At 36.3% G+C, this 72,089-nt stretch overlaps 4 protein-coding genes, 1 non-coding gene and 1 pseudogene across 8 annotated transcripts; all 6 read right to left on the reverse strand.

Annotated features, from left to right (window-relative positions):
- Positions 1-2,336: 2,336 nt before the first annotated feature.
- LOC110777098 (pathogenesis-related protein 1B-like) lies at positions 2,337-4,495 on the reverse strand. The gene has a single exon (XM_056843796.1). It carries the CDS (start codon positions 4,451-4,453, stop codon positions 3,980-3,982), a length of 474 nt encoding a protein of 157 aa, XP_056699774.1. The 5' UTR covers positions 4,454-4,495; the 3' UTR covers positions 2,337-3,979.
- Positions 4,496-10,419: 5,924 nt separating this feature from the next.
- Positions 10,420-15,012, reverse strand: LOC110777099 (uncharacterized). Of its 4 annotated transcripts, none has more exons than XR_002530321.2 (8): positions 14,628-15,012; positions 14,401-14,472; positions 12,985-13,220; positions 11,827-11,920; positions 11,600-11,698; positions 11,447-11,527; positions 11,217-11,368; positions 10,420-10,749 (listed from the first exon to the last, which is right to left on the reverse strand). XR_002530321.2 is itself a non-coding variant. In XM_056843899.1 (7 exons), exons 4-7 carry the CDS (start codon positions 11,914-11,916, stop codon positions 11,344-11,346), a joined length of 354 nt encoding a protein of 117 aa, XP_056699877.1. In that variant the 5' UTR covers positions 11,917-11,920; positions 12,985-13,220; positions 14,401-14,472; positions 14,628-14,954; the 3' UTR covers positions 10,420-11,343. The 4 variants fall into 4 exon arrangements, 1 of the variants encoding a protein (XP_056699877.1); XR_002530322.2 differs by having other exon boundaries at positions 10,832-11,368; positions 14,628-14,955; XR_008933125.1 differs by having other exon boundaries at positions 10,420-11,368; positions 14,601-14,953.
- A 3,843-nt stretch (positions 15,013-18,855) lies between these two features.
- LOC110777101 (60S ribosomal protein L32-1-like) lies at positions 18,856-23,431 on the reverse strand (annotated as a pseudogene).
- A 5,151-nt stretch (positions 23,432-28,582) lies between these two features.
- On the reverse strand, positions 28,583-30,051 carry LOC110777100 (putative pentatricopeptide repeat-containing protein At1g12700, mitochondrial). Its single transcript, XM_056826982.1, has 2 exons — positions 28,823-30,051; positions 28,583-28,732 (listed from the first exon to the last, which is right to left on the reverse strand). Exon 1 carries the CDS (start codon positions 29,879-29,881, stop codon positions 29,138-29,140), a length of 744 nt encoding a protein of 247 aa, XP_056682960.1. The 5' UTR covers positions 29,882-30,051; the 3' UTR covers positions 28,583-28,732; positions 28,823-29,137.
- A 22,322-nt stretch (positions 30,052-52,373) lies between these two features.
- On the reverse strand, positions 52,374-66,740 carry LOC130471360 (uncharacterized). The gene is made up of 3 exons (XM_056841423.1): positions 66,671-66,740; positions 65,543-65,604; positions 52,374-52,736 (listed from the first exon to the last, which is right to left on the reverse strand). The coding sequence occupies exons 1-3, from the start codon at positions 66,738-66,740 to the stop codon at positions 52,374-52,376; spliced, it is 495 nt and encodes a 164-aa protein (XP_056697401.1).
- Positions 55,215-55,321, reverse strand: LOC130460179 (small nucleolar RNA R71). Its single transcript, XR_008920123.1, has one exon. It is a non-coding gene; the product is annotated as a small nucleolar RNA R71 (small nucleolar RNA).
- Positions 66,741-72,089: the final 5,349 nt, after the last annotated feature.

Here is a 72,089-nt window from a genome sequence, read left to right on the forward strand (position 1 = left end):
TAGTGGGTAATGATGCGTATGTAGGCGGAGTAAGATTTCAAGATTTTCGGTGCCGCGTCGTGCTTTTGAGAAGGAAGCAACCTCAGCTAGGGGTGAGCACGGATCGGATATCCGATCCGAAATCTGATTTCGGATCGGATATCCGAATCCGAAAATTGTGAAATTTGATATTTGTATCTGATCCAAAAAGTTTCGGATATCCAATATCCGATACCCAAAAATTTTCGGATCGGGTATCCCGGATATCCAATATCCAATTTCTTAATGTTTTTTTAAAAAATGTAACTTTGTTTTCCATCAATTTCTCACTTTTACTTGTAATCTCACCGTTCACTATCCAAAACAAAGAAATAAAGTTCCTTATTATGAAATGGAGATCTGTAATTCAAGAATACATAAATTCTTACTTTGTATAAAAAATAAGTACAAGAGCTAATTGTGCCCTAGTGTTAAACAAGCTCCTAGTGTTGCTTACTTTTAAGTGTTACGGAGCATATACTTCATCAATTGTTCACATTGTAAAAATTAAAAATAAATTGCATTAGATTTTATTTTTATTTCGGATATTTTTCGGATATCGGATATCCGAAATAATAAAAATCAATATCCAAATAGGTATTTGATATTTGAATTTTCGGATCGGATATCTGATCCGAATTCAATTTTCATATCGGATATCCAAAAAATCGGATCAGATACGAATCGGATTATCGGATATTTGGGTTTTCAGATAGTTTTGCTCAGCCCTAAGCTCGATCACTACTTTATTAGTACATAAGGTTTTATTCGTACCTTTGTACTTATTGCTTAGGCCAGGCTTGGTTTTCTCCCTACTTGTATAGGCTGTAAGTTGGATCATGTTTTCTAATTTACATTATTGCTTAAAAATGGGTCTCCTAACTCCTAAGTGCATTAATTGGTTCACAATAATAAGTTTTATACTCGACCACAATTGATTATGATTATTACTTTGAGGCGTAAATGTATATTGACCAATTGGTAAAATGTACACCCGGTTACATGTAAAGTTACATAAAATCGAATTATTTTGTACTCCGTATTTTTAATCTTTCAAAAGACAAATTTGTATAGTATAAAAACACATAATTCTATTTACTATATGATATAGAAGAGTAACTATTTCTATACGATATAAATATTTACTATATGATATAAAACAATCAATATATTTGTGTATACATAATTAACGAATTGGATTCTTATCAAAATGGCATCAAAAAGTTATTGTATGACTATTAGAATAATTATATTACATATAAGTACAACTTTATCAACTTAAAAGTTACTATATGATCTTTGTGGTAATTGTGTCACATATATTAATAATTATATTGTTAAAATTTACTGTATGACTAGTAGAGTAACTATATTACATATAAGTACAACTATATCAACGTAAGAGTTTTGGATCACGTGAACATTACTGGTCCATGTCATATTTAAATGCGGTAAAATACCTAAAAACACCATGGTCCACAATAATAATAGCGTTGACCTGGTCCATGCAAGTGAGATTGTTTGAGATATTAAGACTCAAATTAAGTACTCCCTCCGTCCCGTAATACTCGAAACGGTTTGATCGGCACAGAGTTTATTGTATTGTAATTGACTTAATATTTAATTGGGTGGTAGTTGGTAGTGGTGTATTTTTTTTAATATAGAAAGTGGGATGTGTAAGTGAATAGGGAAGTGGATGAGTCCTTTGGTAAGTGAGAAATTGATAATAATATTAATAAAAGTTTCCATTTTTAGAAACGTTGCAAGTAATCGGGGACAGCCTTATAAGGAAAGCGTTTCAAGTATTACGGGACGGAGGGAGTAATAGTAAGAGGAGTAAAAGTCAACGATGATGCGATATTTCCGCAACAGATGAAGTATAATTGAATCTCAAGTTTGTGTGACCCGCAACATTAACGTAGATTAGAGCTGATCAACGCTGGCCCGGCCCTACCCGACCCGGCCCGAAAATTACCGGGTTTTGGGCGGCATTTTCGGCCCGGTTTTAGGGCCCGGCCCGGCCGGACTCGAACTTTTTAAAAAAATTGCGGGTTTTGGACAACGTAAAACAACAATTTTAGTTATAAATTTGGCCCGACCCGAAAATGGTCCGAAAAGCTCGCTATTTTTGGCCCGAGATAACGGGTTTGGGCACAAAACATCGGCCCGAAGTTTGGCCCCAGCCCAGCCCGGCATAATGAGCCCTCGACCCAGCCCGACCCGCCTTTTAATCAGGTCTAACATAAATGGACGTTAATAAATTTAAAACCACCATACTTTATCATTCAACCATTGTGAGAAAATAAAAATAACATGAATTCATTCATAAAATTAAAACCTTTTTTTTTTTTATTATTATTATTCAATCTCATTATTAATTCATCTAATTAGAAACCCATGCCATAAGGTGATGAACTACAATATGATCCAAAACTAACTAAAATCACATTCTAACTAAAATCATTTTTTGGGTTATTGTAGGTCACCCCAAAACTGTAATTTTAGGCTGATGGTTGAGTCTAGTCCAGCCCAATCCGATCCAATTATTAATACGGATTTTTCATGAAATACCCTTGAATTTTAAAAAAATTCACCAAATGCCCCTCGACTTTCAGAAATTCACCAAATGCCCTCCACTTTTTAACAAATACACCAGATACCCTTAATGAGTATTTTCTGTCAATTCCGTTAGATTTTCGTCAACTTTACCCTAATTAACTCTATTAATCCATATTTATCTAATTAACCTAATTAAATTTAAAAATAAAAAGTCAAAAAAAACTTATTTTCCTTTATTTTTTTCCCCTTATGTTTTGTTCTCACCATCTTCCATTCTTACTCCCAGATGAAAACCATGGCAGCCATGGTAGCTCACCATCATGGTCATCCCCTTTCTCTCTCTTCCTCCCCTTCACTACCCCTTATTCCTCTCTCCTCTTATCTTCACCACCACCACCTCTACGAGCCCTTGCCAACTGCCTTTACCACCACCCGCTGGCGCGCCCTTCCATTCGTCGCCGCTCAATCTCTCTCCTCCCCCCTTCATTCTTCCTCTTCTCCTCACCATTGAAATCTGAAGATCAATTAATTGCCTACTTGGGTATTCCATTCTTCGATCAATCCCCAATTTTTAATCTAACCAGTAACCATTTGATAAAGAAAATCAAGGGTTTTTGAACAAGATCTTCAACCCCATCTTCCTGATTCGAAGAATTCAAAAAATTCGTAGAAACTTGATTAGTTTGAGGTGGGGTTTTGGAGATCAACTTCGCAACAAGATTGCTGTCAGAGATTCCAATATCGGTGGAGATTAACAAGCATGAATTGGGTTTTCGAGAGTGAGGTCGATTGCAAAATTGGGTTTGATTACAATTGTGAAACTCGTCTTTTTTCCATGATGAAACCGAGGTGAGGAGGTGAGATAAAGAGAAAAGGAAGAAGAGTATGGTAAGGTGGGGTTTGAAGAACAATTTTTCTTCTGGAATAAGTGTTGAATTAAATTCAAGGGGTTGATCATAGATTCATAGTTAAAGGGTTCAAGAAAATGGAGGCAAAGAAAAGAGGAAAAAGGAGAGAGAAAGAGAATGAGTGAGGGGGTTAGTCTAATCTAACTAGTTTGTGGTGCTGGGGAAGACGAAGGTGAAAGCTTCAAGCTTGAACTATGTTTACAGTTTTGACTTTCAAGACAATCCTCCTACTTTGGGTTGGAATTTTTTTTTTTTTTAAATAGTTAATTAGGTTAATTAGGAGTTAATTAGTTTAGTTAAGGAGAAACTTAACGGAAAAGTTAACGGAGCTAACGGAAAATTGTCATTAAGGGCATCTTGTGCATTAAGTTCATAAATAAGGGTATCTGGTGTATTTGTTAAAAAAGTGAAGGGCATTTGGTGAATTTCTGAAAGTCGAGGGGCATTTGGTGAATTTTGCAAAAATTCAGGGGTATTTCATGAAAAATCCGTTATTAATAAGGCAATTTACCAGGAACGTTGCCAGGTGGATAATATTCACAAACAACAAAAGGCCAACCAGCACCAAAAATAATACTAGCACACCCAACAGATAAACTGTCCTTCCAAACCACCTGTTTATAATGTTTACATTCTTTACCCTTCAAACAAACATTTGAATTATGATCATAGTTTTGTTTCTCCGCCACCCACTGGTTAACCGCATCAACCGTCGAAAAAGCGCCGTAGCCGGCGGCCTTGTTCTCGCCGTAAGGGCTACCGGACTTCACCAGGTCATCGGCTGTTTGCTTGACTTTGTCGGCCAGGTTTTGCGCGAACGTCACAAGGGTGGTGTTCCATTTAAGGGGTGGCACACCGACTTGCGCACGGGCGGCGTTGTGCACGTCTAGGAACTGTTTTTGGTTTTCGTCAGCAGCGGTGGTGGTGGCTAAAATGGCACAAAAAAGATAAAGAAATGATAACTTCATTTTTACTTAATTTTGTGTTGTGTTATTTGTGAGATATAATGCGATTGGTTGGGAAATTCAAGGGGGAATAGGCTGATTATTTATAGGAATATTTGTGCAATAATTTTGTATCTTTTTATAGTGATTTGATTTATTGGCCTTGAAATTTATTAGTAAAGTTTAAATAAAGCTTTTGTTGGTTGGTCAACTATTTATTAAAAGTCCACATAAAATGCTCCAAAACCTACTTCAAATTTCAAAGGTAAAAAAAAGTGACAATCCGTCTTCCATTCATCTTAATTTCACATCTTAAAGCAAAATATATACTTTTTTCTTCTTAATATTTATTTTTTATTTTTTTGGGTGTGGAGGGAGCCACAAAATGCAAGATAATTAGACAGCAAATATGTAGACGAGATTTGATCTCAGTCTTGGATACCACCCCTCAAAAATTTAACCACTAAGTTATTTGATATCCACAAATTCGCTTTAATTATGATATAAATATAATTTGGTTTTTTTTTCCAAGGAGTTGCACAAAGTAATAATACAATAATTTTGCTTCAATATTATGGGTCTAAGGTAGGATTAGGACACTACTATCTGCATGGCCTTGGGTTGTTGGGCTTGAATTGAAGCCAACAAAAGCAAGGCCCAATTTTGCTATAAAATATTTCAAGAGAGTAAGTTATCTATTAGTCGGTCTTAACTCTAGTCAAATTTGATTAGATCAATTAACCTTATTGTTTCACAATTTTGTTTTTATATTTATTTTATACTCTCACACAGTCTTTTACGAGAATTTGTCTTGCATAATAGGGAAGAATAAAGGTTTGGAAGGTTTCAAAACAACGTGCGGTCGTAAAGAGTATTAATAATCAGCAATAATTAAAGAATATAAGGAGTAAAATAAAGAGCCTCGTATAAATTAATTCACATCTACACCGATTGCACTTTGTTAGGTGATTATGTTTTAATTTGCGGAAGGTTTCTATTAATGGAGGAGCAGTCAAATGTGAAGATGCACCATACAAATAAGTTAAATGTAAAATGGTGAGGAGAATTAAAAATAAAATAAAATAAAGTTCAAAAAGAATTACAGAGTAGTATGATTCATGAGAAATTAGCGACAGTTCCACTTGGAAAAATTGACAAATCGATTAACATGCGCTAACTTTAAAGGTTTGTAATTTTATAAGGTGGTAATTTTAAAATTTTCTATATTACGGAGTATAAAAGCTAAGTGGTGCGTAATGAGTAAAGCTCCAAACGAGCAAGCAATCAATCAATCTTCAATCACGCCACATCACTAAAAATTGAAGTACTCTAATCTCAACTATGCCACGTCATACTCACAAAAGGCAAGCAAGCAATCAATCTACATCTTCAATCATGCATCCATCAAGCAAGACGGAAAAGGTCGGAGAAACTATCTTAAATATTTACAGCCTAACTTAATTTAAGTCAAAAGTATCCTAGATTATTTTTTTTAAAGGTTAAAGTATCTAAATAAGAATTAAAAAAAATTAACAATAAAGAAAAAATAATATAATTTTCTAAAAAAAACCTAAAATAAGTATTTAGCATACTATAAAAAAAAGTACGTATAGAATAAAAGAGTTACTATATGATATAGAAGAGTTTCTATCGAAGTATTTACTGATTCAAAATAGAATTTTACTTACAAAACTACATCTTCTTTAAAAGAACATATTGTTAAGTGCAACGCAATTACTAAAATAAAAATTAAAAAGAATCTGAAGTAGATGTGCATTTAAACTATAAAAATGTTGGTAAGTTTTATTTCATAGATTTATTATAATTAATTAAGAATAAAAGGATTCGATCAGTTAACAACAACAGTTAGATTCATGCCGTCGGGACATCGCTGAAATGATCCCCCAATGAAGTAATGGACTCCAGATGTTTTGAGAGGAATTGAAGTATTTCCATCATTTGCTGAAAATATTGAATTCGTTGGATCACATTCTTTGAATTTCTCACCATTCACTTCGTCTACGCTATCTCCTTCTCCATATACAAAAACTACACAAATACCATTATCACTAATCAAATAGTAATATTAATAATACAAAAATTATAACAATAACAAATAATATTAATAATACAGTTCATGCACTTTTTGACTTGCACAATATTTCTCCTTTAAAATCAAAGTTCTAAAAATATGTATCAGGTTGAAGTGTTGCATTTTTCGAAATGACCGTTTTGATTGCTTAATTAATTGGTTCAAATGCTTAACTAATTGATTATATTGTCTTACTAATTGGTTCTAGTGCTTAAATAATTGGTGTGTCAAATGATTATTTTAAACAATTAATTTATTGGGGAATTTTATTTCTCAATTTTCCCAATGTGAGATTTTTTGTAAAAGTGAAAATATTATTAATAAACGTAATTTACATTACTTAAATAATGAAATTAATATCGATTCATATTAATATAATCGTTACATCGCATTTATGATACCGAATGTAAAAAATAAAAGAGACGGAGGGAGTACTTACCGAGGAAGTACAAATACATATCAGATATGTATGGGAAATACATATCAGAACAAAAGACAAAATAGGAAAAAGGACAACAATAATAATTAAATGGTACTTTTCTAAACACAAATGGTACTTTTTTTTTTTACAGAATGGTACTTTTTTTTACAGAATGGTACATGAATGATACTTTTTTTTTGTCTTTTAGCTATTTGTCTTTTAATTGATATGTGTGTTTCCACACATATCAGATATGCGAAAAAATGAACCCGTACTTACCAAGATCGTCACCTTGCAAAAAGGTTTTTCCCTTTACCCAGGATGAATAGTCAATGCCCGGGCCCCATCCATCATGATCACCAACCTTGTAAACCTCTGCATAAATTATTTGGGAAAATCCCAAATAAATTAAGATGGTGTAAAAAATAGCTATTGTAGCAAATTGCCTGTTCATCTTTGAACTTTTGTATTGAAGTATTTTCTGATTTTCTTGTAACTGAGGTCTATTATATAAACAAGTTGTAACTTGTAACTTGTAAAAGGAAATTAAATCGGAAACAATGTTATATTTCACCAAAAGAATCTTTTCATCTATCACTAATTGAACAATCACTAATTAAATAAATAAGTTATATGAATCGTAAACAATGTAACTGAAGCAATATAATATGGTTACATATTCTCTAATATGTTTACCTATTCTCTAATGTAACTGAAGTAATAGAATATGGTTACTGGTTACATATGGTTACATATCTATACCTAGTATTTAAAAAGGATAATCATAGATGATTAGATGATACATGTCACCCACATCTAGCTTTCCCCCAAAAATTTGTTTTTTGTTTTTCAATTTTTTCTTTTGTTGTTTGTTATACGAAATATTTTACAGCTTCAACACTAATTCATCTTCCTCATTCAACATCAATTCACCATTTAATTCATATATTCATTTAACCTCTTTCACTTTATCTCCCTAATTAACACTCAATATTAATTCACCATTTAACTTATATATTTTTTCAAATTTCATCTCTATATAAATAATAAACTAGTGTGTGGCCCGGGCGATGCCCCGGTTGCTACTTTGAATAATTAAAATTCGAGATTCTTTTTCAACACAATATTTGACCAAAATGCATTTAGTCCATAAAAGTGAAAAGATTCATTGAGTTCATCAATTATACATGTACGTTACCGTCATTTATCATGCCAAATAATTTTTCAGTTAGATCATCTTACAAGTCGTTTAATTATATTTATTTTCTAATGGAATTACGTTTTTCAAATTAATAAGATATATGCATGGCATTTCTGTAGTTGATGCTTATGAGACTTATGATATATATCATGTTTAATTCATTGTTCTCTTAATATTTTAATTGCTATTTTTTATTCTAATATATTCCATAAAAATAAAAGGTAACATAAAGATTTAGTTGTTTTAGACTTCGGCTCTGTTTGGCAAAACTAACTGAAACGAGGCTGAAACTGATAAGTTACCTGAAACTGATAAGGAAGTGACTGAAATAGATAAGGTGCTGAAACTGATAAGTTAACTGATTAGGTAAATTGTTTGGTAAAACTTATTGTTTAAGTTATTGATTTTTAGTTAACATTTATACTCCATATATTTTATATACTTCTATGTCAATGTTAATTACTTTTTTAAGTTATTAATCTTGTCACATAGGATGGGCTATTAAATGTTATTGTCGTATTGAATACTCCGTAACAATCCGTAACAAGGCAAGATGGAGGTAATCAAGGAATGTCAAACATAATAAATTAGCAGTATAATTTGAAAGCATCAAAGTCATAATTTGCTAATAGTATGTCAAAAAAAATGTCAAAAGTGTTGCATGACAGTCAAGAAATCCATATACTCTGTATATAATTGGAGTCAAATAACATCGTGTGATGATGCAGCAATGTGATGAAGGGTGATGATTTCAGATTGTCATAAACAATTTACTTCATATTAAGCGCATTTCAGTGACTGAATTCCAGACGTTACTTTGAGTAACGTTCTAATTTCAGTCCAATTCACCACCTGAAATATTATTTCAGCTCTCTACCAAACACTCCTAAAATGATAAGTTAATAAAAATTTCAGGTAACTAATAATTTAAGGTGACTGAAATGCGTTACCAAACAGAGCCTTCATGTTAACATGTGTTTATAAATTAATGTGCATGGATAAACAACAATTAATGGTTGGTTAAGATGCTAATGAGAGTTATTCCTCAAACGTGAGGTCTTGTGTTCGAACCTTATTGTATTGATTTTTGGTTGTCAATAACATCATATAACCTTGGTGAGTGGATGACATGGCGTAAATAGGAGATTCTACATGACACATAAACTTTTTTCACAACGCCTTTTAATATATTAGTATAAATTCCACTAAAATCACAAGCCATCAATGAAGTTATCACTTTAAAAATGACTTAAAAACACTATGTAATTACCCGTTCATTGAACGGGCTTAAAAGCTAGTTCTCTTCAAAAAAAAACACATAAATTTGATAAGTTTGGAAGATAGTGACCTCCAATTCATTAAGCTAATCTGGAAGCTGAAAATTCTACCAAAATGGAGACTCTTTCTTTAGAAGATTTTTTATGATGGTTTGGCGGTGAAGAACAACCTATGCAGAAGAAGAATGGAGGAAAATGTTATGTGTGATTACTGCAGTGTAGAGGAGGAAAATTTGGATTATGTTTTCCGAAAATGTTTGGTAGCGAAATTAGCTTGGATCTATTGTTCTCTCAATATAGATTCCATGGAAAAGGAATCGTGGTCATTGGAGAAATGGGTACGAAGCTATATCCTGTTTTTTAATAGTAAGGATGAAGAGGGTAGTGAACATCTCCCTACCTTTGTTGTGACCTTATGGAGTCTTTGGGTAACAAGAAATGATAGGGTTTTCAAGGGCCAATGAGGGCATTTGCGTAGTGTTCTGGTTAGATGGTGAACATTAAGGGGAAGAAATGAGGGGGTCGGAGAGGCCCATGTCAGATATGTATTTAGCAAATACATCTCATCCCACAAACGACGAAATAGGGAAAAGACAAGCATTAAAACATATCCCATTTTTCAAAAACAGATCCCATTTTTCAAAAAAAATTGATTTTGTTCTTTAGTCACTACAACAAAATAAGCTTTTAATAGCGCTTTTTTTAAAGAAAGACAGCGCTGTTAATTAGCAGCGCTGTTAAAAGAATGACAGCACTTTTAAAAAGCGCTGTCATTATTACCTCATTTAACAACATTCAATATGTAAGCGCTATTAAAGCTTCCGTATGGCGGGAAATTTTATGATTTATTTAATTTAAAAATTAATTAATAGCGTGTAACTAAAAAGCGCTGTTGTTTAAGTGCAGTTATTAATTTTTGTCGGGCTCTTTTATTTTAATTTTTAATTATTAAATACCTGTAATAAAATATAAAAACATTTTAGAGCCTGCACAGAGTAATCAAATCGAATACATATATATAAGATCCAACTTCATTTCTATCATATCAAATAAACGTCGATGTCTCGTGCATAACTTAAAATCATATATGCCTAAATACACAGTAGAATAAAAACAAACTAGAAAACAGAAAGAAGTATCCTTGTCATATAGTACTTCTTTTAATTCAAACCAATAAACTAAAATTAAAACGTTCTAGAGAAATTCTAGTCGAAAAACATAATTAATACATCACAATATTCACACGAGAAGAACATGACGCGTCCATTGAGCTCTGACTTCATCAATTTTTCCTTGATCATAATTCGGAACATTGCAATCATGAAAGTACTACAAAATGAAAAAATTAACATAATTAGTGACAATGCATATAATAATGTCTAGGCTTAATTGAACAAAGAAAAATACATACCATCTTCAAATATTCGAGTAGTTCCAAGAATAGGCAGCCTATGCAATTCGTTATATATAGTGAATGATTTGTACTAGAAGGTTGAACACAAGGTTTCAGACAAGTTTCAAAGAAACTCCCTCGGGATATTTACCTTAAAATGGCAGGAGATAAATCCCATGAAACCTACCCCACAAACTCATCACCAGTAAGAAACCAACAAACTGTAGTTTCCTTTATCTAATTCAACAAGTCCAACTTCCTTGGTAGTAAATCCATAAAAGTTGTTCATGAAAAGAACAAAATTGATAGAAATGAAACTAAAATAGTTCTATTAATTTCCTTATCTTTGTAGTCAAATTCTCGTTATTATTAATTATAAGTAGTTTGATGATCTTCAACTAACCTTTGATAGCACAGAACAGATACAGGAACCCATCGCCTGCATCACGTCAACAAGATCGCCTGCATCACGTCAACAACAGAGCTGATTGCAGCCTTCAAAGAGTCAACATCAGCCTTCAAGTAGAAATTTATGGCCCGAGTGAAAGAATTTTGCTGCAGATTGAGATAGCAGTAAATCAGCAGTAGTATGCAAAGGTGCGAGCTGACTGATGAACTGAGTAACCAACTGACCTCTGATGCTCCAAGAAATTTTTTCGCCAACATCTGATTGTTTTATAGTAGTGTATCCCAATATTTTCTATGTGTTCAACACTGCAAAATAACAACCAATAGTTTTGAGTAGAAACTTCTCATAATAACTAAATTTGTTGCACTTGCACGTACCTAAGTCTGGACGCAGCAGCCATTGCTGATGTTACTCGGCTCAAGCAAGGTAGGCATCCGCTTGGGAAAATATATTCCTTAATGAAATATGAGCTTCTCCTGTATTCATCATATCGCTCATCACGTATTGATATAAACTGAAGAAGAAACAACATCTCCTAGCAAGATACATGAAACAATCAGGAAGACTGAACGGATTGCAGGATTAGTTTTTTTTTTGTCATTACCTGTAGGACAAGAACACCATTAGCTGCCAAGATGGAATCAAAACAATGGATAAACTCCTCCATGAATTCATGCCCTACAGATTCAAGCATCTCACTGTGCAATAAGACGGCAAATCAGAACATTTCAAAGGGAAAAAATAGAAAAGAAAAAGAGCTTAAGGTCTCACCAAGGACGAGGGCCTTAAGCATCAATACAAGGAACCACTAGAAACCATAAATTAGGGAATTATATCCCAAAATTATCAGCAATGCAGGAAATTATGAAGCATATATAGGAGGAAATGAAATATAGAACCACAAAATATCCCATATTTCCAGAGAAAATCAAGGGACAAACTTTAAATATTACATCAAAGACACTGCCAGGACAAATTTACCAGAATTTAGGAGTACAAATGTACAACATTACAGCCGTACAATCAAATTGTTCTCTGAAACTAAAGTGATCTATGTAACAGATAATACTTTATAGTCCTATGCTGGTTGCTGGATACATAAAAATAAATCAATGTCTGATACAATTAAAGCAACAAAAGATGAATAAGGGATATAGGAAGACTTTTTAATAACACAAAGCAACCACCTCTAAGCACCAACACACTGCACACTCCATCTATTCAATTATACAATCAAAAAATATGTACCTGTATTGTATTCTCTAACAGGTAATCCACAACATGGAAGATGGATATATCAACACTTTGTATAGTCCCTTCGGATTTTGACGAGTGAGCACTCAAAACCATTTAATATCCATGAAAATTATAACTTGAAGCCCCAAGACCCACCCTCAGCAAGGAGTGATTGTGATTGGTTAGTTGTAAAACAAAATTTAGTTTTGCATATTGCTTGTATATTCCGTAACGAATAGTACTACGTCTGTAACAATTTCAGATGCTAAAGAGATCCAAACGGAGCTTTAGTTGATGGTTCATTTGTGCATCTCTTTTGAGAAGGGTTGGCGCTTATGCTTAACGACTTGTACTTACGCAGAAGTATAATAATTCAGCAATGGGTTGTTTATTACCGTCACTAATGTTAACTCAAAGCCAAGGTAGAAATGGACCATATACCTAGAAGTTGAACTACATGGAAATGCAGCAGCAAATATGTATTTTGAAGGAAGTTAAAAGACAAAAAAAAACACAAACGTCACACCTCACTCAATGAAGATAAGCATCCGCCAGATAAAACAAAGATCACCCAATAGCTCCATAGTCATCTGATTCTCCAGTTAGTCAGTTATCGACGCTTTATCAAGCGAATAGGAGTGCGGATTTTTGTGGCATCCTCTTCATCTTCATCTTCATCATCATCATCATCATCATCATTTATGTTGTTAGCCTTCTCATACTCTGCTAGTCTGCTTCACTTGAGTCTCCAATTTCTTTTTCCTGCAGATTTAATACATAGGTATTCTAGTTTTGTGAGAATAGTGCAGCATTTTTCACATTTTTAATCAAACACAATTACAAACTAGCATAAAAGGTAAAAATCACATCCAAATCCGGACATGAGGGAACAGAGATAAAATATAAAAGGGAGAAAACAAACAAGTGTGATACTCTAACCAGAAAAATTTGCACACTTTTATTTCTTACAAAAACAGCTAAAAAATGCAGGGAATTTCAACTAATAAGCACTGAAATTTATCTTCATAGTCGAGGCAATTCGAGTTATCAAATCATTCAAAGGTAAGCAGATATGACAGCGTAAATACTAGCAAACTACTCCAGGACTCTTGAAAAATGGCTTTCCCCTCCACCCACCACCCAAACTGTACAGTCTAGCATCAGTATATGAATAAGACACGTTGAAATGGTTGACAAACATCAGCCACTCACTTCAACCTCTATTTTCCCCTTGTGCTCAAAGCCACAAACTATTTTATACTATGTTACTTGGACTCAGGTATCCATGTCTGACAACTAAAGAAAACTAAAGAATTCTTCCATATTTGCTGTGTTTGGCCTTGCTGTTGTTGTTGTGTGTAGCAGGTGCATTGCACTTAATTTGTCCTATTTGGATCATTTCAGTTCGATTCTGCAGTATCTAGTTTCAATTAGCATATTCATTAGCATGTATGAGATCATATAAGTCACAGGGTACAATATCCAAACCCAGTTGCACATATTAGTCTTTTAAGTCATATAAGTCATTCGATACAATAATCAAATTCAGTTGCACATATAAGCTTAGAAAGTCTGCACCTCAATAAGTCATAATTCAGTTGCACATATAAGCTTAGAAATTACATATGCTAGTGAGACAAGATAAATACAAATACCATCAAACAACTTAAAATCAATTTAGGTAATCATTCGATGAATCGACAATCATAATCTATTGATTCAAAGCAGTACTCAGTCTTATTGTTTTCCCCAATTTCTTCCATGAATCTTAGTTCAAGACTGTTTTTTTAATCAAGAAATACCAAAGAAAAATACGAATTAATTAACATGCTTTCCTAAATTTAGCATCACAGGAAAAAGAAAAAGGGGAAAAAAATCTAATCAACATTTACAAGAATGCAGTAGTCGCATAAAAATGGAAGCTCTGAAACGTAATTCTTACCTTGTGCAGGACACTCGATTGAGAAGGTGTTAGATGCTGAACAAACTCCTAAATCGGTAATGGTGGGAAACCCTAATCAACAAGAATGAACATAATTTGAGAATTTAATCAAGTACAAATTAGTTCAAACTCTAAATCGAACAAATAAAAGTTGGGGGAAAACAGCAAAACACAAACCCTAACAAAGAACAGTAAGAAACCTTAAACAATTGATAATTCAAACTCACAATTGATAATTCAACCACAAGAAGCCGGGAAAAATGTTCGCCAGATATTAATCTCCGCCGAGAGACAATCGCTGGAGAAGAAGATAAATACGAAAATATCTGGATTTAGATTGAAGTGAAATCTTTAAATTTGGATTTGAGAAATTTCGGATTGGAATTAAACTCTTGAATTCAATTGGGAACAGATCCTTAACCGTGTAAATCGTGGTGGGAGAAGGAAGGAAGAGGTAGAAGTCGTAGAACGTGGGAAGGGTTTTGGTTTTAGCGGTGGAGTGATTTTGGTTTTAGTTAAAGAAAAGCGATGATTGTTTTTATGCATGATTTCATAAAACTTTTGATAAATACTAATAACAGGCTAACATCATTTACAGAAAAGCGCTGTATTATATTTAGTGGAAATTAAGATTGCTTTCAATAATAGCAGTGTAAAATAAAGTGCTGTTAATTCATTCAAATAATAGCGTTTTTTGTTAAACGCTATTAAATAGGTGCTGTTAATTAATGTTTTTGTTGTAGTGAGTGTTTGTCTTTAGCCTATTACGTGGTTTTGTTGGCTGATATGTTTTTGTTAAAACATATCTGACATGGGAATATATTTCCTCAGAAAGGAGATGGAGGTAAGGAGGAAAGAAGGAAAAGTGGTTTCTCTCCCTTTCAAATGGAAAAGGATTTTCCACCTTTGAGGAGTCATGGAAAATTGTTTTTCATCCCTTACTCAACCAAACAACGTAAAATGATTGAAAAGGGGATAATCATTTTCCATGAAAACGTTTTACACAGCCTACCAAACGTTGTCTTGATCATAGCAATCACTGGAATCTTTCCTTTAGGAAAGAAGGAAATTTTCGCTATTTGGGAGATGGCCATAAGTTGTTGGGAGTTACAGGTAACGGTAGAGTACTGTGGTGATGGAACAAAGGGGTACAAACATGGAAAATATTATTGTTCTTGATGCACGTCAATATTCTCCTTTATTTGTTCAATGTAACAATGAATATTGTGCACCTTACAAATGCGGTGGAAGTATTACGTTACCAATGTGGGTAGCTATGTTCAAAGTCTGGTTTCTCCTTTTTGTATTTGATTTCTATGGAGTACAAAGAATGATGACTATTTTACACTTGGTACTCAATCTTCCTTTTGAAAATCAATTTTTTTTTTGAGTTGGATGCTAAATTTATATCCTTGTAAAATTTGAGTTGGATGTTAATTTTCGATTCTTGCTACTGCTGGAAAGTAATTGGGTTTTTTGTTGTGATTTATTGTCTGATGTTGGGAGGATTGTTAAAATGTTGACAAGCAGTACGTAGTTTACAGTGTGCATATTCCTAAATTATTGTCCTTAACTCGATAAGTTTATATTAAGGAACTCAAAAGATTTAACATAAAAATCATGAACAAAAAAAAATCAACAAAGCATACGTACATATGAACAATCTAAACTCAATTAATCAATTGATCAAGAAGATCGAACTAACAAATTCAGATCCTTAGTTATACCAGATTGCAAATTATTCCAAAATAAATCTACAAATTATTCCCAAATCTATCTTTGCTGATGTGAGCAGTCTCGCTGCACCTCAAGAATACATCTGGATCAACATACATGAATGGATCATCAACTGTTCTTATAGGAGAAACTCTAGCCGTACAATCAAAGCATCCAACAACCCTTTGTTTATCTTAATCATATCCGCGGTATATAATTGATCAGCTTCGAGTTCATTCAACCTCAACTTAACTTGTGCAGTTTCTTTAGCAATTAAACCAAGATACTCAATATCCTCCTTCAACTCCTTAGCAATCCTTTTGATTTTCTCATCTATATTATCGCGCTCCTCTCCCAATTCTTCTACCCGATTCAGTCTCTCATTATATGATACATCGTCTTCTTGTTCTTGTCCATGATCATCATTATCGTTGTAGTTGTTAAACTTGTACGGGTACTTTGACATTAACCCCTTAGATAATTCATAAAGTTGTGCTTGCCTTTTAGTTAAAATCCCGAACTTGATTCCGTTGTACTTGATCATCTTCTCCTTGTACAATTTTTGTGACTCTAGTTCTTCGAGTTTAGAATTTGTATCCCTGATTTGTTTCCCTGTTTGGCTAAGAGACCTCGTAAATTCGTCCAACTCTTCTCCTGTCTTGATGATTTTCTCGGTGATTTCGACGTACTTCACCACCCAATCGTCCACATTGTCGTGCCCATCTCGATGTAGATCCATCTGTTTTTTCTTGTGTGCTGAAACAAATCGCAAACATCTATTTAATGATTTATGTTTTGATTATTTCATCAAATCGGTCATCTACGAAGTATATATATTACTTACACATAGATTGCCTAAGTCAACTAGTACTAGGTTATCTAAACTAACTGGAATTGGAATACTCCGTACTAATAACGGAGTACTAGATTTTATTCGCCTATAGGACTCTAGGGTCCTAATTACATGCTTGCATCAAAAAGTAGTCCTAATAGAAATCTACAATACTTACCACGTGCATGCGAAGTTGTTTTTTCGCATATCAGATATGTGTGGAAACACACATATCAACTAAAAGACAAAAAATGAAGTACCATTCATGTAAAAAAAAATACCATTCTGTAAAAAATAGTACAATTCTGTAAAAAATAGTACAATTCTGTAAAAAAAAAGTACCATTTGTATTTAAAAAAGTACCATTTAATTTCTTTTTTGTCCTTTTTCCTATTTTATCATTTGTTCTGATATATATTTGCCCATACATATCTGATATGCGCTTGTACTTCCTCCGTGCAGGCTATCTATCGATTATTACTCCCTCCATTTTTTAAATTGCATCACTTAGACCGTCACACTTGTCAATACTATCACTCATTCGGCCATTAAATATTTCTAATTTTCTATTTATAAAAATTATTAAAGTTGATATTATAAAAATATGAATTTTGACAAATCCAACAACATTTTACATGATAATATTATTATTATTATTATTATTATTATTATTATTATATTGGTTAAAAATCGAAGTCAAACTTAGCATATGAACAATGACAAAGTTAAAGTGATGTAATTTAAGGGAAAAAACGGAGGTAGTATAGTCAAGGTATTTGTAAGCAATTATTATAATTGTAGATAATGTACTAGGAAAGACTAAGACACTGTTTAGTTCACCTATTTTTACGTAGACCTAAGAAGCGCGGACACGTGGGTCAAGTGGGGGACACAAAAATACGTACGCTCTGAATACTATTGCAATATTCTTGCAAAATAAAAGGAATAGAATTGAACTAACATAAATTTAAAACTGATTATCTGATGTTTTCACCTGTATTAAACATGAAAGACTGAAAGATTTTAGGAGGCAATTAGCTGAGCTATGTCTTCCATAAAAACTGAAAGAGAAAGCAACTTCAACCAACAGAGATAAAAAGGAAAATATTAAGAAAAGAACAGTAGGCCAGTATGGCATTTAATTAAGCTCCAAGTGAAACACAATTACAGAGTCTGATTTCCTTGAATGTGAAGCCGTAGTCGTAGGATTGGAGGAATGTCGGACTTCAATGTGCTAAATCAAATGTATTTTAAAGATTCCCTAACAAGATACTACAACTTAACATAACGACTAAATAGTGATTTGTAGTCACAACTGTGACATTAAAAAGCAAAAGAGCAAACACTAACATATTCAGTTCATAAAAAACTTTTCAAGCAAAGCCTTATCTGCATCACTCACATGATGTCTAGTAAGTCAAAAAATAATGAACAAGTGTCAAGATCAGCCTCAAACCCTTTGCTAGTTATTCTTTGCACAAAGGATCTGTAAGAGTGTTATGCGTGACAAACCATTTAAGTTATTTAAGTTCATTAGTTTAAAGTTGAGACCAAAACAAACTATTTTAGTCAAAATGTGGCCTACAATGATCAAACGAGCCTTAAATGTATATAACTTGACCAAAGTAGTTGAGAATGAGTATTTTAAAGTTAAAACTAAGTATATTTGACATGTAAAAGGTTTAAAATACTTATTTAAGTTCATTAGTTAAAAGTTAGGACCGAAATAAGCCATTTTAGTCAAAATGTAACCTATAATGATCAAACGAGCCTTAAATGTCAATATTTTGGCAGCACTTGAGAAACATCAAGTGCGGGCAAGCCATGTGCTGCACATGTAAAAGTCCGCACTTAACCCCTAAAAATGAGTCCGCACTTTAGCTAACATGGTACGGAGCACAGAGTAATTCATAACACAGAAACAAAAGTTTACATTCTCAATATCAGAAGAGAAACTTGAGAAATGTGATCAATCCCTTCATACATTTTTTTCATGAATTTCTCTCTTTAAAACCAAAACTAGTAGGAGAAATACAAACACTAGGATCTTGAATAGGAATTAATTAGTACGTACGAGCTGAGGGATATTTGATGGCCAAAATGTTTCGATCCTTAAACAAACTGGTTGAGGTACTCATCCACAGAGGTGTACTTGACAATTGACATCAGGATAGAGTTCAGAAGCCTCAACTCCAAACGACGGTTCTATCTCAAAGTTAGTCTGATTACCTTTCACAGAAACAGCATGCCCAATAGACAAAATTGCATTGACTGGTGGTTCAGAATCTGCAATAATATAATATAACAACCTTAAAGTTAGACGTACCAATTAAACGACCATCCTAATCAAATTAAGCTTATTCTGTAACTCGACATTAAGCCATACAATACCTTAATGTCTACAACAAGATTAAGGTCCGTTCTATTCACTTGACTTTTACATTTTTTTTTTTCTGAACTTATTAAAACTTATCAAAAGTTATTTAGTTATAAATTGTACTTAGTTAATCAAACAGAGTCATACCTAGGATGTTCTTGAGGACCTGTTCCTCGGGAACATACTCTTTCTGGATGGTTTTACCGATCTTTTTCTCCCACAAGAAAACGAGCTCATTGAAAGACAACGTGTTACCAAAGGGTTTAATATAGAGAGTCTTGTTTAGGGTCCTTGGATCGTCCACTGCTCGAATGGTGTAGGTTCCAATGTCGTCCTCTTTGTTATGAACCGCTGTGTTAATTCATTAAAAATAAAAGATTATCATTAATTGGATTTTCTTTTTACAGATTCATGTTGTTTTACAGATGCATCCTAGAGAACTTGTTCGTGACCACAACATCAACTTGCTCAGCACGCTCAATGATCTTCATTCTCTTTTTGGTTGAAACACTATGAGCAATCTCGGCACAATATGTCCTAAGATCAAAGAAGCATAGTTATCGACCATTTTATATGCAAAAATTAAGTCACTACAAGAAAATTTACAGCAAAACAAAACAAAACAAGGCGAGAGAGGAACGAGTCTTTACCTATTATGCATTATGAGTAGTTCCAACTCACTGACATTATGAACAACAAATTTCTTGAAGCCATTAGGGAGGTAGGAACGAGTCTCCTTGTTTGAGCCGTAACCAATGTTCGGCATCAAAGTGCAACCCTTGAACTTTCTCCTCACTCTTGAATCAATACCCTTGGGCTTACGCCAGTTACTCTGCAAGAGACAATTGACAAAACACTCTGATCAATAAGCAAAACTGAGAATAAGCCCTAGGGGCAGCAAGTTCCAATAGCATCCATATTGTTTAATCAGAACACATGCAAATTCGAATGCATCGAGATTACTACTGCGCACATATCCCACAATAGAAATAGGAAACAATTTCAATAAAATAATTGACACAAGTTTAGTTTGTCCCGCTAATTCATCTCATATTGAAAACCCAAAACCAAAACCAAAACTTTAGGTAGACTGAAACTACTGAGAAACAAACGTGTACACCGACACACAGTAAGCTTCGGTTAGTATCACAAGCATGATAACAATAAGCCAAAAGCTAATTACAGAACTAAAGCACCACACTCATCAAATAATGTGCAGAATGAAGATTTTAGCCCAAGAGGAAAAGAACTCAAGGGGAAGCAGTTACAGCACTAACCACTACAACTCCAGAAACACAAACAACAGAAAAGAGCTAAAAACTCCTAGTACAAAAGTCTAACTCTAAGTTCATCAGAACATCTACAAGCCACCTTAAAAATGATATCTTTTACAATACTAGGAATAGCTTTACTAGTGCCACTAAACACCACTGACAGCATAAAGAGTTTCAGAGAAGCACATAGTGTACAGCTTAGCACAGGCATTAGACTTCCTACTATGATGAATAGCAAGATGGAGCTCCTGATCAAACCCATAACTGCATCTGTTGATACCCAAGACCAACAGAACTTTCACCCAGATTTCAGCAGAGACAGAACAGTCGAAAAAAAGGTGCTCAACAGATTCTTTACCAGTTTTGCATAAAGCACAGATATCAGAAACCAAAAATGCTCAAAAAATGTCAAGAGTAGCTAACCAGGACACAAAAATGCTCTTTGGACTGGCTTTGTTGTTACAAATCAGCCTTTTCCATGGAACTTTAACAAAATCCCCTTGAAGTTGCTAAACAAGGATTTGTACGAAGAATGCAGAAATGAAAATTGTAATAAATCATCCCAAGTAACGTTAACACGCTAAGTTACTTTAATATCCTAAGTTATTGAATCATTCCTAACTTAATGAAGAATCCTAACCAAAAAAGAAAACCCACTATAATTGCAACCATTGGAAACTACAGTAATCCAGCTTATTTATTTTTAGGCACATTCATTTCAACGCATCCAGCTAAAATTCATTTTGAGATTTTGATTTAATAACATCTGATCCAATGAGTAACAATGACAAAGGTGAAAATATACCTTAAGGGATATGTTGCGGTCAAATTCAGGACGCTTAGGCTTTTCTTCACAATCTTCTTGCATAGTACAGGTGCAGCCATGGGGATCGCGAGTGAGAGAGAAGAGGACTGAAACAGGAACGGTGAAGTAATTTGTCATTACTTAACATAGCAGGAAGTTTCAGCAAAATTAAGTGCAATCATCTCGTGCTTTCATAGATATATCATGGAATTTCTATACATGCACTGAACTTCCAGACCAAATAATTCTGAAAGCAAACCAAAAGTCACCACTAGTTTACCAAGTAACAAAATTAGCATAAATAAAATCGAAAAAATCCTAAACAAAATCGATAAAACCCTAACCCCTAAACAAAATCGAAAAAAAGGAAAAAGAACATGAAAAAATAAAAAACAGTAGCATAAATAAAATCGAAAAAAACAAAATCGAAAATATCAGTATATATAAAATCGAATAAAACAAAAAAAAATAGCATAAATTAGCAGATAAAAATCACAAAAATTAGCATAAATTAGAGAAAGAACAACAACAAAATGAAGAAACCCGAGTGAATGAAAAACATTACCGAGTGGATGAGAGGGATGAGGAAGCGGCGCCTCAGGTTATCAGGTCGGGTTGACCCGATCTTATTGTGACCCATATACAGGTTGAATTCGGGTTGAGATTTTCAATCCGAACCTAACCCATTTAATTTCAGGTCAGGTTCATATCGACCCATTGAAAATCTCAACCCAAACCCGCTATTTTCAGGTTGAGTTCGGGTCAGGTTATCAGGTCGGGTCAACTTTTACCAGCCCTAATCTCTATTATATAAGCCAACAGCTGAGGTTATTTTGGTAACTACACTTTTGGTGTCCCCCATCAAAAATACCAACATACTTCGTTGAAGTATTTAACAAGCGTTGAACCTCTCCTTTATAATGTGACCAAATTACCATCCTGATGTTCCAAACTTTACCAACTCATTGAGTCATTGCACAATATTGCTTAAGTCTAAATAAAGAGTGAAAATTGAGTAGGAACAATACTTCAGGGACTGAGGAAATAAGCTATAAAGTCTTTATGTTAACCATATCAACCCAACCTTTGATATCTTGCATTTGAAAATGACCTAATTTTTTTCCAAAGTACAAAACAAAGACTGAAATGAATCTAAACAATGGGGTAGTAACATATACAAAGACTGAAATGAATCTAAACAATGGGGTAGTAACATATACAAAGACTGAAATGAATCTAAACAATGGGCAAGAAGCCTAAACAAAGTCTTTCATAATTAAAAGTTAAAACGAGTGATAATTTGCAAGCCTCCAAATTCAATACTCAAATAATTCAAATAGACAAAATGCAAAAAGTAAACAACTTTTATATCTAATGGAATCTGCAAAACTTTTCATCATTGACATTTAAGATAACCATTTTATAGAAAATATGGATTCAAGCTTAAGCATAAATCAAAGTAGAAGAACAAATAAGTAATTAATTTAAACTTACTCAGATCATAAACAAGACTTTGAAGTAAATCCTTGTTTGAATCATTAAGACCCCTGATATTGTCACATATAACACTGTCAGTGATTCAGATTACTCCCAAAACCTTGTCTGAATCATTGCTCTTGCCATGACGTTATATATCAATGATAAGTGTTATACGCGACAATATCAGGGGTCTTAATCATTCAAGAGGCATTTCCTTGAGCATTGTCAATCTTTCCCGTTCTCGGTGATATACAACGCTATTATTGATAGTCTTTGTAGAGACCTTAGATAATAAACTGGTATTTACAGAGACTATCAACAATGGTGTTACATATCACAGCATTTGGAGCACTGGCATTATCGCCGGATCTACAAGGGAGTGGGGGTAAGGGAAGGTGATTGAAATCAATTATGCAAAGAAGATGAAGCACCGATTGGATATGGTGAAAGAGGAAAAGACATTAATGAGGGAAAGAGGAAGCCGATTATTAGAAACCCTAATTTGGATTGTTGCAGTGAGTAGAAACTAAATACTGGTCGCAGCTTCAAGTAGCAGCAACCAGACGCGGATGAAAATCAAAATAAAATGCAAGTTGCAATGCAAGTGAAATACTCCGTATAAATTTGTCCCCACATGGCCACATGGTCATCAACTCATAATTTTATTAACTTGACTTGCGGTCACATATCGGACCCGAGTCAAGTTAATAAAAATTTTACATCTTTCACACTATTAACGTAGTAGTTATTTTGTTTCGTCGATTATCACTTGATCACAGCCAAATATTAAGGTTATGTGTGCTCTTAGCAACTTGATTAAACTTTGAAGCATCACTTAAATGTTTTTCACTAACACAATTCTACCTAGGGAAACTATCTACAAATTTGAAAATCCGAAATCCCGCCCTCAATAAAAAAATTGGCCCGATATCCAATTCGGAAATCGGCTATCGGATATGATTACTGATATCAGTTTTAAAGTAACAAGTATCCAATAACGATCCATAAATATATTTTTTTTTGTTCTTCCAACAAAAATGTTTGTCAAAAGCCTAAATCTTAAATTGAATAGTTTTTCTTTTGGTTTTTTGTAACTTTTTTTTTTTAGATAGAGCAACAATTGGTGTATATGTGATTTGATTTCTTGGTTACCAACCCAAAAGGCTTTTTCAACTAATTTAATTGACATCCCATAATTTAAGGGAATGAATTTTAATTTAATCATAAGCTCCAAAAATTTCAATTGAATATCATATCAGATACCTAATATCCAATCCTAAAGTTAGGGTATCCAAAGTTCGGCTATCCGAACTTGTCGATTTGGTTTAAGGATATCAATTTTAGAGTTACTCCCTCTATATTTATTTAAGGGATACACTTGCTTTTTCCGGCTGTATTTATTTAAGAGATACACTTGTCATTTTTAGTAACTTATCAACCCCACCATCTAATTAAATCATCTATCTAATATATCATATGTCCCACCACCCTATTAAACAAATAATTTCATAACTACACCTCACACCCCACCTCCTAAAATGACATGGTCCCCACTTGTTTTACTTATTAAAATATCTACCCAACCTCACTTGTTTTATTACTTTGTTTCATTCAATTTTTCTTCTTAATACCCGTGTCCGACCAAGTATATCTCTTAAATAAATACGGAGGGAGTATTTGACTACATGATCCGGTTTCAAATTTTTAATACCCAACTCATGCTCACCCCTAGATCTTTCGAAACTTGTAATGTTTTAGATTAGTGCTTATTAGATAAGCACTTTTCGTACTTATTTCCTACTAAAAAATTACTATTATCCCAGTTACTTAAGAGGTGTGTAATCAAATCACATTCCGATTGTAATTAAGATTTTCCGGACTTTATTTTGAAGTACAAAAGTAGTTAACAGCCATTTTGTTACTCTGTAATAAAAAAACAAATTACTAGAATGTTAATGTAAAAAATTCACAAGCCGCCACCAATAGAAGTTAGTACTACAAAGTACACAGTCATCCAAGATGACCAAGGCAAATTTAAAGAATTCAATTTGTCTCAAGTAATGTCTTGTTTCCCTTCTCTGCCTAGATCAATCCTTATGTGACACCCATTCTTCAAAATAGAACAATCATCACTGTAATTATCTTTCATCTTCCTTTTCGTAGGACTCATCCTCATTCTTCAACCCATCATTGTAGAAGCCTAGATCTTCATCTCCGTCTTCATTTTGAACTTTGTCCACACCGCCTCTACCACCAGGCTCCGGTTTCATCTTCTTCACCGCACACTGATCATCATTTAACTTCAACAATCTATCGTTCATCATTTTTGTCTATCAGACTCATTTCTTCTCCCAAAACCCGACATTGAGGCAGTGTAATGATCATATTCACTCGATTATCAGTAAGACAGTAAGAATATCATATACAGGTGGCTATAACTTATGAGTATGATAGCATCCCAAGAGACAACTATATCGATGCAATAAGGGATTTACAGGCTAATGTCCTTTCACAATGATCAACTGCTTCCACAGGCCTGTAGCCTATACGAGTATCAAGCTGACAGGCCAACAAACAAAAGGGAAGTGGCCGATAGTCACTCATCTTTTGCTTGTTGCAAATCAATGAAAACCATGCTGGAAAGGAAATAGGACCTCTGCTTTGCTCCAGCTATTCATTGCCACAGGGTGTTGCTCCATTTAACGCTAATCATAAGAAGTCACTCAATTCAGTGATGAGACCTGGCATACAAAATCAACTGTACTACGTAAGTCACCTCAAAAATTATCTATATTTGACCTGAACTTTCATCTTCGTTTTACATAGAAAGGGACACTTAAGAGGCAAAAGATGACAACAAACCAAACAGCTTGTCCAGCAAACACTAATAAATAATGAACATACATATGAAAAAGTTTATTAAGATTAGCGATTAACCCTTGCAGCGTCATATAATATTCACATCACTGCTGCTTTCGACTCTTTCTTTCCAACTAAAAATAATCCCTCAAACCTAATTTTCCTTTCCTTTTCGACCTCTTCCAAAAAACAGTCAAATGGGACACATGGTACCTTTTCGGCTGAGTACAGTATATCCATGAGCACGGTGATATCTGGCACAAATGCCTAGTTAATCTGGAACATTTAGTTCCCCTAAACTTAAAGCTTGTATTGACAACCCTTTCCAACATACGAACAAGAAAAATAACTATACTGACGTCTAACGACACATTCAACTTATAGAATTTTATTCTGGTGAACTGAAGCATGTATCAAGCTTCAATGTGTCACCATTCGAGAATCAACCATCAGCCTCAAGTAGTTATCCAAAACAATGCTGGAAATGGCTTCTCTTCAAAAAGTGCAAAGGACTAGTCAAGTGAATTCACCTACTCGGATCGAGGGAGTACTCCGTAAAAAGTAACCTAACAAAAGATTATACCCTTAAAATGTACTACGTATGGGATTATTTAACATCTAAAATCAAATACAGAGTAATTTGGCAATGTTTTCTGTTTCATAGAAAAGGTCTACAATTGACTTTTCAAAGATAATTAGGAAAGATAATTTAATTGGGAAAAGTGTGAGGCTGTGAGCTAATTGCACCGGAACCCTTTAAATAGAAGTAAAATGCCATGATTATATTGATATTTACTCTTGACACAAAATAGGGTCAAATCTTCAATTTGAATAATAGATCTAATAGATACCCTCAACTTTTCAGAAATGCACCAAGGTCTGTGAAAATGCACCAGATGCCCTTATTGACTAACGGACGTTATTGCCGTTAACTTATTTGTTAATTATCTATCCCTTAACCCCTAATTAAATTAATTAACATACTAACCTACTAATTTACCCCTAACCTATCTCCTTACCTTCTTTCTCCCCTCTCCAGCTACAACCATCTCCACCACCTTCCTTCTCTCTCTCCTCTCTCCAACCACAACCACCTCCACGACACCACCACCTTCCTTCTCTCTCCTACTGCCCAACCTTTGTCCCCAACCCCACCAAGACATCACCTCTTCAATCACCACCCACCCAGACCATCCAGAAATCCATCTTCTTGCTCCTCTGAAAAATGGCAAAGGGAGACCACCATCCACTTTCACACCGGCATCAGATAACAATTGTCTCTCCTCCGATATCAAGACCCACATGTTCGTCCTTCACACAACACCACACATTTCCTTAACACCACTTGCACTTCCTTCCTCCTTCCTCGCATCTCATCACTACTCTTAATCAAACCCCAACATCACCTTCTCAGAACACGAGTATCCACAACAACACAGCTCCACCTTCATAACAACTAAACCTCCTCCAATTTAATCCACAATTTCTTCAAAAATAAAATCTATTTTTTTTTTCAAATCTTAATCAGAACATTAATTCATAATTCAACCCAAAATATCATTTTGTTCTTGTTAATTCATCATAATCATTCACCCTTTACTTCAATATTTCTTCAACTTTCCTTTTTTAGAGAGAGAAAGTAGAGATTGAGAGGGCAGAGAAAGGAGAACGAGAGGGGATAAGAGGAAATTGAGAAGAGGAACTGAAGATGAAAATGGAAGAGAAATTGGAAGAACAACCACTTGGCTTCATTTGTAATTTTTGGGTCAATTCTCCAAGTGGAAATACTCCTTTCATTTTGGAAGAGAAATTGAAGATGGTGATGATGGAGATGGAAGAACTGACGGGGAATAACTATTTAGTTTTCTCTTTTTTCTTTCTTTGCAACCCATTTTATTCTTTGGTTAAGTGGGTTAATTTAGTAGGTTAGTCAATTAATTAGAGGCTAATGACTAACGGGCGTTAACGCCGTTAGTCAGTAAGGTTATTTTGTGTATTTTCACAAACCTCAAGGGTATTTGGTGCATTTCTGAAAAGTTGAGGGTATTTCATGCATTTCTTTAAACCTCGGGGGCATTTCATGAAAAAACCAATAAATTAAATGTAGAATTAAAAAGGATAGAGCGATGAAAGAGCAAGTGGCAAGATGGGTAGAAAAAGAAAATACATGTAAATTGTATGTTTTGACTCAAAATAGAAGTGTATTTGGGACATCCGCAAAGAAAAGTATGGTGAAAGTTCGGAGCCGAGAGAGTGCATTGTTTGAGACCAGAAGTACTTAAGTAATTTATGAATATATGGAAACAATGTTCATTACCATGATATCCAGCTTTTAACAATGGTGAAAAACCAGAACAACATTGACAAATTTTTATTTTTGCAGCTATAACACAAGTGCATAACAGAGTAGGGGAACTATAACACCTTCCCCTACGGCACATCCCAAATTATCCCAAGATTCCCCGCCACCAATACCAATGGTTGGCATACTATCTATCAACCTAACTTCAAGTCAATCAATGACTTTCTTAAGTAATTCAATTTATGACAATTGCAGAACATAAAGAAGAGTGGTACAATGACAAGAACATATCCAGAATCCTTAGAAACCATTAGATTGAATACCATGATGATTAATTGATTATTTTGTCTTCAATTAAAATATATGCTATCATTAAGTCATTACATTATTAAAGCCTTTAAAGGTCCAACCACAGCAACAAACAAAGAAAAGCAACATTTTCTCAATAAGCCATCTATTCATTACGGATAAAATTGCAAGATAAGAAGTTGGTGGCAAACCTTATAGGAGGTCAATAAACAAGTCTGACATCTGCAGCTTCTTTCAGTGGATAGCCTGACGAAAGCCATTCACTAGGATATTGTAGACAACAATAGAGGAAATCGCTTTGGCATTCACCATCACCCTTGACATTCTAAATAAAACGGTGTCTTTAGAATGTGTATTCCCACATAACATGCCTAGGCGCCTATCATAGAAGCATAAACAAAGTATTCGAGTAAGCATATATATTCCATCTTCAGATAAATACTACAACTAACCAAATTAAAGGTCAAACCTTGATAAGTCCATGCTAGTGTTTCCGCTCTGGCAATATCTATCAAGTAATGTGAACAAATTCAAATCACCATTTAGCAGCTTCACAACCTACCTTCCTGACCGGAAAATCCAACACCAGTGATTCCTAGGCATTTCTCCACATGAATATATTCCAACTAATCAAGTAAAGTTAGGACATCCGAGCATGAACATCACGCCTCTCACTCATGAACTCCCCATTGAGCTCAATCTTCAACCCAATGGAGACCTACTCCCTAAAATCTCAGTCAACATTTGACAATTATCTTTTCAATGGCTCCAAACAAACAACAATTCACGGTCTCTTTCCATTTTCCGAATTGCAACACCCTTGAACTAAAGCACTGTAAGTAACAACATTCGGCGAAATGCCCTCTCTCTGCATCTCCTCCAACAGGTTCACAGCTTGAGACATCATATTCTCCTTACAAAGACTATCAATGATGATAGTGTACATGACAACATCAGGCTTACAAACACCATCAGACTGCATTCTCCTAAGAAAATTAATAGCACCCACATTATTCCCTTTCCTACAAAGCCCTTTAACAACAGCACCATAAGTAACAACATTAGGTTGAATCCCAAGCTTAACAATTTTATCCAACAATTTAACAGCTTGACCAACATTATTGTAATTATCATCAATAATCCCATTAATCAAAGTAGTAAAAATCACAATATCAGGATCAAACCCTAACTTAATGCGCTTACCGAGTAGCGAAAAGGCGAAATCAACCCGGCCCAAATGGCAGTAACAATTGGTGAGGATACCCAGTGTATGCATATTGGGGCGGAGACCCGATAACTCCAGCTGCCTGGAGAGGGAAATGATGACGGAATGATGTCTTTGAGGCTTCATCTTGGAGATGGCGTTGAAAAGGTGATTGAAATCCATAGCAGAAGGTAAGGAATCTAAAGATGACATCTGATTAAAGAGAGAAATTGCTTGATTTATGTTGGTAAACCCTGATTTGCATTGTTGTTTCAATGAATTGATGAACAATCGTTTGATGATTGCGTCTCGGATGTTAAACATGTGAAGAAGATTTGTAAATGGAGGGAGAATTGGGGATGAGAAATTGAAGAACAAATGGAAGATTTGGGCGCCTACCTTGGTTCTGTGACTTGGTGTTAGATCTTGGGTAAGGGTTGAATCTCGTGGATCTTTCGTGTTTGGGCATGCACCACGAATTGCGAAATGGCCCAAAAGGTATAGGCTGTTTTTCTTCGTTTTAATTCAAAGATTTTTATTTTTGGCCAATCTTGTACTTCCTCCGACTTTTAATACTCGTTAACGTTTGTGACTTCTACACTATTCACATATAAAAATATATAGTCACGTGCGATCTTGTTAGATTCGTCTTAATGTATATTTTCAAAATATTAACTTTTTATAATTTTTTCTTAAAGAGAATTAAAGGTATTAATGATCAAAGTTGTACATTGGCATGCGTAAAAGTGGTAAACGTTGCGAGTAAAAATAAACGGAGGAAGTATTAAAACAACACTATTTTCAGGTGAGAAAATCAATTTTTTGAGCATTGACCTCGTTTCCCACCAAATTGTCTGTGTATTGTACACACAAATAAAAATTTATGTGTCTTTTCTTATGGCTCATTCGCACACACAAAAATGTATTTACTACTACTCTAAGTTTAACTTTGTATTTACTACTACAGACTATGTCTTCACTAGTTGCATATTACTTGAAAGATCAACTTTGTTTTACAAATTATGGTCATTTTTGGTTATAAAGAATTATTTTTTACCACCTAAAAAATTAAAACTTGTATTTTACCACCTAAAAGTAAATTAAAACTTGTTTTTTACCACCTGAAATCGAAAAAAAATAGATAAAACTTGTATGTATGGCGATCTAATTCAATTTCTCTCCAATTTTTCACACTCCTATGTGATTTTGTTTAACTCTTTCACCCTTCTCTCTTTACTTTCATTAAATTTTGTCAATTTTGTGAATTAGTGGTAGTGAAAAATTATGTAAATTCACGGAACATAAGGAAGTTGGAGAAGAGAAAAGAATTAAATACATGAAATCGTGGAAGCATATAACATATAAGAAGTGTTACCGTTATTGTGGCCCCCTACTTAACAATTTCATATATTTTTCGATTTTTCAGGTGGTAAAAAACAAGTTTTAATTTTTTTTTTTAAGTGGTAAAATACTACTTTTAGTTTTTTAGGTGGTAAAAAACAATTTTTCGATTTTTTAGATGGTAAAAAATAATGTATCCATAATAATAATAATAACAAAAACTAACGCGCAAAGGGTTAGCGCCATCGACATGGCTGTCGCGCACAGGGATTGCGCCGGCGATACGGTAGCCATGCAAATCTTATGCGATGCTTCCATGTCTCCGGCGCAATCTCTATCCGCATCAGCCATGTCGATGGCGCTAACCCTGTGCACGGTGGTATTTATATATAAAAAATAATAAAAAAAAAACCAAATACGAAGTAGGTGAATCCACTTAACGCACTCAAAATCTGCCATGGCCATTAAAGCACTCACGATCACGATCAATACTCACCAAAATACCGAAATATAGAGAGAAAGAAAGAGAAATGGCGGTGATGCAGAGGCTCAGAATGTTCTCTTGCTCTTGTATTATTGCTCCCCTTTGCATACTTTTTCTTATTTCTTTGTTTTTACAACTTTTTCTAAAGATTTTTTTGTAATTATTGTTGTTATATGATAATCTATTTTATTATAGGAAAAATTGACACGAATAATACCAACTTTCACTTATTTTCTAAAAATAATCCCAACTTTTGATTATTTTAGAATAATCCAAACTTTTGGGGCTACCTTCTCAAAATAATCCGAAGTCTTATTTTCATTTCACTACTAAACCATTTTGGGTCTATTAAACATAGACAAATTGATAGTTTAGATTATTTTAAGAAGATATAACCGAAACTTGGGATTATACCAAAATAATCCAAAGTTGGGATCATAAGCTCGTCCGATGCTAATTCGTACGACGCGCTTCCGATTAATTTCCCGATTCCGGAATTCATTTCCGATACGAACAATATTTAACATTTCCAATTCCGGAATTAATTTCCGTTTCGAACGAATATTTAATATTTCCGTTTCCGGAATTATTTTTCGATTCCGATAATATTTCCGATTCCGACAATATTTCCGTTTCCGGCAATATTTCAGATTCCGGCAATATTTCCATTTCCGATAATATTTTCCGATACGTACCATGTTTCCGTTTCCGGCAACATCTACGACTTGAATAATATTTATATTTCCGATACGATCCATATTTCCGTTTCCGTCAATATCATCGTTTCCGAAGTATTCATTATTTGCCTTTGACGATCTCAGCTCCCACTGAAACCAAGATCCGTCGATTCCGAATATCCATAGATGGAGTATTTAATGCCATTAAATACTTGATCCGTTTACGTACTATTTGTGTGACCCTACGGGTTCAGTCAAGAGTAAGCTGTGGATTAATATCATCAATCCACTTGAACTGAAGCGGCCTCTAGCTAGGCATACAGTTCACTTGATCTCACTGAATTATTAACTTGTATAATTAATACTGAACCGCATTTATTAGAATTACCATTAAATGCATACTTGGACCAAGGGCATTATTTCCTTCAGTCTCCCACTTGTCCTTAGGGACAAGTGTGCATTTCCTAATTCCTTCGTCACTCGATGCTTGCTCTTGAGCATAAGGTAAGAGTTGTCATCCTTATTATGTCCAGAGGTGTTTCTCGGTTTTAGAGTTCAGCTGATCAAATAAACAGATAATCATAGCCTATGATTCATCTGAGCACGGCCATGTATTTTACAGTTTCTAGCTCTCCGAGTGGCCTTGTACAACTTTCAGCATCTCATCCCGGTTTATGGGAGGACAATCCCAATCTTGCGATTTTGAGATTAGACTTCGCTTGATAGGTGATTACCCGAGCGTTGCCTTTATAGCCTCCTTTTACGGTGCGACGGATGACAACGTCAAAGAAACCAGTTCTCAAACAAGTAATCTCAAATCACTCAGGTATTGAGGATTAGTGTCTAATAATTTTAATGAAATTTACTGACGGATTTTCATCTCTTACAGTAAAGTTTCATAGGTCTGTCCGATACTAGTCTTCCCAAAGTAAGTATCTATGCAAATGATTGCGACATTGCCATGTCCACATAGTTCAAGAAACAGAACTACTAGTCATCTTGCATTCTAGTCGTCTAACGTTTTTTATGCGTCCATCTTTATAGAAAACTCCGATCAGGGACCATTTTCAACTTTTGACATTCAAGTTCACTTGATAGACATTTCTTAGTCACGGGACTGGTCCTGACAGCCTATCTTGAATATATCGTCAAATTAAAGGGACTCATCATTTAATACTAAACCAAGATTAAATGGAATATGGAAATACATTTGATATATGATAAATGTTCAACCCTAATGTTTTACAACCATGGGCCTCTAACCCATCTTTAAATTTCAAAGCTATGCTTGATTTTCCAGTGCTACAATGTGAGTGTTGCTTTTCACTTGTTGCATAGGTTTAGTTATCATGCTTTGCCAATCTTAATATCCTTTTCACCGAATGTTCTTCGAGGTAGGATGATAAGATCTTTTGAGTATGTTTATTTTGTGATCTATTCTTTCTTGATACAATAGTGGTTCTACGCATTTTGTAATGAAGAATCATCAAGCCAACAGACATGTGATCTGCCCAAGTTCAGTGAAGAACTCTTTAACATAAATAACCCTGTTTTATTGCTTCTTAGGCAATAATTACTTTTACTTCAACTGTTTAGGTTGCTAGTGATGCTTTGTTTGGATTTACTTATCCAAGCAGTTCACAGATATGTGGAAGACTTTCCAGCTGTATCTTAGAACATAGAAATTAATATTTCCCACGCAACAACTCATGGTCTCCAACCCATGTTGCCATTTCAAAACACGATGCTCTGTAGCTCGTCCTTGCCAATGGTTAACTCCAAAGGGATCTTGCTTGATCCTTTGCCAGTGTTTATGCGTGTAGCATCAATATTTAGCATATCTTTATTTCCTTGAATCAAGAACTATTCCTATGTACTTTTTCAAGTACCATAAGTTTTCTTGATCTCATCTAGTTGATCTTCACTTAGATCAATAGAGATTGGTATATGTTCGTCATGCCTAAAGCCATACGATACGTTTTTGGCGATCCTCATATTATATCATACATGATAAATTCTTTTGCAGAATAATTCCCAATTGAATTCTATTCATGTAACTTTAGCTCATCTAGTTTCAGTAGATACTAATTCCAGCTAAATTCTTTGACATATAATATAGGTTAAGAATCTCATTTAGACTCTTTGATGTTTAACTTAGTAAATGCTTATACATAGTTCAAACATCCTTTACTTAGATTTATTCATATGGGTCAAATATCTACAATGGAGTCTTTCGTGTTTGATTTAGTAAATGCCATTACTTAATCTAAAACAATATCATAATATCTTTGTAAATAGATCTTAATAACCAGTATGCACTAAGTTTCGCCTTGGTCCATCATTGATGAATAATTTCAAATCTAAGTCATTAGAATTTGAATGTTATTTCACAATAGAGAGATATGTGTGTGATACACATAGGACCAATTGAGTTTTACGTACTCCCACTAAACTTCTTATATATCTATAAGAATCATGTACATTTTATGAAACTAAAGTATTTATTAGCTTCACTAAAATATAGTTCCAATGCCCATTTGCTTGCTTAAATCTGTACTTAGATTTCATAAGCTAGCTTTCCTTTTCAAGCATTTATTTGGATCCACAAATCTTATGACTTGCCATGTACATAGTTTCTTCCAACATTTGATTGAGGAATACGTTTTGTCATCCAATTGCCATATGTACCAATATGCAATCATTGCTTGATTTATAGACTTGAGCATTACGATTATGCATGAGGCTTCAACACAATCCACGCCATGAATTTGCTTGTAACCTTTACCAACTAATCTAGCTTTGTGTGGGTGAACACAATTCCATGTTTGATGCCTTTTATCCTTAAAACCAATTTGCAACCAATAGGTGTTAACCTATTCTTGCAAATCAACAAATTTTCAATTTTGTCATCAAAACATTGGTTATGTTTTATGGCCTTTAACCGTCTAAAATATTTGAGTCTATATATGGCCTCTAACCATTTTAGGGAATATGGGTTTCGTGATAGCTTTCTTACAAGTCACAAACTCATTAATCTACGTGATTATAGTTTGACTGCAAGTTGTAGGTTTCTTCACTATCTAATAGAAGAATCTCATAGTTTAATTGACCTGAACTCTATGTTTCTTCACTATCTAATATAAGAATCTCATAGTTTCCAGTGACTTGAACTCTATGCCTACTTGGGTATAGAACATCAAACAATAGAATATCAACAGGCACTTTGAGGGTCATTTGAATATTCTTTTCTCCTTGAAGCACTTGTAAAGTCTTCTAAGAGATGTCTATTCTTTAAAGCCACTTCTAAAGTCCTTAAAGAATACGTATTTGGATTTTCTGAAGAACTTCTAAAGCCTCCGAAACGTCCGTTTATGTTTGTTGTTCGCCTCAAAAACTTTCGAGGTCTATTTTCTCCCACTTGTCATTTTGGAAACGAATCTCCAAAAGGACATTATTTCGAGCAAACAAACATTATGTTCTCAAAAATTCGTGGTAGAAACACTACCTTTGTGTCTCATTTGAATAAATCACAATGAAACATATATCTATTCTTGGGCCTTAGTTTGTTGAATAACAAACACTAAGCTCCCACTGAGTTTAGCAACTCTTTAGATATATTATATATTATTGAAAAGATATTCTGAAATTACTTTTCAATAGCTTTGACGAATTTGGTTTAGTTTGGTGGTAGTTGAGCATTTTTTTTTTAGAAATTATAGGAAAAGTCTTTATGATTCATCATTGATCGAATCAAGCACTAATTGACTTCGATCATTCCAACTTAGATATGCCATGTCTTATGGAGCTAGATTGTGAAATTACAACACACAATCATTGATGATCATTTTTGGTCTTAAAGTAATCATCGTCATGATCTAACCTAGATCTTTATGATTTCTTGCCATGTGGATTTTATACTTCTGAATCTTTGTACTAGCCAAACAGATTCAAACTTATATCCCTTTGAGTAAATAAACCAATATTCACTCAAATCTAGGTGAGATAATAAAGTCATAAAATCTTTCTTTAGCTTTGAACTCTATTGTCTAGGGGTTCTAACAATAATTCATATCTTTTGTTACTTTCAACAAGTAAGACTAACTTGTCTTGAATGATATAGAAATCAATCTACTTTCAAAAGTCCATCAAAATAGAGCTTTAGAACGTTAACTTTGTTGATATGGTCTAAGTAACAATGCCAAAGATCTGTGGAACTCAAATCAAGAGATTGATTTGAACCTAGTAAAGTACTTATTGTTAAAGAGTTTGTTTGTTTTAATCAAGCATATTGACTCAACCCGTAAATGACCCTTTCATCCAAATAAACAAACAAACATTGTTTTTGCTTTTCTTGAATGTGAGTCTTTCTGTGTTTGAAACAGAAATTTAGGTATGCTGATTATGGAACAAAATAGCCATTAAGTTTCAGCCTTGAAAGGACTTAAAACAAACTAGATGACCCTACAACTAATGTAGCATTGCCATGCTTCATTTCCAACTTGTAGATCATTAGTGAAGCCTAGCTTCCATTGTTTGAGTTATTACCGAAGTAAGAACCTCAAGCGGTATATGATACCAAGGAAGTTTGATTGTTAGGTTACTTCTCTTTAAACATAAACTTATAGGTAGAAACGGAGTTGTAAATTCCTTTCATTTGTTCCTTGTTTTCCTATTTCTTGTACCCTTTCTTATAGTCTTAAGAATTGACTTCTCTAGTGTTGACTTTTATACTTTGTTAGACATGTTTAATTTTACTCCAATAAGGTTCTTACCATTTAATTTATGTTGAATATTTTGTTTCAACTAGATGATCTTACCAGAAGCTTCTAAAGTTCTCTAAGCATCGATCTATTTGAATGTCTAGTGACTAGACTCATTCGAGAATTAAATGGATAAAAGATATTAGGTTGTTAACCATTGGTAAAGCTGAGCATTTAAACTCAATGCTTTATGATCTCAAAACTACATTGTATTTTGAATTCACAAGCACCAATCGGTTTGACATTCGACTTTGATACTCGAAAACAACCATAAAAGTCGCTAAAAGAAACGTACATTTTAAATTGCTCATTTTCTCTCATTTCCGTGAATCATTCTTGGATTCACTAACAATCGAGGAAATTTACTGTTACCTTTCTAAAAGGATTTACTGCAGGGCAAGATATTTAATTATAAACAATAATTAAAACATACATTGAAGCATGCAAAGTCTAAACATTTATCATGAGTAATAACTTGAAAATTAAAGCAATCATGCAATTTAAACAAGTCATTAGCATTTTATTCGAATTTATTGTTCCGGCAGGTGTGAATAAAATAATTCCAAGATCCTTAAATCATTGAAGAATTAAGCACATTATGCATTTAGACTCAATTCTAAAATATTTTAGGTAATCAAATCCTTTTCTAATAGTCTAGAAACTATTCTTGGTTGATAGGCACGTCTAAGAATTTTTTAGGTAAACCTATCTCATTTTCCACGACATAAAAGGACTCCTTACTTATATCGTTGAGTTTCACCAAAACTAACATGTACTCACAATCATTTGTGTACCTTACCCCTTTAGGATCAATAAGTAACACCTCGCTATGCCGGAAAACTATTACTAAGATTGATGTAAAGGTTATCCAAGTAAGTTTTGAAGGAAATAATGCCCTTGGTCCAAGTATGCATTCAATGATAAGTCTAATATATGCTGTTCAGTATTAATTAACAAGTTAATAATTCAGTGAGATCAAGTGAGCTGAATGCCTAGCTAGAGGCCGCTTCAGTTCAAGTGGAATTAATGGTATTAATCCACAGCTTACTCTTGACTGAACCCGTAGGGTCACACAAATAGTACGTAAACGGATCAAGTATTTAATGGCATTAAATACTCCATCTATGGATATTCGGAATCGACGGATCTTGGTTTCAGTGGGAGCTGAGATCGTCACAGGCAAGAAATGAATACTCCGGAAACGATGATATTGCCGGAAACGGAAATATGGATCGTATCGGAAATATAAATATTATCCAAGTCGTAGATGTTGCCGGAAACGGAAACATGGTACGTATCGGAAAATATTATCGGAAATGAAAATATTGCCGGAATCGGAAATATTGCCGGAATCGGAAATATTGCCGGAAACGGAAATATTGTCAGAATCAGAAATATTATCGGAATCGGAAAATAATTCCGAAAACGGAAATATTAAATATTTGTTCGAAACGGAAATTGATTCCGGAATCGAAAATATTAAATATTGTTCGTATCGGAAATGAATTCCGGAATCGGGAATTTAATCGGAAGCGTATCGTACGAATTAGCATCGGACGAGGCCCGCTAGACGAAGGCCCAGCACGCAGCCAGGCCATCGCCCAACGAGCCAACACGCACCATCGCATGCCAAGCCTCGACCAGGCCCAGCGCAAGGCCAGGCCCAGCCAAGGCCTGGGGCGCGCGCGCGAGAGCACAGCAGTGGGCCGAGCGCTGTGCGCCTAGCGTGGGCCGCAAGGCTTGCGCGGGTGTACGGTGCTCATGCAATGCTTGTGCGGGAATCCTAAAGCAATCGGGATTCGAAATATGATTAAATCCTAAAACTATTAGATAATGATTATTTAATTAGAGTCCTAGTAGGATTATAATTAAATAAATTAGTATCCTAATAGGATTCCAAAACCTTTTCCATAACTCTATAAATAGGTGCCTAGGGTCACATATTTATATAGATTATTCAAGTATTCAAAGTGAGTTTTTGAGAGAAAAATTCAGTCACATACCTTGCCTAAAAGTGCCGAAATTATTAGTCCCTTAAGGGCGATTCTAGTTGGTCAATCTTAAGGCGGATCTGGACGTGCTGTGGACTATCTACGGAGGGACGACACTTGGAGTCCTAAAGACTTGTTCTTGTTCGGTTCGGGCGCAGCTAGGGAAGGCACGCAACAAAGAGTATGCATCTAAACTATGCTATATGATTATGTGTAAATAATATGTATTCCTGGCTAAATGGTTTTTCCGCATGATTTATGAATTGTCATATGTATCATAACCTAACAGTGGTATCAGAGCCTCTTATTATTTTCATAATCTAAATTGCATGAACATGGTTAAATATTACAAATTTGCAAGAATTAAAAAGGGGTGATTAATTTTCGTAATTGTTAATTAATTGCAAATTGCGTTTATTTAATTATACGTACGCAGTTTTTCGGCAGTTTCTTCGTTACTCATCCAAATCGAGTGATTTTTGTGTCAATTCCGCATGTAAAAGGCATTCTAAAATTTTGACAAAAAGAATATTTTTCGGCCGAACCCAGAATTCTCAAATTCGAAGCCTAACTATGACTTTTCGAAGGTTTTAGTTTTTCGAATGCAAAATTTCGTAAATTTAAGATGTTAAATTAAATATTTGCGATTCTTGTTGATAAATCTTGAATTTTTGATTGACCTACTGTATATGTTTAACAAGTTTGAATGCCTAGCCTTGTTAATTATGCAATCTAATTTGTAATTATGATTAATTTGTTGAAAATTAGAATAATTTAGAATTAATTTGATTTTCATAATTAATTATAATTTAATTAGATACCTATGATTAAAAACCACCATAAAAAATGTAAATTTATGACAAATTTTAAATTTTTATGACCTAAACTTGAATCCATGTTAATCGGAAATCAATTGAATAATAAATTTTCGATTTTTCGCCCTAAAATTATGAAATTAATATTAATTTATTAATTTGTCATTTAATTTTAAATATAAATTTTTTAAATTTTATGCGATTCGTTCATATAACTTGCACGCACAAAGCAATGGACGCTACGTGTTACCCTTAAGGGGTGTTGTATAGTGCGGGCATATGACGACGAGCAAGGGAGCTCGTCGCCCATGTGGATCGAATGCAATGAGCAAGGGCATGGTGCACGAGCACAAGGCAGCAGCCCTGCCTTGTGTCGTGGGCTATGAGCAATGGACGAATGGGCATGGGCGAAGGCAAGGCACGGCAGTCGCGTGTGGGCAGCAAGCGAGCTGCGCCACAACGCGCACTGCCTCGCGCGCAGCGAGCGCAAACTCGCGTGCCACGAGTGCTGCGCCCAGCGTCGATGCCGCGCGCAGCGAGCGCTGGCTCGCACCAAGCGAGCGCTAGCGAGCGCGCACAACATGCGCTGGCGAGTGCACGAAGCGAGTGTTGGCCCGCGTGCAGCGAGCGCTAGCGAGCGAACGCAGCGAGCGATGGCTCGCGTGCATCGAGCGCTGGCGCGCGCGCAGCGAGCACCAGCTCGCGCGATGGCTTGCGAAGGGTAGAAGCAGCAGCTATGCGACGCAGCGCATGGGCTGCGCGCACATGGCCAGCGATGGATGTGTGCGTGTGGCCCATGGGCGTGTGATGCGTGAGGTGTTTGCGTTGCGATTAGATCGTTTTGAAATTTTAATTTGAAATTTTCAGTTTACGTAATTTTAATTAATTTTAAAATTAATAATTTAAATTATTTTCTTGGATTTTAATTTTGAATATTGTAATTATAATAAATTTTATTTATTCTAATTATTTTACTAAAATTAAAATCATGAATTAATTTAAATACGACTGAAATTAAATTAAACTTTTTGGATTCAATTATAAATTTATATGAGCTTTAAATTTTAATTAAATTTGTATGTTTCCGGTTAGACTAGAAATACATTTTTATGTTTAAAATTAGTAAAGCATATGAATTTATTGGTTTAAGTGGGAGCCCTTTTAGTCATAAACTCTTGATTAGGTCTACAAATCCTTAAGGTTAAAACAACTTGATTAGAATTAATAAGGACTGAATAATTGGTAGATTATTGGTGCCCTTGATTAATTGCTGCAAATGTTTACGTGATGCATAGTGTGTTTTACTAACCAGCTATGTGGGCCATTCATGATAATGAATGGGTGAATGGTATATATTGTATATGTACTGTTTTGCAGGTTATGAAGTGACTAGTATGGCCCAAATAGGATAGAAAATATGGTCTGCGTACCATTAATTTGAATGTAATTGGTCTAAAGTACCAAAGTTGTTTTTCAATTCAAATATGGTCTGCGTACCATCAAATAGTTGTAATTAGTTTTGATTATAGCTTATCCTATTTGAAGAAAATGGTGCCTCCCACGGAGATTTTCAAGACGGACTTTGAAGTTAAAGCTTCAAGATGAAGTCGGGCCATACTAGATCACATTTATCTTATGCATGTTTTAAGTTATTTATTGCTTTTAAATATGTCTTAAAATGCATGAGATCAAAAGCTTGATTATGTTGCATGATTAAGGATTTTAGTTCACTTAAAATCTAACCAACATAGTAAGAGCCTTAAGTTCCAAACTTAAAAATTGAGTTAAAAGGTGCCATGCCAAAATATACACTTGCTTGGATATCCTTTACATCAATCTAGTAATAGTTTTCGCTCAGCGAGGTGTTACTTATTGGTCCTAAAGGGGCAAGGTACACAAATAATTGTGAGTACATGTTAGTTTTGGTGAAACTCAACGATATAAGTAAGGAGTCCTTTTATGTCGTGGCAAAATCGATAGGTTTACCTAATAAGTTCTTAGACGTACCTATCAACCAAGAATAGTTTCTAGACTATTAGCAAAAGGCTTTTGCTTACCTAAGATGTTTTAGGATTAAGTCGACAAACTGTGCTTAGTTCTTCAATGATTTTAGGATCTTGGAATCATTTTATTCACACCTGCCGGAACACATAACTTGAATAAAATGCTTAATAAACATTAAATTATGCATGTATGCTAGAATTTAAGTTTATTAAGAGAAACTGTGAATGGTTATTTATTTGTTTATTCTTTTCAATTGTAGTTTTTAATATGGCAAACAACAATTCATTCAACATTCGATCAATTCTCGAAAAGGAGAAGTTGAACGGGAAAAACTTCCTTGACTGGCAAAGGAACTTGCAAATAGTTCTTATGCAGGAAGAAAAGGAGTATGTCCTAGAAGAGGCGATGCCCGAAGCCGCAGGCGACGGGGTCACTCAGGCAGCCCTCAATCGTTGGATTGATGCCAACAAGGATGTGAAATGTCTAATGCTCTCCACCATGAGTGCGGATCTGCAGAAAACGTTCATCAACTCAGATGCTTTCACAATCATCAGTGAGTTGAAGAACATGTTCCAAGATCTGGCTCGAGTCGAAAGATTCGAGACTCATAGGCAAATTCTTGAGACCAAGCTTAAGAAAGGCGAGCCCGTAAGTCCACATGTTCTCAAAATGATTGGACTCATTGAGAATATGAGTCGGCTGGATCAGCAATTTTCTCAGGAAATGGCTATAGACACCATCCTCCATTCTCGTCATAGCGGGTATGATCAGTTCAAACTGAACTACAGTATGAATAGTCTGGACAAAACGCTCACTGAGCTTCACGGTATGCTGAAGACCGCTGAAAAGACGCTCAAAAGTGATAAGCAGGATGTGCTTATGGTGCGTGGGGGCAAGTTCAAGAAATCTGGAAAGAAGAGGAATGCTAAGAAAGGTGGCAACAAGGCCAGCCCAACTAAGCAAACTGGCGCCAAATCTGTAAAGAGGAAGGTCAGTCAACCCACTTCTGAATCCGAATGCTTCTACTGCAAGAAGAAGGGGCATTGGAAGAGAGATTGCTTGAAGCTAAAGGAAGATCAGAAGAACAGAACAGTCGTTCCATCTTCAGGTATTTTCGTTATAGACTGTATACTTGCTAATTCAACTTCTTGGGTATTAGATACAGGTTGTGGCTCACACTTATGTTCCAATCCACAGGGACTAAGAAGAAGTAGAAAGTTAAGCAAGGGTGAAGTCGACCTACGAGTGGGAAATGGAGCACGGATTGTTGCATTAGCTGTAGGAACTTACTATTTGTCGTTGCCCTCCGGGCTAGTTTTGGAACTGGAAGAGTGTTTCCATGTTCCAAGTCTTACTAAAAACATCATTTCAGTTTCTTGCTTAGATGCTAAGGGATTTTCCTTTTTAATAAAAGACAATAGTTGTTCGTTTTATTTTAAAGAGATGTTTTATGGATCTGCTAGATTAGTCAATGGACTTTATTTATTAGATCACGACAAACAAGTATATAACATAAATACCAAAAAGGCCAAAAAGGATGATTCAGATCTCACTTATCTGTGGCATTGTCGATTAGGCCATATAAACTTGAAACGCTTAGAAAGACTTCAAAAGGAAGGAATTCTAGAACCATTTGACTTAGAGGATTATGGTAAATGCGAATCATGTTTACTTGGCAAAATGACAAAGCAACCTTTCTCTAAAGTTGGAGAAAGAGCAAATGAACTATTGGGTTTAATCCATACAGATGTATGTGGACCAATGAGTACAAATGCTAGAGGTGGTTTCAGCTACTTTATCACTTTCACTGATGACTTCAGTAGGTATGGTTATGTCTACCTAATGAAGCATAAGTCTGAATCCTTTGACAAATTCAAGGAATTTCAGAGTGAAGTAGAGAATCAATTAGGCAAGAAGATCAAGGCACTGCGGTCTGATAAAGGCGGTGAATATCTGAGCTATGAATTTGATGACCATCTGAAAGAATGTGGAATTCTATCAGAATTGACTCCTCCAGGAACACCACAATGGAACGGTGTGTCGGAACGGAGGAACAAAACCTTGCTAGACATGGTCAGGTCAATGATGGGTCAGGCCAAACTTCCATTAGAATTTTGGGGACATGCATTAAATACAGCTGCACTCACTATAAATAGAGCTCCGTCTAAAGCTGTCGAAAAGACTCAATACGAATTATGGTTTGGAAAGCCTCCAAATGTGTCTTTTCTTAAGATTTGGGGATGTGAAGTATACGTCAAACGATTAATTTCAGACAAACTTCATCCAAAATCTGACAAATGTATCCTTGTGGGCTATCCAAAGGAAACAAAGGGGTATTACTTCTACAATACATCTGAGAACAAGGTGTTTGTTGCTCGAGATGGTGTCTTTTTGGAGAAAGATCACATTTCCAAAATGACAAGTGGGAGAAAAGTAGACCTCGAAGAAATTCGAGTCGAACAACAAACTCTAGAGAATGCTCAAGATGACATTCAGGATGAAACTCAGAGATCTTTAGAAGAATCTGGTGAGAATCATGGTCAAACTAGAAATGTTACCCCGCGTAGATCGCAAAGATATAGATCTCAACCGGAAAGGTACTTAGGTATTTTGACGAACGAGAGCTATGACGTTCTATTACTTGAAAGTGATGAACCTGCGACTTACAAACAAGCTATGACGAGCCCTAGCTCCAAGCAATGGCAAGAAGCCATGCAATCTGAATTAGACTCCATGTCTGAAAACCAAGTATGGGATTTGGTCGATTTGCCAGATGGCTACCAAGCCATTGGAAGCAAATGGGTTTTCAAACTGAAAAAGGACAAGGATGGGAAACTTGAAATTTTCAAAGCTAGATTGGTTGCAAAAGGTTACAGGCAAGTCCACGGTGTGGATTACGATGAAACCTTTTCACCAGCTGCAATGCTAAAGTCTATTCGGATAATGTTAGCAATCGCTGCATATTACGATTACGAAATATGGCAGATGGATGTCAAAACTGCTTTCTTAAACGGCGTTTTAACAGAAACTGTGTTTATGACACAGCCTGAAGGTTTTGAGGATGCAAAGAATGCTAAAAAGGTATGCAAGCTAAAGAAGTCAATCTACGGATTGAAGCAGGCATCCAGGAGCTGGAATATACGTTTTGATGAAGCAGTCAGTGACTTTGGTTTCATCAAGAACGCAGACGAATCTTGTGTATACAAGAAGGTCAGTGGGAGCAAAATTGATTTCCTGGTATTATATGTCGACGACATAATACTTATAGGAAATGACATTCCTATATTGAACTCTGTCAAGATTTGGCTTGGGAAATGTTTTTCGATGAAAGATCTAGGAGAAGCACAGTACATATTGGGCATCAAGATTTACAGAGATAGATCTAAAAAGATGATTGGACTTAGTCAAAGCACTTATATCAATAAGGTGCTTGATAGGTTCAAGATGGCGGACTCCAAGCGAGGCTACCTACCCATGTCTCATGGAATGACTCTAAGCAAGAATCAGTGCCCAAAAACACTTGATGAGCGTAGACGAATGAATGGGATTCCATATGCATCATTGATTGGTTCAATAATGTATGCTATGATATGTACACGCCCGGATGTTGCGTACGCACTCAGTGCTACGAGCAGATACCAGTCAGACCCAGGAGAGGCGCATTGGACTGCTGCCAAGAATATTCTGAAGTACCTGAAAAGGCACAAAGATGACTTCCTGGTCTATGGTGGAGATGATGAATTAATTGTTAGAGGCTATACGGACGCAAGTTTCCAAACCGACAAAGATGATTTCAGATCACAGTCTGGGTTTGTCTTCTGCCTCAACGGAGGAGCAGTAAGCTAGAAAAGTGCTAAGCAAAGCACCATTGCGGATTCTACAACTGAAGCGGAGTACATTGCTGCACATGAAGCAGCAAAGGAAGCTATATGGCTAAGGAAGTTCATAGGTGAACTTGGTGTAGTCCCCTCCATTAAAGGACCAATAGCCCTGTATTGTGATAATAACGGAGCTATTGCACAGGCAAAGGAGCCTAGACACCACCAGAGAGACAAGCATGTACTTCGTAGATTTCACCTTCTACGAGAGTTCGTTGAAAGAAAAGAAGTCGAGATAAGCAAAATTGGAACTGGTGACAACATATCAGATCCATTGACTAAACCTCTGCCGCAGGCGAAGCACAACTCGCACACTGCAGCTATGGGAATCAAGCATATTGGAGAATGGCTTTGATGTCTCTGTTTAATGTTTTAAAGTTTTTGTAAAACATTATTGGTTAATCATTCACAATAAATGAAGAGAATTCATTTTTCCATTTAATTTGTGGTTTATTAAATGATGAGTCCCTTCAATTTGACGATATATTCAAGATAGACTGTCAGGACCAGTCCTGTGACTAAGAAATGTCTATCAAGTGAACTTCAATGTCAAAGGTTGAAAATGGTCCCTAGTCGGAGTTTTCTATAAAATTGGACGCATAGAAAATGTTAGACGACTAGAATGCAAGATGACTAGTAGTTCTGTTTCTTGAACTATGTGGACATGGCAATGTCATAATCATTTGCATAGATACTTACTTTGTGAAGACTAGTATCGGACAAGACCTATGAAACTTTACTGTAAGAGATGAAAATCTGTCATAAGTAAATTTCATTAAAATTATTAGACACTAAATCCTCAATACCTGAGTGATTTGAGATTACTTGTTTGAGAACTGGTTGCTTTGACGTTGACCAACCGTCGCACCGTAAAAGGAGGCTATAAAGGCAACGCTCAGGTAATCACCTATCAAACGAAGTCTAATCTCAAGATCGCAAGATTGGGATTGTCCTCCCATAAATCGGGATGAGATGCTTAAAAGTTGTACAAGGCCACTCGGAGAGCTAGAAACTGTGAAATGCATGGCCGTGCTCGGATGAATCATAGGCTATGATTATCTGTTTATTTGATCAGTTGAACTCTGAAACCGAGAAACACCTCTGGACATAATAAGGATGACAACTCTTACCTTATGTTCAAGAGCAAGCATCGAGCGACAAAGGAATTAGGAAATGCACACTTGTCCCTAAGGACAAGTGGGAGACTGAAGGAAATAATGCCCTTGGTCCAAGTATGCATTCAATGATAAGTCTAATATATGCGGTTCAGTATTAATTAACAAGTTAATAATTCAGTGAGATCAAGTGAGCTGAATGCCTAGCTAGAGGCCGCTTCAGTTCAAGTGGAATTAATGATATTAATCCACAGTTTACTCTTGACTGAACCCGTAGGGTCACACAAATAGTACGTAAACGGATCAAGTATTTAATGCCACTCCATCTATGGATATTCGGAATCGACGGATCTTGGTTTCAGTGGGAGCTGAGATCGTCACAGGCAAGAAATGAATACTCCGGAAACGATGATATTGCCGGAAACGGAAATATGGATCGTATCGGAAATATAAATATTATCCAAGTCGTAGATGTTGCCGGAAACGGAAACATGGTACGTATCGGAAAATATTATCGGAAATGGAAATATTGCCGGAATCGGAAATATTGCCGGAAACGGAAATATTGTCAGAATCGGAAATATTATCGGAATCGGAAAATAATTCCGGAAACGGAAATATTAAATATTTGTTCGAAACGGAAATTGATTCCGGAATCGAAAATATTAAATATTGTTCGTATCGGAAATGAATTCCGGAATCGGGAATTTAATCGGAAGCGTATCGTACGAATTAGCATCGGACGAGGCCCGCTAGACGAAGGCCCAGCACGAAGCCAGGCCATCGCCCAGCGAGCCAACACGCACCATCGCATGCCAAGCCTCGACCAGGCCCAGCGCAAGGCCAGGCCCAGCCAAGGCCTGGGGCGCGCGCGCGAGAGCACAGCAGTGGGCCGAGCGCTGTGCGCCTAGCGTGGACCGCAAGGCTTGCGCGGGTGTACGGTGCTCATGCAATGCTTGTGCGGGAATCCTAAAGCAATCGGGATTCGAAATATGATTAAATCCTAAAACTATTAGATAATGATTATTTAATTAGAGTCCTAGTAGGATTATAATTAAATAAATTAGTATCCTAATAGGATTCCAAAACCTTTTCCATAACTCTATAAATAGGTGCCTAGGGTCACATATTTATATAGATTATTCAAGTATTCAAAGTGAGTTTTTGAGAGAAAATTCAGTCACATACCTTGCCTAAAAGTGCCGAAATTATTAGTACCTTAAGGGCGATTCTAGTTGGTCAATCTTAAGGCGGATCCGGACGTGCTGTGGACTATCTACGGAGGGACGACACTTGGAGTCCTAAAGACTTGTTCTTGTTCGGTTCGGGCGCAGCTAGGGAAGGCACGCAACAAAGAGTATGCATCTAAACTATGCTATATGATTATGTGTAAATAATATGTATTCCTGGCTAAATGGTTTTTCCGCATGATTTATGAATTGTCATATGTATCATAACCTAACAAGTTTTATTTTGGCATGGCACCTTTTAACTCAATTTTAAAGTTTGGAACTTAAGGATCTTACTATGTTGATTAGATTTTAAGTGAACTAAAATCCTTAATCATGCAACATAATCAAGCCATAATCTCATGCATAATTAAGACATATTTAAAGCAATAAATAACTTAAAACATGCATAAGATATAAATGTGATCTAGTATGGCCCGACTTCATCTTGAAGCTTCAACTTCAAAGTCCGTCTTAAAAATGGATTGGAAACTCCGTCTTGAATTTCACCATGGGAGGCGCAATTTTCTTCAAATAGGATAAGCTATAATTAAACTAATTACAACTATTTGATGGTACGCAGACCATATTTAAATTAAAAACTTTGGTGCATTAGACCAATTTTACATTCAAATTAATGGTATGCATACCATATTTTCTATCCTATTTGGGCCATACTAGTCACTTTCAATAACCTGAAAAACAGTACATATACAATATATACCATTCACCCATTCATTATCATGAATGGCCCACATAGCTGGTTAGTTGAACATATTATGCATCACATAAACATTTGCAGCAATTAATCAAGGGTTCCAATAATCTACCAATTATTCAATCCTTATTAATTCTAATCAAGTTGTTTTAACCTTAAAGGAATGTAGACCTAATCAAGAGTTTATGACTAAAATGCTCCCACTTAAACCAATAAATTTACATGCTTTACTAATTTTAAACATAAAATTGTATTTCCTAGTCTAACCGGAAACATACAAATTTAATTAAAATTTAAAGCTCATATAAATTATTAATTGAATCCTTTAATTTATTTTCAGTTGAATTAAATAAATAAATTTAAATTTATTCAAGGTTTTAATTTTATTAAAATAATTAGTATAAATTAGAATTTATAATAATTAGATTATTCAAAATTAAATTCCGAGAAAACAATTTAAATTACGAATTTTTAAGTTAATTAAAATCGTTTCCGAACTGAAAATTCAAAACTAAATTCAAAATGCATCAATCGTAACAAGACGAGGCACTTGGGCTTGCGCCCAAGCCCCATCGAGTCATGAGGCAGCAGCGCCCCATCGACTGATCGCTCGGCAACGCACGAGCAGGCCACACGCATCGCAGCCAGCCCAGGCCACGCTGCGCGCAGCCCGCCTTGCTTCAATGCGTCTGGTCTCTTCGCTGGGTGAGGCAGCGCGCGCTGTGGCGCAGCACGCTTGCTGCCCACACGCGTCTACTCGCTCGGCTCATGCCTTGCCCCATCGCCCATCGCACAACACACACGCCCAACACCATTGCCTCGCGCGCGCGCCATTGCTTGTTGCTCGCTGCATTCGTACCACATGGGCGACGAGCTCCTTTGCTCGTCGTCGCATGCCCGCACTATACAACACCCCTAAAGGGTAACACGTAGCGTCCTTTGCTATGTGCGTGCAACATTCATGAGCGAATTTCATAAAAATTAAAACTTTTTAATTCAAATTTATTGACAAATTAATAAATTATATTAATTTCTTAAATTTAGGGTGAAAATTCGAAAATTTATTAATCAATTAATTTCCGATTATCATGGATTCATGTCTAGGTCATAAAAATTTAAAATTTATCATAAATTAACAATTTTATGGTGGTTTTTAATCATTGGTGCCTAATTAAATCGTCTATTAATTATGAAAATCAAATCAATTCTAAATTATTCGAATTTCAACAAATTAATTACAATTACAAATTAGGTTGTATAATTAACAAGCTTAGGCATTCAAATTTGTTAAACATATACAGTAGGTCAATAAAAAATTCAAGATTTAACAACAAGAAGCGCAAATATTTATTTTTAACATTTTAAAAATTACAAATTTTGCGTTCGAAAAACTAAAACCTCAGAAAAGTCATAGTTAGGCTTCGAATTTCTGAATTCTGAGTTCGGCCGAAAAATAAGTATTTTTGTCAAAATTTTAGAATGCCTTTTACATACAGAATTGACACAAAAATCACTCGATTTCGTTGAGTAACGAAGAAACTGCCGAAAAACTGCGAACATATAAATCGCAAATTTGCAATTAATTACAATTACGAAATTAATCACCCCTTTTAATTCCTTGCAAATTTATAAAATTTAACCATGTTAAGGAATTATTATGGAATTAATTAGAGGCTCGTGATACCACTGTTAGGTTATGATACATATAATTGAATATATAAATCATGCAGAAAAACCATAAAAGCCAGGATTCCAAATTAATTGCCACATAACAATTAGCATAATTTAGGATGCATACTCTTTGTAGCGTGCACTCCCTTGCTGCGCCCGAACCGAACAAGAACAAGTCTTTAGGACTCCAAGTGTCGTCCCTCCGTAGAAAGTCCACAGCACGTCCAGATCCGCCTTAGGTTTAATTAACTAGAATCGCCCCAAAGGTACTATGTATTTTCGGTTTTATGTAGCAAAATAATGACCAAATTTTGTGCCTAAAACTCGTATGAATACTTGGAAAACTCGTTATAAATTGTGAACTACAATCACATATTTATAGGGTATGGAAACGGGTAGTAGAATCCTACTAGGAAACGAATTAACTAATCTGAATTTAATTAAAATTCTATTAATTAATTATCTAGTAGATTTAGGAATTTAATCTTAAATGAATCCTACATGATTTAGGTTTCGTACACAAGCACAAGCACACACGAGCATGACCCGCATGCGCGCAGGCCATGCCCGCGCATATGCAAGGCCCGCAGAAGCTACGAAGCCCACGCGTACTGCCATTGTGCTCGCAGCCTTTGGCGTGCTGGGCCTGGCCTTGCGCTGGGCCTGGCGTGGCCTTGGGCTGCTGTGAGGCGCGCTAGACTTGCTGGACGTGGGCCTGGCTTCGCGCTGGGCCTTCGTCTAGCAAGCTCGTCCGATGCTAATTCGTACGACGCGCTTTCGATTAATTTCCCGATTCATTTCCGATACGAACAACATTTAACATTTCCGATTCCGGAATTAATTTCCGTTTCGAACGAATATTTATCGTTTCCGTTTCCGGAATTATTTTTCGATTCCGATAATATTTCCGATTCCGACAATATTTCCGTTTCCGGCAATATTTCAGATTCCGGCAATATTTCCATTTCCGATAATATTTTCCGATACGTACCATGTTTCCGTTTCCGGCAACATCTACGACTTGGATAATATTTATATTTCCGATACGATCCATATTTCTGTTTCCGGCAATATCATCGTTTCTGGAGTATTCATTATTTGCCTTTGACAATCTCCGCTCCCACTGAAACCAAGATACGTCGATTCCGAATATCCATAGATGGAGTATTTAATGCCATTAAATACTTGATCCGTTTACGTACTATTTGTGTGACCCTACGGGTTCAGTCAAAAGTAAGCTGTGGATTAATATCATTAATCCACTTGAACTGAAGCGGCCTCTAGCTAGGCATACAGTTCGATCACTTGATCTCACTGAATTATTAACTTGTATAATTAATACTGAACCGCATTAATTAGACTTACCATTAAATGCATACTTGGACCAAGGGCATTATTTCCTTCATAGCAAGCCTATTAAGTGCTGCTAACCAGGTCACAAACACACTCCTTGGACTGGCCTTATGATTACAAATCACCCTCCTCCAGAGGACTTTGACATGATTGCTCTGTAACCCCTTGTAAACCTTGCTGATAGAGAACTTAGCACCTGCAGTAGTATTTTGCCAACCACCCACTTGCTAAATGATTTCTCTACCCCCCAGGATTTTCTTCAGTGCCCATGAACAAGATGGATTTTGACCCTTCATGTAATAGCTGTCAACCCATTTCACCCATAGCTTATCCTTTTTGAAAGCTAAAGCCCATAGCAGCTTACTGATAGCAACTTTGTTCCAGATTGTAATATTATTGATATTTCACCCACCTGCTGATTTAGGGAGATACATCTTTTCCCATGCCACTAAGGCCTTCTTTGAACTGACAGTATCCCTTGTCTACAAGAACACTCTACACAAGCCCTCTATTTCCTTAAGAATCCTTTTAGGCAAGATGAAGATTTGACACCAGAAAGTCTAAATGCCAAATAAGGTAGCTTTGATCAAGAGGACTCTACCAGCATAAGAGAGGAATTTAGAACACCAAGCTTTAGCCCTAGAGAGAATTTTATGCACTAGAGGTTTACACTGATGGTAGTTAAGCTTCCTAAGAGACAAAGGGACTCCAAAATATTTGAAAGGAAGACTACCTTCAGTTATCCAAGCAATAATCTGAGCTATCAGTTACACCACCCAACTAGATATTACTCTTGATGAGATTAGCTTCAAGACCTGAAGCACTAGAGAATTTCTGAAAGGCAGCTAACAAGAGTTGAACAGAAACCACATCTTCTCTAGAGAAAAACAACAAATCATCAGCAAACATCAAGTGAGTTATGTTAAGTCTCTCACACTTTGGGTGGAAATTGAAGTCTGGAGTTTGCTTCAGTTGACTCATACATCTAGATAAGAATTCCATCCCTAGAGCAATCAAGAATGGAGAGAGGGGATCTCCTTGCCTTAAACCTTTCTTAGCTTGAAAAGGGGAAGTAGGGTGGCCATTAACTAGGATTGAGTAGATACTGTTGACAGATAGGCCATGATCCATCTGATAAATTGTCTGGGGAAACCCAATTCTTGCATAACAGTTTCAAGGAACACCCATTCAATAGAATCATAAGCCTTATTTAGGTCTATATTTAGAACACATCTAGGAGAAATGTGAGCTCTATTGTATCCTTTGATAAGTTTAGTAGCCAGAAGGATGTTGTCAGCAATGTGCCGAAAGTTGGGATTATTAATGTCAATTATTCCTTTATTATAAACGTATTTGTTATTATTATTATTATTATTATTATTATTATTATTATTATTATTTATTATTATTATTATTATTTAATAATTATTATTATTATTATTGGGATGAAAATTACAAAGGGAAAAATTGTATTTTCTTGTAATAGATACGGGCGTTTTTGGGAAAACGCAGACGTCGTTTTAAAATTCCCTATTTATTTGCTCATTGTAGTGATTTCTAAAATACGAAGTACTCCGTATTAAATATCTATATCATTAATCCTTCCATCTCTGAATAAATTTTTAGTTTTGTCTCTTATTCTCTCAATATAAACGTAATTAAAAAAATTAAAAAATTAATTATGTTTTATTATATAAAATCCCATCTTAAAAGGTACAATAAGAAACCATCGAGTAATTTAATTCTGGACCCTTAAGAAAACACCATAGATAATGTAAGCAGTTGGCTTAGGGACAACACATAATTTCATTCTAGCAGTGTCCATGGCATGTGGCAGCATTACAGGGTGCAGGTGATATGCATGTTTTATATAGTATTTTTACCCCCGTCCCTTAGTACTTTTATGTGTCAAACGTGCTCTTAAGAGCCGTTTCTAGTACTAATGTGTGTTATTGAGTGTGCCTTGAGTTTCAGGTTTGATTATGAGAAATTGGTCGTTTTAGACCCGTTTCATTGTTGATCTAGGCCACTATATGAGTCCGAGAAGTTCGGGACCTCCATCGTCGACTTTCGGGAGCCTTGGATGCTTATGGTTGAGCCCCAGGAGTTAGACTCAGTGATATGGGCGAGCTACATTGAAGATTGCAAATCGCCCTGGAAGCTGTGGGCGAAATGCAACCATCGGGCGGAATTATAAGCAATATGGAATCATCAACGCGCGCCCGATCGGGCGCAGCTCGCCCGATCCGGATCGGGCGGTCAACCTGGAGCTGTATGGAGAGTTCACAATCCGCCCGATCAGGCGGATTTTGGCCCGATCGGGCCGACTATCGACTGGATCGCCCGATCGGGCGAAGCGACGCCCGATCGGGCGACGCCAACCCCCAACACTTATGCGCGTGTTTTCTTTCCGTTTTTTGGGCTTTATTTTGGGCAAACTATATAAGCAAGCCTTAATTGTTTTTAGAGGACACTTTATTATTCTAGTATTGAAGCTTAGTATTATTTCCTTAGCCTAATTTTCTCTCTAGTTTATGCAAAAACACTTAGTTTAATTCTCAATAAAAATTCAAGCTTTCAATTCCCTTGTTCTTCAAATAGGTATTAATTCTTATTTCAATTCATTGTTTTGCTTTAATAATGCTTTCAATTATGATTATTGCTTTGTGTATTGTCAACATGCTTGAGTAGTCTAATTTCTAGGGTTGGGGATCCATGAATAATATGAAGGGATGATTGAATGATTATGATTGTTGGATTGTAATTGATTCCTATTGATTGGTTTATTTCACTATACAATTAGATTTGCGCAGGTTTAATTGTGGTAGTTATGCAATATCAAATTAAGATTCGAGAGATGCAATTTGATGTTTAGGCTTGTGTCAATAGGTAGAATTAGAGTTAATACGTAGCGAGAGCCCGTTAATTCTAAGTCTATGATTAGTATCGACTTGAGAGAGCATGCTAATCTAATTAATTACTTTGTTGATTATCGTGATTGTTCAATGTCCTGGATTATTATTTGTTGGCAAACCTATACCCTAGATTCCTTAATATATTGATTCATTCTTGTTTAATATTCGTTCGTAGTTTTAGTATACAAACCATCTTTTTGTAGATTCCTTAAGAACTTTCATTGCACAGTGTGGGAATTACTCTGATTCTGATCATAATATTGGCGATCTTTTTCCTTCAGATACAGATTCAGTTTCAGAGATAGCGATGGGTGACAAAAATCTGATACCGCCACCTACCCCACGGCTTACAGACTATTCTAAGCCAAGCCTGTCCGTGCTACCAAAGGCGATCATGCCTTCTATTGCAGCTGAGACCTTCAAGATTGAGCCTGCATTGATTAACATGATCGAGAGACGCCAGTACGGTGGGGAACCAGGTGAAGATCCGAATCTTCACATTCAGTCCTTTATCCAATATTGCTCCACCATCAAGCAAAAGGGATTGACTCCGGAGCAGACTATGGAGATACTTTTCCCGTTCTCTTTGAGTGGGAAAGCTAAACTGTGGATTAATTGGTTGAATCGGGCGGCTTTGAAAATCAATAATTGGGAATCCTTGGCTCTTGCTTTTTATGTTAAATATTTTCCACCTGAGAAAACGGCTCGTCTGAGGGGTCAGATATTAGGTATCTCACAACAAGCGGATGAGAGTTTGTTCGAGGTCTGGGAGAGATTCAAGGATTTGCAAAGAGAATGCCCGCACCATGGTTTGGAAGATTGGTTCTTGATTCAGCAGTTTTATAATGGTCTGGGCAATGAGTCTAGATGTTTGTTGGATTCAGCTGCAAGTGGGAGGTTCATGCAACTTGAGGTGCCTAGAGCTATGGAGGTGATTGAGGAGATAGCCATTCACAATGCCCAGTATGGAAATCCTAGAGGTCTATCTAACAGGGGTGGTAAGCATGATTTAAATTCTATTGAACAATTAACTGCCCAATTGACTGCTTTACATTATAAGTTTGATAATATGCAAGCGGCCAATGCTCAATCTGCCCAACCTGTTAGTGTAGCTGCTATGAGTGCCCAACCTACTACTTTTTGTGAAAGTTGTGGAATGTCTGGTCATTATGCACAGGAATGTAGGAGCTCTATTGAACAATGTAATGCATTTCAATCCTACAAACAAAACAACCCATTCTCCAACTCTTACAATGAGGGCTACAAAAATAACCCTCTGCTTTCCTACAGGAGCAACAATATCCAAAACCCTCACCAAGTTCAACATCCACCACCACAACCATATCAACCCCCACACCAACAATCTTAACAACCCCGAAACAACTACAACCAACAGTCTAGTGGGCCACCTGGGTTCTCTAGACAACACACATCACCCCCACAACCACAACCTCAAACCACACAGCCTGACCCTATGCTAGTAGAGATGAGAAACATGATGCTACAAATGCAAAAATCTCTAAGTGAAAAGGATGCAAAAATCGATGCTCTTACTGCTCATAACAAGATCATTGGCTACTACTATTGCAGGGAGGCCACCAGGCCAACTTCCTTCACAGCCCGAAAATAGGGAGACTGCTAATGCAATTACATTGAGGAGTGGTAGGGATTATGATGGTCCTTCTATGCCGGTTGAGGTTGATTCCGGGGTGTCTGCTAGTGATCTGGTCAGTGAGGAAATCCCGAAGATAGTTATGGGTGAAAAGGAAACTGAAAAGGTAGTCAATGAGAATGAGGCTACAACTGAGGTTAAGAAGGGGGCGGATATTCAAGTACCACCTATTGCACTCCCCTTCCCAAACCGACAACTCAAGAATAAGCTAGACAAGCAGTTTGGCAGATTCTTGGAAGTGGTCAAAAATTTGCAGGTAACGGTTCCTTTTACTGAATTAATTTTACAGGTTCCTGCTTATGCTAAATTCATGAAAGATATTTTGACCAGGAAACGTGCTTTTTGTGAGGTAGAGACTGTAGCTTTTACTGAGGAATGTAGTGCTTATTTGCAAAACAAGTCTCCACCTAAACTTAAGGACCCCAGGAGTTTTTCCATCCCATGTAACATTGGCACCGTATTTATTGATAAAGCTTTATGTGATCTAGGTGCTAGTGTGTCTGTCATGCCTTTGTCTGTCTGTACTAAACTGAATATGGGTGAGCTTAAGGTTACCAATATCACTCTGCAAATGGCCGACCGTTCTGTCAAATACCCCTTAGGTGTTTTAGAGGACGTCCCTGTTAGAGTAGGTAAATTCTATATACCTGTAGACTTTGTAGTATTAGACATGCAGGAGGATTCTCAAATTCCCATAATCTTAGGTAGACCCTTCCTTCACACGGCGGGGGCGGTAATTGATGTTAAAAGTGGGAAATGGACATTGTCTGTTGGGGATGATAAGGTGACTTTTAATCTAAACAGTGCCTTAAAAAGTCCCATGCTAGAGGAGGAACAATGCTATCGCATAGATGTAGTTGACCTTATTACTCGTGATAACGTCTCCCAAGCTCTCGAAAGAGACCCTTTGGAGGCAGTGCTTTGTTGTGAGTCTTCTGCAGGTGATAGCAGTTCTTGGAGTGCTGAAGTGGATGCTCTGGAGTTGGCTCTTAATGGTGGAGAATCTGAGCCGGAGAGCACCAAATTGAAGAGGTTAGTTCGGCCGGTTTGTTCTGTTAAAGAGGTAAAGAAACCCGAACTTAAGCCTCTTCCTGCTAACCTTAAGTATGCGTTTTTAGATAATGAACAACTTTGCCCTGTGATCGTCAGTACTACACTTGATGCAGACCAGTTATCCCAACTTCTTATTGTGTTGAAAAGGCACAAAAAGGCCATTGGGTACAGTATTGATGATTTAAAGGGTATTAGCCCTGACTTTTGTATGCATAGGATACATCTAGATGAGAATCATAAACCATGCATCCAACCCCAGCGTCGTTTGAACCCTGTCATGCAAGATGTTGTAAAAGCTGAAGTTATGAAATTGCTTGATGCGGGTATAGTGTATGCTGTGTCTGATTCTAAGTGGGTGAGTCCCGTTCAGGTAGTGCCTAAGAAAGGGGGGACAACTGTGGTGAGAAATGAAAAAAATGAGTTGATACCAACTAGGGTAGTCACAGGTTGGCGCATGTGCATTGATTATAGGCGTCTTAATGTTGCTACTAAAAAGGACCATTTTCCCCTTCCCTTCATTGATCAAATGTTAGAAAGGCTAGCATGTCACAAGTTTTTCTGTTATCTGGATGGTTATTCTGGTTTCTTTCAAATTCCCATACATCCAGACGACCAGGAAAAGACCACCTTCACCTGTCCCTATGGTACCTTTGCATATCGTAGGATGCCTTTTGGTCTGTGTAATGCACCTGCTACTTTCCAACGTTGCATGATGAGTATCTTTTCTGATTTTATTGAGTGTATCATGGAAGTGTTTATGGATGATTTTAGCGTCTATGGCACTTCTTTTGATTCTTGCTTGCTAAATCTGACTAAAGTTTTGAAAAGATGTGAAGAGTGCAATTTAGTCTTGAACTAGGAAAAGTGTCATTTCATGGTTACGGAAGGGGTGGTTTTGGGACATTTGATATCTGATAAGGGCATTCAGGTGGATCGAGCTAAGGTCCAAGTGATTGAACAATTACCCCCTCCAGTTAATGTGAAGGGTGTTAGAAGTTTTCTTGGTCATGCGGGGTTTTATCGCCGCTTTATCAAGGATTTTTCTAAAATTGTTAAACCACTTACCCAGCTCCTCCTCAAGGATGCCCCGTTTGTGTTTACTGATGCTTGTCTTGAAGCCTTTGACAGGATTAAACAGGCACTGATTTCGGCTCCCATCATTCGTTCTCCCGAATGGGATCTTCCGTTTGAGATAATGTGTGATGCAAGTGATTATGCAGTTGGGGCAGTTCTGGGTCAGAGAAAGGAGAAAGTTTTACATGCCATCTATTATGCAAGTAAGACCTTAGATTAAGCTCAGGTTAATTATGCTACTACTGAGAAGGAGCTTCTAGCTATAGTCTATGCCTTGGATAAATTCCGCACCTATCTGATTGGATCCAAGGTGATAGTTTATACTGACCATGCGGCCCTTAAGTATCTTCTCTCTAAGAAGGAAGCCAAGCCTAGGCTTATTCGATGGATACTACTGCTACAGGAGTTCGATCTAGAGATCCGCGACAAGAAAGGGGCTGAGAATGTGGTTGCCGATCACTTGTCTAGATTGAGGTATGACGATGGTAAGGGATCTACACTAATTGATGATTCATTTCCGGATGATCATCTACTTGCACTTGCCAGTCAGTCACCATGGTTCGCAGATTTTGCTAACTACATCGTGGGGAGAATTCTTCCGGCCGATCTTTCATATCAACAGAAGAAGAAATTCCTACATGATGTCCGGTTTTACTTTTGGGACGACCCTTATTTGTTTCGTGAGACTGCTGAAGGGTTGTACAAGCGTTGTATTCCAGAATGGGAAGTTCAAGGTGTTATCAGTAGGTGTCATTCTTCACCTTATGGTGGTCACCATGGACCGTCTAAAACAAACGCTAAGTTGTCACAATATGGTTTTTACTGGCCTACTATGTTCAAGGATGCACAGGCTTTTATCATGGCTTGTGATGCGTGCCAGAGGGCCGGCACTATTTCGAGGAGGTATGAGATGCCACAGAACGGGATCCTTGAGGTTGAGATTTTTGATGTGTGGGGAATTGATTACATGGGACCATTCCCATCATCCAGGGGTAACTTATATATCCTTGTCGCTGTAGATTATGTGTCAAAGTGGGTGGAAGTCGTTGCCTCACCTACTAACGATGCTAAGACAGTCATCTCCCTGTTCAAGAAGATCATTTTTCCTAGATTTGGGGTTCCGCGCGCTTTGATCAGTGATGGAGGGTCACACTTCCATGAGAGGCATCTGGATGCGCTCCTGCGCAAGTATGGGGTTTATCACCGCACTGGGCTAGCCTACCACCCTCAGACGAGTGGCCAAGTTGAGGTCTCCAACCGAGAGATCAAATCTATCCTTGAGAAAGTGGTGGCGAAGTCTAGGAAGGATTGGAGCGATAAGCTAGATGATACTCTATGGGCATACAGAACCGCCTTTAAGACACCTATTGGTACCTCCCCGTATCGGTTGGTGTATGGCAAGGTGTGTCACTTACCAGTAGAAATGGAGTACAAGGCTTATTGGGCAATCAAACAGCTCAACATGGATGCAAAGCTAGCCGGTGAGAAGCGGTTACTTCAATTGGGTGAGCTCGATGAATTCCGTCTACAAGCCTATGATAGTGCCCGGATTTACAAGGAAAAGACCAAGAAGTGGCACGACAATCACATTTTGCATAGAGAGTTCGCGGTGGGCGACAAGGTTCTACTTTTTAACTCTAGGCTTAAGTTATTTCCTGGAAAACTTAAGTCTAGGTGGTCTGGGCCGTTCACCGTGACTATGGTAAGCAAGTTTGGGTCTGTTGAAGTAGAAAACGAGAATGGCGAACGATTTAAGGTCAACGGGCAACGTCTGAAGTTGTACCATGATGGGGCTACTGTAGGAGTGGTTGAGGTCCATCACCTCAATCCCTCCGCCTCATAGACAGCATATTCAAGGTAACAAGGTCGAGCGGGACCTAGAAATAAACCAGCGCTTTGCGGGAGGCAACCTGTATTTTATCGCTTTAAGTAGTATAAGTTTGATTTTTTTTTATTCTATTTTTGTGTGTTTAGTTAGTATTTCCCATACCTAAGTGTGTTTAAGTATTGTTTTTGGTGTTAGTGAGGCGAGAAGAGGGCATTATGCTGTTTGGGTGTTTAATAATGTGCAGGCCTAAAGCTCCAAGTTCGAGAAAGTGAAATTACGCACAAGGCCAAGCACGCTGCAAACCGCCCGATCCGAATCGGGCGAGGTGCGCCCGATCGGGCGCGCACGGATGAGTTTCTTGCAGTTTATTTCCGCCCGATCGAGCGCAGCATGCCCGATCGGGCGGTATGGCGAGTGGAATGCCCGATCGGGCGAAATTATTTTGCCCGATCGGGCGGTCTGACGAGTGGAACGCCCGAGTCGGGCGGTTGTTTGCCCGATCGAGCGCAGAAGACGAGTGGAATGCCCGATCGGGCAAAATTATTTTGCCCGATCGGGCGGTTGATGAAAATTTCGAGGAAAAGTCAAGGATGATTCTGGGCAGGAAAAAGTCAAGAAAATGAGCATTCGCAAATCGCCCGATCCGGATCGGGCGAGGTGCGCCCGATCGGGCGCGCACGCATGAAAAGAAAAGGTTCGCATTCCGCCCGATCGGGCGGAATGTCGCCCGATCGGGCGCGACGCGATTTCAGCAATAAACCACGATTCCACCCTTTCTTTCTTCACTTCCTCTTCATCTTCAACCTAACTTTCTCTCACTTCCTCCATTAAACCCCAACTTCCAAAAGCTTCAAACCACCATATCTCCCTCAAATCTCCACCAAATTCAACAATTCTTTCATCAAAATCATCCTCTCATCATCCTCTACAACCTACACCTAACCGATTTGAGTTTTCAATTTCGTGTGATGAACCGAACCTACACCATGAGCTTATCTGATTTTGGTAGGATTTTTGGATTGTCTACCACATATAGTAGGAAATCTAAGGAGACCCATAACAACTTCACCATGTGGGGAAAGCTTACGGGCAATGATAATCCCGGGAGTATGCAACATTTGCATGCTTCCAAGATACAACACCCGGTACCCATTGTCTTTTACAGGTTCCTAGGATTTACAATCTTTGGTAGGGATGAGACCCAGAACATTAGGAGTACGGAGCTAGAGATCCTAGGTGGCTACGTTTCAGAAGGAGAGGAGAGCTACAAAATGAACCTTGCCCGTCACATGGCCTCTCAATTTTACTCCATAGCCACTTCCACACATACTACCAAAATTACCATTGGTGGGTTGATCACCCACATAGCCATGGCCACGGCCAACTTTACTGAGGCTAACCAGATTCCAGTTCTGGGTAGCAACTTGCTTGATTTGGCTTATTTTGCTAGACTCCGTAGGCTACAGGGGGAGCATGGGTTATTTAGGCCGGGAGCCATGTACTGGATGTTCGAGGGAAACAGGCTTTTCACCTTGCCTGACCCTCAGGGCCGCACTAGTTTCAGACCCGGTCAGGCTCATTATCTATTTGTTGGATTTGAGCAAGAGCCTCAGCCTGACCCCCAGCCTCAGCCTGACCCTCAGCGAGAGCCCCATCAGTACCAGCCAGAGCCTCGCACCTACTTCAGGAGGGGGCGTCGAGACACGGGGAGGCCCCAGAGTGGCCCGGTAGCACATGAGGAGCAGGGGTCCATTGATGAGAGGTTGAGCAGACTTGAGCTCGGGTTCCGGGAGTTCGCAGCTGATCACCAGAGGACCATGTTCCCATTTTATGATCAGTATGCCAGGCAGGGCTATATTGCCCCAGATTACGAGCACCCTACCTGGTATACCTATCCCGCGGAGGGATATGGAGCTCCGGGTTCTATGGGCACCTTCACACCAACCCAGTACGGAGGGTGGGGAGCGGGTCCTAGTGGGCATGGTGGCCGAGATGATGGTGATGATGGCGGCAATGGCCGTCAATGAAGGAGATGAGATCGAGTTGGTTCGATACCCTTGAGCCAATGAGGACATTGTCTGATTTGGTTTGGGGAGGGTTTCACATTACTTGTACATTGTAGGTATGTTTTTCTTTTCTTTTCGCATTTCTTTATTTTGGTGTGTTTAATGCTTTCTAGATTAGTTTATTGCTTTGAAAAAAAAAATACAAAAATACGTTCCGATGAATGCAAAATCATACTTCCCTGTGCCCCTTTGATTTAAAATTGTTTTGATTCTTGGTGTTTGATGATGGGAAATGTAGATGTGTTAGCCATGATTTGATGTTCGATTGTTTTGATGCCTAAACATGAGTCAACTCCGACTAACGGACTTGGTGCTTGACTAGTTGACTTGGTTAGGATGTGTGATAGCTTCCTGGTGTGCCATTGATTTTGAGTATTGGTTTGCAACTATTAGTAATGTTTTATGACTCATATACATGCACATTGTGGAGGACGAAGGCATTTTTCTATTTAGGTAGCCTTCAGATGAAATTAGATACGTTTGTTCCCTCTTTTTCTACCCATGTTGTGCTTGTGCCATTTATTCGGTGACTAACCACATTACAAGCCCGTAAATTCCCCATTGGTTACTAGTCCCAAGCCTAGCTTGGGGGAGCTAATAGTAGTGAGGTGAGGGAGTTGTAGTGTGGTACATTTTGAGCATATTGAGTATTGAAAAGGGAAGTTCTTCTTATCATGATTGTTGTTGAAAAAAAATGAAATGAAAAATGAATGAGATGAGGAGAATAAAAAAAAATCGTGTGAAGGTTCCAAAAGAAAAAAAAATGAGATTTAGCAAGAACAAAAAAAAGGAAGGAAAAATCGTTATTCTCAAGAAAATTCAAAGCTTTGTTTCACTCAAGTATTGTAATTTCTTATCTTTATGAGTGATTGATTTTAATTGTGAAAGAAAGGCAAGAAAGTATAGTGTGGTTTGTTTGTTGTTTCATCATGTGTTGAGTGGGAAGTTGTGGTCATCATTTGTGGTTGATCATGGTTTTGCTAGGATTTATGCTCCCCAAAGCCAAGGCTTTAAGCTCACATTTTACCCAAATTTACCGCACCCCTACCTAAGCCTATCGTTACAAGCTTTGAAGACCTTCCGACCTTTGTGCATAGAGTCATATTAACTAGGATTGAGTAGAGACTGTTGACAGACAGGCCATGATCCATCTGATAAATTGTCTGGGGAAACCCAATTCTTGCATAACAGTTTCAAGGAACACCCATTCAATAGAATCATAAGCCTTATTTAGGTCTATATTTAGAACACATCTAGGAGAAATGTGAGCTCTATTGTATCCTTTGATAAGTTTAGTAGCCAGAAGGATGTTGTCAGCAATGTGCCGAAAGTTGGGATTATTAATGTCAATTATTCCTTTATTATAAACGTATTTGTTATTATTATTATTATTATTATTATTATTATTATTATTATTATTATTATTATTATTATTATTATTATTATTTATTATTATTATTATTATTTAATAATTATTATAATTATTATTATTATTATTGGGATGAAAATTACAAAGGAAAAAATTGTATTTTCTTGTAATAGATACGGGCGTTTTTGGGAAAACGCAGACGTCGTTTTAAAATTCCCTATTTATTTGCTCATTGTAGTGATTTCTAAAATACGAAGTACTCCGTATTAAATATCTATATCATTAATCCTTCCATCTCTGAATAAATTTTTAGTTTTGTCTCTTATTCTCTCAATATAATCGTAATTAAAAAAATTAAAAAATTAATTATGTTTTATTATATAAAATCCCATCTTAAAAGGTACAATAAGAAACCATCGAGTAATTTAATTCTGGACCCTTAAGAAAACACCATAGATAATGTAAGCAGTTGGCTTAGGGACAACACATAATTTCATTCTGGCAGTGTCCATGGCATGTGGCAGCATTACAGGGTGCAGGTGATATGCATGTTTTATATAGTATTTTTACCCCCGTCCCTTAGTACTTTTATGTGTCAAACGTGCTCTTAGGAGCCGTTTCTAGTACTAATGTGTGTTATTGAGTGTGCCTTGAGTTTCAGGTTTGATTATGAGAAATTGGTCGTTTTAGACCCATTTCATTGTTGATCTAGGCCACTATATGAGTCCGAGAAGTTCGGAACCTCCATCGTCGACTTTCGGGAGCCTTGGATGCTTATGGTTGAGCCCCGGGAGTTAGACTCAGTGATATGGGCGAGCTACATTGAAGATTGCAAATCGCCCTGGAAGCTGTGGGCGAAATGCAACCATCGGGCGGAATTATAAGCAATATGGAATCATCAACGCGCGCCCGATCGGGCGCAGCTCGCCCGATCCGGATCGGGCGGTCAATCTAAAGCTGTATGGAGAGTTCACAATCCGCCCGATCGGGCGGATTTTGGCCCGATCGGGCCGACTATCGAGTGGATCGCCCGATCGGGCGAAGCGACGCCCGATCGGGCGACGCCAACCCCCAGCACTTATGCGCGTGTTTTCTTTCCGTTTTTTGGGCTTTATTTTGGGCAAACTATATAAGCAAGCCTTAATTGTTTTTAGAGGACACTTTATTTTTCTAGTATTGAAGCTTAGTATTATTTCCTTAGCCTAATTTTCTCTCTAGTTTATGCAAAAACACTTAGTTTAATTCTCAATAAAAATTCAAGCTTTCAATTCCCTTGTTCTTCAAATAGGTATTAATTCTTATTTCAATTCATTGTTTTGCTTTAATAATGCTTTCAATTATGATTATTGCTTTGTCTATTGTCAACATGCTTGAGTAGTCTAATTTCTAGGGTTGGGGATCCATGAATAATATGAAGGGATGATTGAATGATTATGATTGTTGGATTGTAATTGATTCTTATTGATTGGTTTATTTCACTATACAATTAGATTTGCGCAGGTTTAATTGTGGTAGTTATGCAATATCAAATTAAGATTCGAGAGATGCAATTTGATGTTTAGGCTTGTGTCAATAGGTAGAATTAGAGTTAATACGTAGCGAGAGCCCGTTAATTCTAAGTCTATGATTAGTATCTACTTGAGAGAGCATGCTAATCTAATTAATTACTTTGTTGATTATCGTGATTGTTCAATGTCCTGGATTATTATTTGTTGGCAAACCTATACCCTAGATTCCTTAATATATTGATTCATTCTTGTTTAATATTCGTTCGTAGTTTTAGTATACAAACCATCAACAACTTTGTTCACAATAGTCTAGATTAATTAATTAATAGTAGAAAGAACGCCTGTTTCCCTGTGGATTCGATCCTGACTTCCCTTGCTACCTAGCTAGTGGACCTTAGGTTATTTTTGATTAGGTAATACGACTTTAGCCTGTCAGCAGGTGCCGTAGGGTGGCAATTAGGTACGATATCCAAAGGAATCAGTGGAGGAGCTGCAGCAAATTCAGTAATACGGCCACCAACTATTCCTGTTAAGAAAAAGAAATAAACAAATTACTCTTTATGATTGATTACTTCCTCCGTCCTTTAATACTCGCACCATTTTGACCGGACACGTTTACCAATACATTATTTTGACCACCAATATCTTTAACTACATATTATAAAATTTTATAAAAAATATTAATATTTTGAAAATACATATTAAGATGAAGTCAACAATATATTAAGCCGGTGCGAGTATTAAAGGACAGAGAGATAATATAAATAGATTAAATTACATATAGAGTAGTACTCCCTCCGTCCCTTAATACTCGCATCGCTTTCCTTTTCGGGCCGTCCCTTAATACTTGCACCGCTTCTATAAATGAAATTTTTTATTACTATTATATTATTTCTCACACTTACCTACTACCCCACCTACACCCATATTCTTTACAAAAAATATTTAAAAATTTACATCATCCACTCACCACTCTCCACCGCTTACACATTTACCACTAACAATATTAAAAAAAATACCCCACTATCAACTAACACCATTAAATTAATAAGTCAATTCAAATGTCTTAAACTCCGCACCGGTCAAACTGGTGCGAATATTAAGGGACGGAGGGAGTAGTATAACTTTGCCAACTTCATAACAGTTTCCAAGATCTGGTCCGAGCTACATTAGGACCCAAATAGGCAAGGCCCATGTCTTAAAATCAAATTTGTTGTACTTCGTATTTAACAACACTACAAGTTTGATTGGAAAAGTGAATGTCTTTGCCTTTGAGGCTTTGACTCTATTGGTAATGCAATTATACAAATTTCTATACACATTACACTAGAAGCTAGAACTACATACATGAAATTGAAAAGTGATTTGACCTTTCGACTAGAAAAAATAAGTGCACACGACCATGTACTACTCATAGCAACAATTTCTATAAACTAGGGGAAATAGAAGTAACAACTAAGAAAAACCAAGGAATACTCTTGTGATTCCTACATTTTTTATGGAGTATATAATTTTAAACAATAAGATAAAAGACTCCAATTAGTATTCTTATCCTGTATAACTCATATGTATAAAATGTTATTTGCACTCACCGGAGTCCATAGATGAAAACACTAGCAACAAAAGTAGAGAAACAAAAATAGAAGCTGTCTTTCCTACCATGATTAAAAAAAAAACTTCAAGAAAAGTATGACCCTAATTGATGAATATGAATATATGATTAGACAACTTGAGATGTGATTGAAATTCTAACTTGGCTTCTTGTTATATAGGTGAGGGGTGCATATTTTATTTATTGTAATTAAGTTCTTGGTCAATTTTTGAAACAATTATGATTTGGAAGTAAATATATTTGTTATTTGACCGTGGTCACAATGTTATTATCGAATATTTTATGTGGTAGTTATTTTAAAAAGCTTAAGAAAAATAACATTATTGTGGTAGATATACCTTGTATAGATTATTTTAGGTTTGAACAAACTTTGGTTTTGGAAATAAATAAATATTACTATTATTTAAGACTAGAATCAAAATGAATTGGCCATAAATTATTTGATACCAAAATAATGGACATGGTATATAGGCTATTTTAGGCTTCAATCAAATTCAGTTTTGAAATAAATGTTATTATTTAAGAATATAATCAAAATGATTTGGTCATAAATTATTTGATACCATAAATAATGGATATTCATTTAAGATACCAAATAATTAGTTGTTTTACACATATATTCAATATTGTTATATCACACATTCTTAGTTATAAGTGGTATGCAATATTTATTATAAACCTGAGTAAAAGTTGATTCAAAATGTCTAAAAGTTACCTTTTTATATGTAAAAGTTATCAATTTATTAGTGATAAATTTTTTATTTTAATAAAAAATATTTTTTCAAAATCACTAATTATGTATAAAACTAATCATCGAACCCTTTAAATGTTTATCTATCAACTTTTATTTTTATAATATAAAAGTTAATCAAAACTAGGTTAAAGTTACAAGGAAATGCATAAAAATTATTTTGGTGTATAATAAATTTATTGCACATCTTATGTGCATAAGACCTTTTGTTGTTTTGAAAAAATTGTTATGATAGTAGTCTTATATATATATATATATATATATATATATATATATATATATATATATATATATATATATATATATATATATATATATATATATATATATATATATATACTAGTATTATATGCACGCGATGCGTGCGAAATTATATAAAAACTTAAAATTGCGTTATTACTACTAATCACAACTTAAAAAACTAAAAATTGTGCTAGTGTATCTATCACCAAAAAATTTAGGCAGTAAAAATTGTTCACAAACTTTATCTAAAAAATAATTATGCTTGATATAGATAAGGAATTAGTAAGTTAATTCATTCGATTCACATAAAAACTAGTGTGATATACAGAGTATTGTTGAAAGAAATGTTCCTATTTGTAGGTATCTGCTAGAAATATAATCTTATTATAAGTATATAATATACCTAGATTTTTAAAAAAACAAAAAAAACAAATACATGTGTGGATGATCCATGTATTTGAACGATGTACATAGAAGCTTTTGATATGAAGATCACAATCACCAAATGCAACAATTATTGGACAAATTAATATCAACTTGATTAAAATGGTTATCACCAAGGGATGTACACAATGTTAATTTCGTAACTGTCCGCCTAATAATAGAAGAACGATCGTATTAGGTCAACAGTGAAAATAATACAAATACGATAAGTAAATAATACAATACGAAGTATTAATCTGGGAAATGGTTTACGCTTTATTCATTATTGCCACTTTTCTTTTGATTTAATTTCCTTCAACGAGTTTAATTGCTGGAACATATAGTACCATTGCATCAAATTTTTTTAAAAAAATCCCATTTCATCTAAAAACAATTAAATGTTTCAATTTAAACTAAAAGTTTACCAAAAGTATGAACTTCAGTCAACGATTTGTATTGCGCTAATGAAAATTAGTGTACTGACTGTAGGAACTATGACTAATAAGAACAATAATTAGAACAAGCTTATCTGTAACAATGTCGTGGCGTGACACCAATCACTGCCCTAAAGTCGAATTCGCCCCGCTAAGTACACGCGGACTCGTAGCAACCGACCCCCAGGGATACACGACTCCAATCCTTCGGTGTACGACGAAGAACTAGATTGAGAACACCCTTAAGCAATGCCCATAACAATGGTGGTTTTGTGTTTTCATTTCGGAGAAGAGGAAGAGATTATGTTTCTATGTGTATTTTTCTGGAAGGGAAGGTCGTGTTTTATAGCCAAAACGGTTCAGCTAAAAACGGAAGCACAATCAATTAGTCCTTGATTGATTCCGTAACTGAAGCAATAAATCGGAATAATATCTTTGACGGAAATCAAATCGTCAAAGAAATCAATTAACCGTTACGTCAATCTTGCAAAGATTACATGACCAAAAATAATAACGGTTAAGAAAAAGGTGCCCCACCCACACCCGCGAACGCGCCGCGCCACTCGCCCGAGCCCGAGCCCGACCCGGCCCGGCGCGCGCGCGCGCGTGTGTGGTTACTAGACCCACCTCTCAAGTATTCTAACAAATCATTAAGGAAGCATCCCTTTTGGAGGAACACACTCCAACATTCCCCCACATGATTCAAAAGAAGAACGGCTTTGGTAATGAAAGATGTTCTGGGCAAGGGATACTTAGTTTTACAAGTATCAATGTCTTGTGGACTTGAATTGATACCTAGTGCATACTGCTATGTCATACAGCCATATAAGGTGGATTTATCCTTGAACCTTGCATGGGGATTGTAGTAACACAACAGCGCACCAAACTTTTCTCAAAACAAGTAGTGTTCTCGCGAACTTTAATAGTCAGTGCCCCACAAATTCCTGGTCTTTCATGAACGCTCTAGAGGTCCTAAGCCAAGGGACCTCATAGGGGGTTGGGCGTAGCCCCCACATTCACATAGGTAAGTTCATCAGGTTTATACTGTCATAAACCACCTCAATAGGCTATGAACTTATTAAGAGCTTTGGCTCATCCTAACACATTTGACAGTAAAACAAAATTACTACATCACTTTATTAATAGGAATGGCCGTAGTATACAAAACGCGAGTTCTTTTGTGACTTAGTTTGACCCATTGAACTTAGATTTCTCCAAGATGGGTATCCATCACAATTCACTCCTCAATAGGCTTCAAACCCATTCCTTGTGCTGACTCATGCACCATTTTCTTACAAAGGCCTTTGGTGAGAGGATTTGCAATATTCCTCTCCGACTTTACATACTCAAGTGATATCACATTATTTCTGATCAGATCTCTAACAATTGCATGCCTCACGCGAATGTGCCTCCTTTTTCCATTATAGGATTGATTGTTCGCTACGCCAATTGAAGCTTGTGAGTCACAGTGCATGGACACTGATGGAGTTGGCTTCCCCCACAATGGAATATCAGCTAGCAGGCTCCTTAGCCACTCGGCTTCTTGACCTGCAAATTCTAAAGCAATAAACTCAGATTCCATTGTAGATTTAGCAATACAAGTTTGTTTAGATGATTTCCATGAAATAGCACCACTAGCAAGAGTGAAAACATAGCCACTAGTAGAATGAATCTCATCATTATCTGACACCCAATTAGCATCGCAATATCCTTCTAAAACACAAGGTGTCCTATGATAGTGCAAACCCCAATTGATAGTGCCTTTCAAGTACCTCAATAGTCTTATTAAAGCATTCCAATGATCACGATTAGGACTATGAGTATACCTGCTTAATCCACTAACAGCATATGCAATATTTGGTCTAGTATAATTCATTAAAAACATCAAACTTCCAATGATCTTGGCATATTGTTCTTGAGACACACTATCACCTTTATTTTTCTTCAAAGTAATATTAGAATCATATGGGGTTTTCGCAGGTGTACAATCAAATTGATTAAATTTCTTTAAAATTTTCTCAACATAATGAGATTGGTTTAAAGACAACCCATATGAAGTTCTAATAATTTTTATGCCAAGAATAACATCCGCCTCTCCCAAATCCTTCATTTCAAAACAAGAATTTAAGAAGGCCTTGGTTGCATTAACAACATCTATATTGGTTCCAAAAATCAACATATCATCCACATATAGACATATGATAACACAACCAAACTTGTCAAGTTTAGAATACACACAAGCATCAGAATCATTAACACAAAAACCATCAGAAATAATAGTTTGATGAAACTTGTCATACCATGCTTAGGTGCTTGTTTTAGACCGTATAACGATCTAATGAGCTTACATACCTTGTTTTCCTGTCCAGGAGCAATACATCCCTCTGGTTGCTTCATGTAAATCTCCTCTTTCAAATCGCCATTCAAAAAAGCAGTTTTCACATCCATTTGATGCACAATAAGATCATGAATAGATGCAAGTGCAACTAAAGCTCTAATGGTAGCAACCTTTGTCACAGGAGAATAGGTATCAAAGAAATCTAGACCTTTCTTTTGATGATGACCACCAACTACTAATCTAGCTTTAAACTTGATCAAATTTCCATTAGTATCCTCTTTCTTTGTAAAAATCCACTTGCTTCCTAAAGCTTTACAACCCCTAGGAAGTTCAGTCAACACCCAAGTATTGTTACTCATGATAGACTCTATCTCACTATTTATGGCCTCTAACCAAAAACTAGAGTCAACAGACCTCATAGCCTCCCCATAGGTCCTAGGGTTTTCTTCTAAAATAAATGCATCTATCTCATGCTCATTCAAAAACTCATTCTCAATAAGAAATGCAGTTATGAAATCAGGACCAAAACTAGACTCAGTTCTAGCTCTCTTACTCCTTCTAGGTTCTACATTAGATGATGCAATGTCATGATGCACAACAGAAGAAGATGGACATGCAACAGGTAACCTTACTTGCACATTCTATTTCATAGGAAAAATATGCTCAAAAAATTCAACATCCCTTGACTCACGAATTGGACCAAAACCAGATGCATCCTTAAGAATGAGTCTATATGCAGCACTGTTAGAAGCATAACCAATAAAAATCCCATCAACAGTCTTAGGCCCAATCTTACTCCTTTGGAAATCAGGAAGTCCTATTTTTCCTAAACACCCCCACACTTTAAGGTAACTCAAGTTTGGCTAGAAACCTCTCCATAGCTCAAAAGGGGTTTTATCTAGCTTTTTATGGGGAACACGATTAAGCACATAGCAAGCAGAAAGAATGGCCTCACCCCACATGTTAGTAGGCATACCCGAACTAATAAGCATTGCATTCATCATATCCTTAAGGGTTCTATTTTTCCGCTCAGCTATTCCATTTTGTTCGGGAGTATAAGGAGCTGTAATCTCATGAATAATACCATTAGTTTCACAAAATTTCTTAAGGGGATTGCTATCATACTCTCCACCTCTATCTGATCTCACCCTTTTAATCTTAAGGTCTAATTGATTTTCAACTTCAGCCTTATAAATAAGAAACTTTTCCT

The sequence above is a fragment of the Spinacia oleracea genome, chromosome 4 (assembly GCF_020520425.1).
Source record: "Spinacia oleracea cultivar Varoflay chromosome 4, BTI_SOV_V1, whole genome shotgun sequence".
Classification (NCBI taxonomy): Eukaryota; Viridiplantae; Streptophyta; class Magnoliopsida; order Caryophyllales; family Amaranthaceae; genus Spinacia; species Spinacia oleracea.

Bases quoted from the DNA above. Each gene is read 5' to 3' on its own strand.
- LOC130471360 (XM_056841423.1), bottom strand. From the start codon at position 66,740: ATGGTAGGAAAGACAGCTTCTATTTTTGTTTCTCTACTTTTGTTGCTA. The intron at 65,605-66,670 runs GTGAGTGCAAAT...TTTTCTTAACAG, and splicing joins GTTTTCATCTATGGACTCCG to GAATAGTTGGTGGCCGTATT. The intron at 52,737-65,542 runs GTACCTAATTGC...GGGTTTCCCCAG, and splicing joins CACTGATTCCTTTGGATATC to ACAATTTATCAGATGGATCA.
- LOC110777100 (XM_056826982.1), bottom strand. From the start codon at position 29,881: ATGTTTAACATCCGAGACGCAATCATCAAACGATTGTTCATCAATTCA.
- LOC110777098 (XM_056843796.1), bottom strand. From the start codon at position 4,453: ATGAAGTTATCATTTCTTTATCTTTTTTGTGCCATTTTAGCCACCACC.
- LOC110777099 (XM_056843899.1), bottom strand. From the start codon at position 11,916: ATGCTTGAATCTGTAGGGCATGAATTCATGGAGGAGTTTATCCATTGT. The intron at 11,528-11,599 runs GTACGTGCAAGT...GTTATTTTGCAG, and splicing joins GCTGCTGCGTCCAGACTTAG to TGTTGAACACATAGAAAATA. The intron at 11,369-11,446 runs GTCAGTTGGTTA...CTCAATCTGCAG, and splicing joins AATTTCTTGGAGCATCAGAG to CAAAATTCTTTCACTCGGGC.